The sequence below is a fragment of the Triturus cristatus genome, chromosome 6 (assembly GCF_964204655.1).
Source record: "Triturus cristatus chromosome 6, aTriCri1.1, whole genome shotgun sequence".
Classification (NCBI taxonomy): Eukaryota; Metazoa; Chordata; class Amphibia; order Caudata; family Salamandridae; genus Triturus; species Triturus cristatus.
Window position 1 is genome coordinate 1,575,597,165 of NC_140589.1, and position 72,089 is coordinate 1,575,669,253.

Genomic DNA, 72,089 nt, shown 5'->3' on the forward strand with positions numbered 1-72,089 from the left:
AGCAAGCCAGACATTGGAAGGAGATGGAGAATAGTACAATACATGTTGCCTCTAACAGTCCCTCCATAAGAAGTGAAACGTGACTACAGCTATCTTCCGACTTGTTTCCGAGCCGAAACTCATCACTGTCAGAAGGCTAGGCATCTGATATGACAGCCAAAGAGAAGAGCAAGACAGGTAATGATTATTATGAATGATGGCATGCATTGCATTGGATGCTTGCTGACTACGAGTGAATGTGCATGAAGTCGAACTATACTAGTTTATCTACAAAGTAAAAGTGACTCAAGTGACAGTCAATGTTTCCTTGTTGTTTAATAACCACATAGTACTCCTACTACTGCAGGTGCAGGCCAATATCCGTTGCAATTTTGTAATATGGAATATAGTATAAACTTAATCAGAGCCACTACAGACTGAGTTGGTGTTGGAGAACACGTACCACAGGGTCATGATGCTGACCATACTATCTTTGCATACAGTCATTCAGTTGGATCGGAGATAATTGATGGAATAACTGCGTTTCATGGACTGGCATAAAAGGTAAACACAATAATTCAACAAGAACCACAGCAGACCTAGGCTACATGTCCATGTAGTGGTGTGGACTGGAGCATATGCCTTTTGTCTGGCTCTGTCAAAATTTAAGGTAAATGGGGGTTGGGTGCCGGGCCGGGCCTGTGACGTGGTGGGCCTGTTCTGTGCTGGCTCCTGTCCTGTTGTTGTTGTAGCTTAATGCTGTAGAGTAGACACAATGTATCCAAGCCGCCTCAGTTTGAAATGTTCTCTCAAGAGTTTTGTCTTCTCTTCTTGCACTCCGCTGTAATTGAGTTTATTTTTTTTAATTCAGTTATTTTTCAATACCCCTTTTGTTTTTCCATCTACACTTACAGGCCGGCCTTTACCCTGTGCTATAATGGGAGAAACAACTCACACTTACCTTACCAATCCGCATCAGGCAGGCAATGGTACCCAAGATTGATGTGCAGAGTGTCCATGGAAGGGAGGACCAAGATGAATGACGAGAATGATGCAATTCCACAATTTGACCAGGATAATTCAGTAACTTTAGTATCATTCATCATTCGTCTTTTAATTTATTTGATTCCTTTTTTCTCTTCAATTATTACCGCTGTGTGTTGTGGTTTGTTTAGTAATTGATCCCTACAACTATTTTTTCATTTTCTTTGCTAGCTTTAAAAATAAAAGTAAGCCCGGTACAGCATGTAATTTGGTTCGCTCTGAGGGCAGACAGGCAAGGCAAATTTCATATTAATAATTTCTGCCCTGTACTGTCTAATTGTATAGTAGTAGTTAGTAAGTACAGCTCATTAACCATCAAGTTCTCTTCATCATCATGCATGCATTTCCTTTTTCTCCCTTTATAGATTTCTGATAATGGATGATGGTCGTCTTCCAAGATTGTGTTTTACTTTTGTTGTGTCCATGCATACTGTTTGTTTTTGTATGTCAAACCTTTCCCCAAACCCCCCTTCCCATCCATTCATCAATCCCTAACCCTCTTCCCCCGGGCTGTGTGATTTATATTAAGGTGTGATGTGACTACATTAAATGCACACCAACAATTGATCACACGCTTGCTGGGGCAGATGTGGTGAAAGCAACACTAATTGAATTTCAAGGCAGGGCAAGGATCTTCTTCTGCTTGCCCACCCATGCTGTACTTTACTTTGTTCTACTACTCCTCCCACAGTCTCTCTCAGGCAAGTGACTGTCTCTTTTTTTTCCAAATGCTAATGCCAGTGTTTGCTACTACCACCACAACCATGGTATCTTCTCCATTCACTTGGCAAACCAATCATGCAGCCATCACTGTGCCGAACTTCATCATCATCAATCACAGGTAAGATACGTTTGGTGGGAGGTATAATGGACTAGGACGGCCTGACATTACTAGTAGGACCAATAAAATAACTCAGCGACGGGTGCCGCATCTATCTGTTTGTGTGTTACAAAATCTGCAGATGTTTTAAATCAAATACTGGCTGCTGGCCTGCAGCAGCAAGGAAATAAAATAACAAACCATGTGACGTAAATTCGTAAAACAGTAACCCACCCACAAAACATTAACATCGTATGTTTAAGTAAGTAATATATAATTTAATACCCTAACAAAAATAAACTATCTCACTGTGACCTGACCCACCCCCTCCCTAACCCCAACCATTGTCCAAAAGTGAAAGTCCCAAATGGCCAGAAAAAACCCCAACACCCAAAACCAACCCACCAACAATAGGAATTAAAAAAGGGTCAAATCAACAAGGTCCTAAATTTGGCGGGCTTTCAGGTGTTTGTCAACCAGGATCTTCACCCGCTCCTCTAGTTGCTCCTCCAAGCGGGCCATCCGGAGCAGCATCTGGCGGCGAAATGCCCTGCAGTTACATCCAGGGTGGGGGGCAGAAGTGCTTGATATTGAGGCACGGCGGCAGGCGGCTGCCTGACCACGGCACCGTAAAACTATAGGCGGGGCCTGACTGGGGCCCGGGGCATTGGAGGAGGCTGCAGCTGCAGCCGCCTCCTCCTCCTCCTCCTCCGCCTGAGCCACCAGCTGCCGGTATTCCTCACAAATGGCCTCCAGATACGGCGCCGGGCCCTGGCTGCCAACTCTTTCCTCGTAGGTTTTGGTTGGGAAGGAGGATCTATATCAAGAAAGAAAAAGAACATTGTTGTAACCAATACTCTTAGCAAAACAGTAACACAAAATTCATTCAACACATAGTGGCACAGTATCACTAGCAAGCACAGTACATAACATTTGTGGTAAGTATCTATCCTCCTACTTCCTCGGACTCTAACATTTGTGGGAATTTCAGGCATTATACTAGCACTATGTACTCCAGTACACACCAGTCATCTTGTTCTTATCTCTAGTTTAGCGAAATTACATAACCTTGTTGTAGCCGGCATGCCTGCTCAGTCAGCTAAGCTTGCACCCAAGAGAAACAGATACGAGTCACATGATGCAGACTCACTTAAGTTTTATTTTTTTATTTACTACTACTGTCTGCAGGTGGAGAAGATCATATATTTGTATTACGGGTGTCACTGGCCATACTCTCTCTGTTACATGAGGGCAATTGCTAAATTTCACTTTCACCCTGCCCTGGGTACTACAAAAAGGCAGATTATTTATCGGATCCAATGATCATTGCTTATATTGTAGATGGTAACATGACATCAGGTCAGTAGCGGTCGGTGGTGGGAGTGCTGCCAGGCGGTGATGTGGGGAGGTGCAGGGTGGGGGGTGGTAAACTATGGATTAGGGACAATCACAGGTCCTTAAACAATACATATAAATAAATAAAACACATTTTGTTGCACGCACTGTATCGCATTTGGGGGTGCAGTGCGCACAATGAAAATCGTTTTATTTATTTTTATGTTTACCTACCCGTATTTGGCCGTAATACATAGTTTACTTCCCACCCACACTGCCCCTCCCCACGTCACCGCCCGCCAGCACTCCCACCACCGACCGCTCATGCATAGGGTACTTTGTTTTCATTGATTGTGTAACCAACTGATGGGCCACCCTTTGCGGGCTGGCTGACACAATCGAAAATACATTAACATAGGTAGGGAGTGGTCCTCGGAGTCGGAGGAAGGTGCTTGACAATATATATATAAGATGTGCATGCAAACTACTATGAGTCAAATGTATTCAGAAAATACTACTTATATTCCCCTCCGCTTTTCTACTCTGGCGCAGTTTCTTTTACATTCTCTTCAAAGTAAGACTCTCCAGTGACAGTCTCCACCTATGCTGTCTATTGATGATAGTACATCCAGGCATACATCCATTAAAGTAAATGTCTAGCATTCTTTTTTATATATCTCTTAACAAACCTAAGTCGGTTTCACCAACAACCAGCCATGCGTCCGCTCCTTCCTTGCTTGCCTTGGCTTTGAGTTTGAACCAAACACCGCTGATGATTCTTGCTATCTAGTATCCACCCATACTGTGTCACCCACCCAGGAAGGCATCCTCTTTCACCTTCCACCCATCCTTCAACAACCCATGCATCTGATCTGATTCCTATCAGCCACCTATGCATGCTTCCAACATGCCCTTCTCTGCCAGTCATATTACATCTCGCCCGTCCTTCCACCCTTCTTTCCCTCTTTGTTCAACGCATCCATCAAGGTCATCTGATCTGAGTTTTAGTCTTCTCCATAAAACCTTCACAGCTGAGTTGGAGTCAGATAGAAGAGGCCATTGGTTACTCAACTCACGCTGCCAATGCTAAGTAAAGGGTGTTTTCTTCAACTGTTGTATAATGTTCACTACAACTTAATAAGTCTCACAGTACAGTGAGTGAAGTGAACACACTTCCATCTAGTAGTAATATCAAGAAGTAATGAATATAACTTACCAAAACCCGCCACTGCTGCTGGCTCCCCCCTATAGCTCCTGCAGGTGCCTCCTGGTCTCCCGCTCCCTCCGGAATGGCCGCATCACCATCGCCACTGGCCCCGCCGGCACTGGTGTTTGGTTGTATGCCTAGAAAAAACATTACACATTTTTAGATGCCTGGAAACCTCCCACTATTTTATTAATGTTCACTTGGAAGATTGAAAAAAAAGTTAATACAACATACATCATCACTAGTCCAAATCGGGTACTAGAGCAGTAGAGTCAGTAGACAGACACTAGTAGTGTTATATGGTCCCTAGGGTCATCTAGTCCTACTCTACTCTTTGGAAAGTTAGCCTGAGCCATGTAACCCCTTTAGATTCATCATGTCTACTACTCTTTTTGCGAATATTATACCTTGCAGCTTATTGTGCGGTAGACACCTTTGAGGCCACATGACGGTTGCGTACAAGTGAAGAGATCGAAAAACAAGCCACTTTGTTGTGGAGTTCGGTTAGTCCGTATTGCTTAGCCATCACATGTACATGTTACACTTTTTGCCATGACTGCGAAATGCTTGCATTCTTGCAGTACACTATCTAACGTGCACCATTTTTCTCATAATAGGCGGAAGATTCCTTTCTACAAACCAGAGATTTGCAGAGCTTATGATGCATGATGTAACCAGTATTTCTACGTTCTACGGTGAGGGGTCTTCCAGAATTCACACAGATCTTTTGTCTTGTCCTGCACTTGTAAATGTTTACTGTTTTAATCTTATGCTTTTTGCTGTTGACGCTGGCTGTAGTAAAATTTCATATAACAACGTAAAGAGCTTTTTGAACTTACATATAGACTCTGTGGTATTTGGTGTGGTGGGGTGGACTTACACAAGTGAGTGAGCAAAAGGGTGTTATTATGTTCTGGGTTGTCTGTCTCATCATCATTGCGAATCTTCGTTTTGGGGGTCGGGAGTGGGACCTAATGAGACACTATAGCTAGTCGGTCAGGGGATTGTGGGTTCTTCTGACTGAGGTGTGAGTATGGTCCAACCTCCCATCACCAACATCCTATTTTCTTGTGCATAGTTCTGTATGTGGCTCTGCAGAATCCCTACAACAGTAGTAGTATGTACCATCCGATCCAAAATACTAGTCAAATATCTGGTTGGGCATTTTGTTGGTAGGAATTGTCAAAGCCTCGAGATTAAGAAGACTGGAAGAGGACAACCCAAAGGACAGGACACAGTGGCTAGAGCTATTGGTCAATCTGAGTTTTATTCCAAAGAAAACCTTCAATAAAGAGTGGGCAACTGGGCAAGCTTAGCTACAGACAGACTAATAGTAGTAGTAGTACAGAGAGTCATAGGAGAATCAGTTAGAAGGAACTTAGAGGCAGGGATAACCAGAGTTTGGAAACAGATAGTCAAGGTCAAAGAAGCTTTTGTAAAAAATAGAATTAGAAAGTGGAACCATAATTAATAGTTCAGAAAAAAGAGATGCAGTAAAAGTTAGAGAAATATAATTGTTAATATTAACCACTGGAGGACTTACTGGGGCCAGCAGCAGGAGCCTCGGTAGAGGAGCGGTCCTCTCCTGGTTGTTGTTGTCCCGCCGACTCAGACCCTGTCTTCTTGCCCCTGGGTGGTGCTGATGTTCATGTAAGATATAATAAAGAAAGAGACAAACATTAAGGAGTGCTGTGAAACAAATAAATTATTTGGAAAAAAAGTCAAAAAACATTTTAGGAAACAACAATTGCAATAAAATTGACCTATCTAATCAGATGGATCGACTACTGGGCTGCTTGTTGGATTCACGGATCGTCTAATTATTTATGAACACTCCAGTGTTCCATAATCATTCTGATTCCAAATACTAACGAAGCCTAAGTACCACCTGACCTAGACTACCTATTCCAGACGGGCCAATTATTCACTAAGTCTGCATTTCCATTTTTTTTAGCCATCAAATGCATAGATGAGATGGAGGACACATGCATAAATTTGTGCATACACCAAATTGTGGGTTGGTTGCATCTGATCTTGTTCTGCTACTGACTGACCCTGCTAAGCCTACCACTCACTAAAAAAACTACAAAAGGTTCTACGGAGGACTGGGGTAAGCAGCACTCAGTGACAGAGAAGGCATCACGCAGACCGTAAAACAATTATTAACTAATACTAACTAAACCTAGTATCCATCCACCACTATTTCACAGGAGGACAATGGAAGGACTAGCGTCTCTCTAGAAATAGCATTACCTAACTTCAGTTCTCTAAATTAAACTCTTACATTAATCAGCCCAAGCTAGCGCAAAGTTGCAAACAAGTAAGAGTAGCACCGAGCACCTGGGTCCTACAATCACAGAAGATTTTGAAACGTAATTTACCAGCAACGTTAGCAGCAGTAATCTTGTTATTCGTCAAAAATGTATACACAACAATACTTATACTGAGTTACTCACCAAGCCCAACGACCTCGACACCTAGCAAGTCCAACAGGTCCTGCTCCCGGTCCAGGATGTCAGACCACCCGTGGGCCAGCTGGTTATGGGTGCGCCGGACCCCTGAGCACCGAAACACTGCCCGGCGCACCTTCGCCCACCGACGGTGACGCTCCTGGGTAGCGTACCCGGAGCCGGGCCTGCCGCCTGCTGCCAAGGTCAAGGGGAGGTGGAGCTGGATGAAAAAAACAAGGGCGGCCACCTCTGTCTCACCAAAAAGCTGCCGGGCCTGCACCCCTGCAGGACGCATTCTGCAGCAAGGCAGGCGGCTCTTGGCCGCAGGCGCCTTGCCCTTTGAGCTGTTGTTAGTGGCAGGGCCCTTGGCCATGGTTCTGGGGTGGGTGGGAGGCGGAAAAGAAAAGTTAGAAGGGAAAAAAGAAAGTTAGGGGGAAGAAGTAGCAGCTTAAAGAAAAAAGTAATAAAAGTAAAAAAAACACAGTAAAAGTAGAAATAAAATGCAAAATATAAACTTAGGCAAAGAGAGAGAGAGATAATAACTAAAAAAAAGTCAGAAAAAATGCTTTAAAGACAAAGGATTGCAAAGATAAAGGGTAGATACAAAAGTAGGCCCAGAACCATAGCATAGAGTGAAAAACAAGATGGCCGCGCCCATTCGCGACGGCGTGGGTAAGTTTGCACGATATTTCTCGCGAACATGCACTATTCATCGCGAACAAGTAAAATGCGCTCCCGAACACGTCAATGCACATCGCGAACACGCTATCCGCGACCCGGAACAGGAAATAGGCATCGCGAGCGGGCGGGACAATTGAAAAACAAGATGGCCGTGCCCGATGGTGACCGCAGGGGTAAGATCGCGAGATATATCCCCCGTGCATGCAAACAGCACCCCAAGCAACTACGCAAGCTTGCGAAGGTCGCATAGTGCAAGTACATCTTCGCAAAGCTTCGCAAAGCTTCGCGAAGCTGCGCGGCTACGCGAACTACGCCCAGGGTTACTTTTTATGCAAACACAACCCAGTTTTATTATCAATATTAGTATTGCTACGCAAGTTACTGGTATCAACACTTTCCTTACAAAAGAACTACCTAATTTTGCTAAGAAACCTTTTATGTTAGAAAATCCTTTACCAATCTTTTCCCAAACACTTTCAACCTCCAATGGAACAATTTCCTCATGCAGCTCAGTTATGTTCTTAATATATTTCTTTAAATTTTGACTCTCATCAGGAATGTAAGTACAGCAGTGCTACACCTTCAGCATTCCACAGACTCCTCCCTCCTTCGCCAAAATAATATCAAGGGCAAGTCGATTTTGCATAATCATGGCATGCATAGCAACCATTTCAGTATTTACAAGTAAGAATCCTCCAGAAGTGCTTGTCGAAAAGCGATCCACTGCTGTCGACAATTTTCCAATTTTATGTGCATTCAGAGATATTCCAACTGCGGGTATCAGTGCTCCAAAGATATCCCCTACAATTTCCGACCAACTTACCCTGCTTCTACGTGTTAATTGTCTACCTATTTCGTGCACACCATCTTCTCCCCTTCCCACATGGAATATTTTTGGGAAGACCAGGCCTAGGTAAGATGTGCCATACCAATGGTCCGGCAACCTATATTAAGCTTTGTTCCCACAGATGAAATATAATCCAGGGGATACCGGATCGTTCCCTCCTTTAAATCCCCATCCTCCTATGATTCTATAGACATCATGACAGTCACTCGCACCTACAAAATAATTGTCATAAACGGTCTTGTTTCGTCTAGTGCATAATTTCCCTCTCTGAGGCCAACCTAAAGCCATAGCTGGAATAGTTTCTCCCTTTAAATGTTTCTCCTTTTCAACATCCCAAACTGTTGTCTCTCTTTTTCCCTCCAGCATCTTTCTTTGCATCTTAATTCTCCTCTATTCAACCATGTCCAAGAATGTCTTTTCTTCCTTCCTCAGAGTACAAGTAAGATTATTCTTAAACACTTCTTCTAAGCTTAATTCTCTAGTTTCTAAGAAATATTCACCTAAAACTTTACCAGGTTTTATTTTATTTAGTTCAGGAACAACAGGTACTTGTGAGAAAATATTATCTACATCAGAGTAATAGTAATCTAATTTTCCTGTTTTATAAAACAAACTCGCTAAGACACTATATGTTATTCCATATGTCACAGGAAGGTGGTAATAGGTAACGCCCTTTGACACTGATGCAGGTAGCTGCATACAAACATAGCAATCCCTAACATCCATAGTCTTTACATATTCATACAATGATTTTGAAAAAACATTGTTAGAAAAATCAGATATTGACCTATCCTTATGTAAATCAGTTCTGTCTACCAATCTAGTTGCACGAGTATTATAACCTCCTTCTATATTAGTCTTGTTTTCAGTGTGATTCTCTACCCCTTCAAACGTTACTTTGAACGAAATTATAGTAGCTAATATAATCCATAAAAGTATTAGTAACCCTGTACAACAACAACACACTTTTCAGTTTCCGTGTTTGCCATTTCAGAAATTATCAGTGTCTTTTGACCTAGCCTCTTTTATTCACAACTACTTTTGTCTAAACCCAAGGCTCTAGGTGCCTAATTGGTTCATTTTTCGGTTATGTGTCTTATCTGGTAATTCAATCTCTCTGCAACCTCCTCTCGTTGCTACAGTCTGGCATTTGATCATCTTTCACCTTGTTTTCACAATCTTGACCCAGAATTTCCTGAACATATCGGACAAGATAACTCTCAGGATTTCCGAATCTTCTTCTTCTTCAACCACTTCCGGTACAGTCACTCCTGGACTTTCTTGGCTGTTTGCTTCCTCTTGTATCTCAGGAAGTGCCACATATGTCCATTCCGGTGACTTGTTCTTCTGGTTGGGTTTATTGACTCTCTTTTCTTTCTTCAAATGTGTCTGATCAGTATCTTCTGATTTCTCTTGACCGGACACTTCGTTCACTCGTCCTCTTTCGATGGTCGTTTCAATTTATTTCCCTTCTCACCTCTCTCTGCTTTCAAAGCTCTCTTTCTCAAAACTCGTCCTTCTTGTCCTTCCCCTTCACTTCCTTCGGATTCTGTATCGATGTGATCTTTCTCTTCGGTTGTTTTCTCCTGTAGGACTTCAGGTTCCCTATCTACAGTTTTCCCTCCTCGTGATTCTTCCACGCAATCTTCCTGCTGACTAACTGTCCCTTCTTCTACCTGGGTGTGTGTAGTCCATACAACTCCTCGGGGGTCTTCCGCAACAGTCTTACCCTCACTCTCTGTATCTAATTCCTTGCCTTCTACTTCTATAACTTCATTTGGAATTTCCCTCGTGCTTGCATGAGGGGCTTCTTTATCAAGAGTCTCTTTGTCAGTTTCCTCAATATTCCCCTTTACCTTCTCTTGTATTCTCACCTGCTCAGTATCTGACTCGGAGCTAGTATCAGAGATTTCCAGCCGTCTCCTCAATGGTAAATTCTCTGGATCAGCAACCTGATTCGACTCCAATTCTCCTCTTCTTGAAGTTTGTCTCGCTCTTGTTTCTTCAGATTCTGACTCTGAACTGGTATCCGATTCTCCCAAATACTCTTCCTCAGGTCTGTTTACAGGACTAGGGATTCGAAGAGTATGGCTAGCATGAATCCAATTCTTTACTCTCGCACATTTTATAGCAGTCGTGGTGGTCAGAATCACTTGACGTGGTTTTCCCCACCGTGGGACCAGGCAATTTCTTTTTCTATGTACTTTAATCCTTACCAAGTCTCCTGGACTTAAATCATGAGCTGGCTTCTTTTCAAGGGTGGTTGCATCTGATCCAACCTGATGAAATACAGAATGAACGGAATCAGCCAACCCCTTGAAATAATCCAACACGAAGTCATCAGATATAGGCTGTAGTTTGTTGACAGGAATGAAAACATGTCTCATTGCTCTACCCATAACAATTTCATGGGGACTCAGGCCAGTATTCCTATCAGGAATCGATCTAATAGTCATGAGCACTAGAGGCAAGACATCAGGCCATTTTAACCCGGTGGCTAAACACATTTTTCCTACTCGGTTTTAATTGTTGCCATTCATTTGTTCCACCACTCCAGAAGCCTCTGGGCAATAGGCACAATGTAGTTTCTGTTGCACATTCAATGCTTCACAAATCAATTTTATGATTTCATTCTCAAAATGCTTTCCTCTATCGGTACTCAATCGTAACTGGGAAACCAAACCTAGCAATGAATTCTCTCAATAGGAGTTTTGCTACTGTAACCCCGTCACTCCTTCTAGTCGGGTACGCCTCCACCCAGCATGAGAACAAGCATGCAACTACTAGAACATACCTTAGCCGATTACATGGGGGCATCTCAATGAAATCAATCTGCATTCTGGTGAAAGGACCTCCCTCTCATGCTATGGTTCCCAAACTCACCACTGTTTTCCTTCCCGGATTGTATTGTTGACATATAAGGCATCTCTGACAAAGGCTCTCAGCTACAAGCTGAAATTTTGCATTGTACCAGGTCTGTTTGAAAAGTCTGATCATAGCATCCCTACCCACATGTGCTTGTCCATGGTACATCTTTGCCATGGTAGAGATCATGCTATCGGGCATTACTGGTCTTCCATCCAGATAAACCCAAACTATGCCTGTCTCTCGTGGTACACATCCTGACTTTATCCACTGTTTCCTTTCCTCTCCTCCTGCTTCTTTTTGTAAATGTCTCACTTCCTCCCAAGTATTCACAGTGTTAGTAAAAAGTAAGGGACATGAGTTAATTTCCTTTTCCTTGTTCCGATTAACTGAATTTTGGTATCCCGCACAGTACTGCGCCATATCATTTGCAAATGCATTTCCAGCCGACACATAATCACCCCCCTTCGAGTGGGCTGCGCATTTTACGACAGCAATCTGTTTAGGCAGCTGTATCGCCTCAAGCAATTTCCCAACCACTTCCGCTTTCCTTTTAGGAGTTCCACTTGACGTTAGGAACCCACTTTGGGACCATATTTGCCCGAAATCATGCACCACTCCAAATCCATACTGACTATCAGTAATCACAGTTATTCGCAGATTCTTTCCCAGCTTGCATGCTCTTGTTAATGCAAACAATTCAGCAACTTGAGCAGATCTCACTCCTTTCAGGCAAGATGCCTCCAATACAGCCGCTACAGTACAGACCGCATATGCTGCACTCAAAATTCCTTCTTCCGTTCTCAGACACGACCCATCCACAAACATCACATAATCACTTTCTTTTAGCGGCACGACTTTTATATCTGGTCGGGGCTTAGTGCAAAAATCAAGTACCTCCAGACAATCGTGACCCACTTCATCCCTTATTTCCACGTTCACAGCAACAGGTAGCAATGTTGAGGGATTTACACCTCACAAGGCTCACATTCGTAGCACCCAAAATGACTTTCTCATATTTCGTTAGATGACTATGCGTCAAGAAGTGCATGCGGCTCCTTGTTAAAAGGATCGCAACGTCATGGGGTACAAACATTCTCACAGGATATCCCATCACAGTTCCCTCACTCTGTTCCAAACTCTTACAAGTAGCAGCCACTGCTTTCAAACAACCAGGCAATGCTACAGCTACAGGGTCCAATACTGCAGAAAAGTATGCAATCGGTCGTCTCAGTTTTCCATGCTTTTGTACCAACACAGAGAGTGCACACCCATCTCTTTCGCTGCAATAGAGCTCAAACTCCTTCTCATAGTCAGGCATTCCTAGTGCTGGTGCTTCACACAAACTGTCTCACAATTGTCTAAATGCCTTCATCTCCTCTTTGTTCAGTTCAAGGGGGTCTTTCACATCACTCTTTGTCAAGCGTACCAAAGGTTTTGCAATCAGCGAAAAATTGCTGATCCATTGACGACAATATCCCACCATTCCAAGAAACATACTCACTTCTCTCTGAGTCATTGGTGCTCTCATTCCCTTGATTATTATGATTCTGTCTGCTTTCACTTTCCTCAGGCCTTTCTCAATCTTATGACCTAAGTATTGTACTTCTTTCTTACAAAAATTGTAATTTCGATGGGGATACTTTAAGTCTGCCTTCCGCCAGATGATTCAACAATGCAACTGTGTCCACCACACATGCTTCTCGCATCTTCGATGCCACCAATAGGTCATCGATATATTGCACAAGTACTGAACTTTCGGGCATTTTTAAATCTTCCAAAGATTTCTTTAGAATCTGATTAAATATCGATGGACTCTCTGTATACCCCTGTGGGATTCGGCACTATGCCAAGGTACGTTCACCGAACTGGAAAACAAAAATCTGTTGGCTGTCAGGGTGCAATGGGATAGAAAAGAAAGCATGACCCAAGTCAATGACTGTGTACCATTCTGCATCATGGGGAATCTGATATAGGATCACTGAAGGATTTGGTACAATGGGACAACAAGGTACAACAATTTTATTCACTTTTCTCAAATCTTGCACTATCCTGAAAGTCCCATTAGGCTTCTTCAAACCCATAATTGGTGAATTACATCGACTGCTCAGTATTTCTCTCAGAATTTACTGCTCAATCATTCTGTCTATCACCGGAGTCACTCCTGCGATTATCTCTGGTGTTAACTCATACTGGGGAATGTTTGTGTAGCTTGCTCCTTCTTTTACGGTTATTTTCACAGGGTCTACCCTTTTCATCAATCCCATGTCTTCTCCTGTGAAATCCCACACTTCAGGTCTCACTGCTTTCTTTAATTCCTGAGGCAATTCTTACCTGGCCCATGCCATTTGCCTGTTCAATCAGTTGAGCCTCTTGCCTCTCTGCTACCTTAACCTGTGCCCACATGGCCTTTTCTTTCAGCTTACGCTGTTTTGCCTCAATTTCATCGATAAAATATTTTGCATGTCTCAATACTTGATCTATCTTTTTATTTTGCCAATCCACTGTATGCTGTTTAATCATTTCACTTACTTCAGGTCGTAGACTGTAAACAAATCGATACACAAAATGACTTAGATCCTTCTAACTCAATTTCTCATCACCACTGTATTGTTTAAAAGCTAACAGCAATCTTTCATAATAGCAATGGACAGATTCCTTAACTTCTTGGTGAGTTCTATCTATTTTTGCCCAATCAGTTTCTTCTGGTGGCACTTTGTTTTTTAGAAAAGTAATTACCTGTTCATACTTTCTCATTACTTCTGTATCAAGGGCCCCTGTCTTGGGATCCCTAGGATATTCTTGAGTCAGCCAACCTACGGTAATTTTACATTCTTCCCATAGATTGCCGGTACAATTATGTCAAAAAGACCATTCAGATCGATCCACAATACTTTTGATAATTTAACAAACCTTTCTACCTGTCGATACCATTCCACAGGCTTCTCCCTAAGCCTGGGAAAGTCATTTGTAAATGATAGAATGTCCTGTCTAGTCCATGGAACATGCACATAACCTCCTCCCGGAATCTCCCTCATAGGACATTCCGTGACTATTGTCTCCTTTTCTCTTACTGGAAATGCCGAAAAGGTCTTATCTGTTGTGTCCTCTCTCTTCCGAAACCACCCACTTTTCCATCTGTCTACGTCATCCCATTTTCTCAATAAGGCAATTAATTATTTAATTTGGGCCAATCTTCCTGCAGTATTCAGATTTTCAATATCTTTTTCAGAGAAATCTACTCTACATGGCTTCTGTAATGATTTTATTTTCTCAAAATCAATGCCCATTTCACCCGCTGTTTCCTCAAATTTCTTATGCAAACTCCTCACTCTCCATGTTATACTTTTGCAAAGAAACATTAGCTCTTCATCCTGATATGCCTTTAATTTTTCATTTGGAGTAGTCCCTACTATTAATTCCACCAATATAATCTTTAATTTTGCCACATCTAGAGGTTGAGGTTCTGTATCTTTTCGCTGTAAACTCCTTAACCAATCGCTCAGTTCAACAGAAGTGGGACCTACAAGGATTGTTTCATTTCTAACTCGCTCCATATTTCTATGTCTATGGTGCTGATTCAGTTGTCATCAGCGTCTTTTTTGCTGAACTTCGAATTAGCGTCAAATATTTAGGTGTACTTAAACCCGATGCTCCTACTAATTTTCCCCATGGATTCTCTCCAGGTCCGCTTCTTTCTGTCTCAATTTGTTTATTGCCATGGTATGGAACTGTTAAACAATGTTCACTATCTTTCTGTTTATCAAAAACAGGCATTACTGGCCCTATTGTTACAGGTACAGTTACGGGTTCCATGTTTTTAGTTAACTCTCTAATTTTCTCAGTTAGTTCCAGGGTAGTCCTAGCTAATTCAGGCAAATTTTCATTTTCAATCCTGACAGGCTGGGCTATCTCAGAATCTCTAAATGGATGATTTTTCCCTTAATCAGGTGGCGTCCGCTCAACACTATTATTTTGCAAAGTTTCTTTTATTGCCGCACTCGGCATCAACAACGTAGAATTTTGCTGATACGTGGGAGGATTTTTATAAAACATGTCCTCTAGCACATCATCCTCTGACTCATTCACTGCATACTTGGAGCTTTCTGACCCTCCATGATTTTTCTTCTCTGTACATTTTCAACCACTTGTCTCTTCAGTATTCCTCAATGGAAACATCCCATCCGTCATGTTTGCACTCCGCCATCTCCTCATCCTATCCTCATGACTTTCCTGCCCACATGGTCTACCAAACATGTAATTATACCTCTGCCACTCCGATGCCATTCCCTCTCATACATCTCTTCTTCCTATTCCGTCAAAACCTCGAACTGAGTAGGTCTAGGTCTGGACTCTAATGTCATCATTCTTTCTCGTAAATTCCTCAATACAGCCAAGCTAAAAGAACCCCTTTCTGGAGACGCTAAGACTCCATCCTCTTTTGCATACTTAGCCCAATTATCTAGCCAAATACATGTATGGTATCCATATTTCGCTACTATGAAGGATGCAGGTGATTGCGGTGGAGGAAGTATCTATCCTTCCCTAGTCACAATTGGTTTATCTTTTTTGAATAATCTTTTAATTTTCCCAAACCATGACTTTTTCTCCTTCTCTGGTGGATCGTAATACATCATTTTCTTTTTCTTAGTCCCATACTAGACTTCCCAAATCGCTTTCTCTACGATTATTCTGTTTGCTGTCCAAACCCAACGCGACTCACACTAACGCACCAATCCGGAGCGTCTACGTCACTCTGAAATTCTCCAATCCCAGCGCGACTCACACTAACTCACCAATCCTGTGCGTCTACGTCACATTGGCAATTCTCCACTCCTAGCGCGGCTCCGACTTCTGCCCTAATCTGTGAACGCCTTGTTTCTGTAACGCTGGCCAATCCTAGCGCAGTCTCTCTGATGTCAGCTTTTCTCACTACTATGGCTTCTACTGACCCCTTCTTTACAAAATGTTATTGGCAAACTTTCTCTTACATTCTCTTCAATCAAACATCTGTTAGTAACGACATTAAAACACCACCATTGCCTGTTTTGCTAAACCAAAGAGATAGTTTTATTCATTTACACAAGAATTCTGTATTTCCAGTAGGCAGCGCTTACCTCTACCCTACCACAAAATTATTCAGTTTCACCGATAAAGTAGCACTTCCCTCTACCTTACCCTTCTACCAAGCAAAAAGGCTAACCGTTTCTCTGGGGATAAAACACATGTGGAGACTACAATGCTCCTGAGAATTAAGGCCAGAGCTTCACAAGAGAACCTGTTGCTATTACACTCACGCACTTTCACACAGAAATGTCCCTAACGGCAACACACGACGATGTTACCAATTCGAACCCAGGCAATGCGTCGTGCGACTCCAATCGCCACATGTTTTCCCCATGTACCTACAGGGCAACCAGACAATTACACTGTGTGACTTCACTTGCCACACGTTTTCCCCGTGTACCTACAGGGCATCTAACTTCCTACATCCCGTAATTCTTCAAAACAACATAGAACGCAGTGCGACTCAATATAAAATGTTAGAACATAAAGCAAAAATCAATCAATCAAAAATCAATAACCAATAATCAATAATCACCAAACCAATACAATAAAACCATCAATCTGCTACCAGAAAAACTGCTCCAGTGGAAAAGGGCAAATTTACATATCCTCCCTGCGTCACAGACCCGTCATCACACTTACTCATTCACTCACGCATTCATTGGTGGGGCCCATAACACCAACACTCGTACGTCTCATTCGAATCTGCACACAGGAGGAAGGGAAGTGCTGGACATGTGGGGGGGTGGGGTACCTTATTACCTATAAGAAAAGAGTATTCATTTTATATGCACTATATATACATATGTCTCTGCACCTCAAGGATCCTCACTTTAACATCAAGGCACTCCACCACTTGGTCGATGGACCAATTAGTTGGACTGGTTGATGGTGATTTAGAACCAGCTAAAACACATTAAAGCTTTAGAACCTTTGACAAATCAATGCCTCATTAAAGGACCACAGATTCATTGGTTAATCAATGTTTAGTTTATCTAATTAATTTGCGTTCATTGGCATGGTCGATCAAATCAGAAACTTCAATGAATATTTTAGCATAAATTTGGATACAACTATATTTACCTAAATTTTTACATCGGTGACTATTTCCAGAAACCCATCAACCCTGCACGAATCAATAATCCCTTCTGATAAAATCGCTCAGTAAAATGCAGGTTAAGACCAAAAGCTCAGAAAAGGTCTTTCGATCGGCACGACACAGTCCCAACGATATCTAAAGGACCAGGCAATCGTGCTAGCAAATCACTCCTCCTCACTAGCGGTCACCAACGGAAATTCGGAATGCACCTCCCCACCCTCTTCTAAGGTTCCCCTTATATAGCAAATTCTAGGATAATACGTAACATCTCCCAAAGTTTTAGGGTCCTGATTGGCTAAGCCCTTAAACTTTGAAATATTAGATTTCGTTCCCAGGTTTCCTTGGTTCTCAGGGAATTGAATATGTCATCCTTTAATTTGTACAGCTCTCATGTGAAAATTTCCAAAGTAACAATATGTAGACCTCTGGATACAGGTCTTCATTGTCTTTTTCTGTCGTTCACATTAGCTGAGTTCTGGCAGTCCTCCACGTTCCTATCCTTGACAAGGAACACGGTGCCCACAGTGGAGGTCGCCTGGAGATCTTCAGAGCCATCCGAGTCTGCGCAGTAGACATCGCGCTCACACGACGGTGGCCACTTCCGAACTCCATTTTGGATATTGAGGCATAGTAGGCCCAAATGCCAACTTAAGCAAAACAAACACAAAAGGTAATTAATACACAGAAAGGAAGATTCTAAGGTTTAAACCCACACTAATCCCAAATTATATTAGTATTTTCCTAGCTCTTAGCAACATTTAAAGCAATTATACTCACCATTCCGCTGTACCAGGAGCACAAACCATCACAAAAGCAACATAAATCATGCAACTCTCTATTGTTAACACATTCTACAGTTAATTTGCGTACCACAGTTATTAATAGGAATTATCAGCCATGCAATTAGCAATTTAGTCCCATGTGTAATTCGTGTTTATTAAGGTGTAATGTTGGTTAGTACTGACACTCCACTCAATTAGTACAGGTTAGTAATTAATGATTACGTAATTAATATTTGCATGCAAAATAGAGAAGGTGTTCAAAAATTGTCGTTTTACCTGCTCCACCACATGCTATCCCTTAGCCCATAACGGCATGATCTTTTGGGAGTGTAGTACACCATATTGATTTATTTAAAATGAATTAGGCGTTGCCTACCATTCAAGGACACACGCCTTGCAGCTTCACAGCAATACGACCAGCACTTATCACCTATAGGGGTGTCGAGATTGCGCTGCCATTCTTGCCTGGCTTTATTCAATTGTGCCTTCCTGGGTTCCTGAGCAGAAGAGTATAATGCATATATAAGTTTCACAGGGGTGTCAACGCGTAAGTGGGGGGTTCCTGCATGTCATCCCCTATGAGTTTCTGCCATGCATGCTGGGCGCTGAGGAACTGAAAACTGTCCAATAGCGAGAAGACCGTCAATTCTGCTGTCAGGTCCATGTACAATTCCTGAATAGCTTCCGCAGATCAATGTATGAATTCTTTGTGACCGCAAGTGCGGTCGCAAAACACTTGCAAATTACCACCCTCTTCAAGAAGGTGGTAATGCAGTCGCAATTTGGGGACCCTTTCCACTTTGTGACTCTCTTTAAAAATATTTTTTTCTCAGGGACCACTACCTGCCCTTAACCCCTTCTGTGCCACGCCCTTTCCCCCTCCTGTGCCGGGCGTTACATTAGTGGGCGGGTTTCATGACGAGATAGTCTCGTCATGGGCACAGCGCGACCGTGCTCCATGACGAGACTATCTCGTCATGGGCACAGAAGAGGTTAAAAAATTCAATGAAAACATTAAAGGAAAATGGGCTGCATTAAAAAAAAAAAACTGCTTTATTTAAACGCAGTCCCAGACATGATGGTCTGCTGAGCCCTTCAGGCCACCATACCTAGGAGGGCCTGTCATTCCCAATGGGCTCGTAAATTGCGAGAGGCTCATTAATATTAATGAGCCTCGCAATTTGCGACCCCATTGGGAATCGCAAACAGTGTTAAACACACTGTTGTACATGGCAAATTACACCTCGCAAATTGCGACTCACAAATGAGTCACAATTTGCAAGGCGCAATTTTGCTGGTCGTACATCTGGCCCCAAGTACACCAATCCAACTGTATAAGTGGGGAGTACAAAAGCACGCCCGCCTGGATGTCAAGGACCCTATGCCACACATGAGCAGTGCAGTTCAGAAAGCCAGGAACGTTATGTTGATGAGAGGGGGACTTAAATAGAATCTGTGGGAGTGTGAATGGGTCCGCAATATATTTCTCAATGAACATGTGGGGCAAGTCTTGTGGACCATGTAGCCAATTGTATGCAGGCGGGGCTTGGGCAACCCTGTATTAGAGTTCTAAATCTGGTGTTCCCAAACCACCAGCTGAGTACGGGAGGGTCAATGTATTCCAACAAACCCTCAGCTGCTTCCTGGCCCAAGTAATTTTAATTAGGAGATTATTGGCAAATAAAAATAAAAATCAGGGCAAAATAACATCATGATAAGGGTAATGCATCCTATCAAGGAGAGGGGGAGCCATATCCATCTATTAATATCATCTTCCAACTTTGAGAGTGCCAACCCATAATTTTCTGCTATCACTACGGAAGAGTCAGAGAGGATTTGTTCAAAGTCCACTCCATTCAAATCAAATCAAAATCAAATCAGGTGTTTGTTAAGCGCAACTACTCACCTGTAAGGGTCTCAAGGCGCTGGGGGTGTGGGGGGGGTCGCAACCTCCAGTCCATCAAGGAGGGGGTCTGTCGAAGAGCCAGGTTTTGAGGTTTGTTGCGAAGATGGGGAGCGATGTTATCTGTCTGAGGGGGAGCAGAAGGTCATTCCAGGCTCTGGCCGCGAGGGAGGAGAATGAGCGGCCTCCCGATCTGGTCTTTCTGGTGCAGAGGACCACTGCATGGGAGAGCTGGGCTGATTGTAGGGTCCTTTGGGGTGCATGGAATTTGAGTCGGCTGTTCAGGTATGCTGGTCTGGTGTCGTGGAGGGCCTTGTGAGCGTGGGTTAGCATCTTGAAGGTGACTCTAGCTTTGATGGGGAGCCAGTGGAGTGTTGACAGGTGCTGGGAGATGTGGCAGTGTCTTGGCAGGTTGAGGACCAGTCTTGCGGCGGCATTTTGGATGTTCGGTAGCTTGAGGGTGAGGTTTTTGTTTAAAAGCTGAGATTATTAAAAGGTATCCTGGGAACCGTAACCCTCTATGATTGTGGTAATCCCGTAAAGCCCAACCCAAGGGCTCTGCAACCAGAGCATAAAAGAGTGGGGAACGCGGGCAGCCTTAGTGAGTTCCTCTAGTAATGACACTAGGGGCAGTGACTGCTCTACCCAGTCGTATCCTAGCTGTAGGGAGGGTGTATAGCATTCCAATTATGTGTAGAAAGATGTCACCCACTCCAATTCTCTTCAACCCCGCCTTTATGAATGCCCCCTAAACAGAGCTTTGAATCGTTCCAAATATAGTTCACAAGTTTAAAGTGAGATTCAGCTAGGAACAAATCCAGCATGTTCCGCTTGGACCACAAGTGGTACCAGAGGGGCGTGAGGCTAATATTTTAGCATATATATTGGTGTCGACGTTCAATAATGATAGGGTTCTATAAGAGGAACAGGCTTCAGGTTACTTCCCTTGCTTCAGTAACATAATTATCAAGGCCTCTCTCATCGAGGGGGGAATTGTTCCAGCTTGAGCCATGCTTCCGTATAATGTTATTAGATGGGGGACCAGCAAGCCCTGAAAAGACCTATAAAATGCAACTGTAAGCCCATTCATACCTGGAGCACTGCCAGCGTGCTTAAAAGTAATTGCTGCGTTAAACACTTCCGATGTAAGCAGAGCCATAAGGTGCTCTCTGTGTGAATTTGTTAACCATGACATTTGGATGTGCTCCAAGTAATCCTGAATATCACTGTCTCCTGGAGGAGACATGGAGGTGTAGAGCCGGGAGTAGTACCTATGAAACCATTAACAATATCCTGTCTGTCATGAAGTAGGAGACCGTCTTCATCTAGGATTTCAGTGATACTCTCTACTTCACCCTTGGGACATAATAGGGCCGCTAAGGTAGCACCTGGACATTCTCCCTCCTCCTGAACCTAGCTGTGGCATATTTCCCAAGTTCCTTAACCTCCCTATCGGCTGTATCTTGGAAGTTTTTTAGTGCTACTTTAATATCCCCCAATACCTTTACATCACCAGACGTTTGGAAGTCCAATTCAAAAAGTGAGATCTCTTTCTCCAAATTCGCTATGCGGTCCCTCAGCAACCGAAGTACTCCAGCATGTTTAGAAATAACAATGGCCCCAATATACACTTTAAATGCCTCGCAAATAGTATCATAGCTATCTACTGACCAAATGTTTTTTTTCAAAGAACACCTCTATTGCAGCAGAGATTTCTGCTGTGAAAACAGGGTCCAAGAGTGAATAAAGGGGGAAACCTTCAGAGAAATGCTGGGCCCTGTCTAATGGGGCATTTAAAATCCAATTGTATGGGAGTGTGATCTGAATAAGTACTGGGGTGAAGGGCACAAGCCTCCACTTGCGGAATCAGACTCTTAGATACTAGTCAATAGTCAATTTGAGTGTGTATATCATGGGGGGCGGAGTAGTGTGTGAAGCCTGGCACATTAGGGAAAAGGTGCTTCCAAATGTCCACTAGGCCTAAACTCTCCATTAGATCAAAAACATTGCCCGTAGCCGCAGAGCGATGGCATGCTGGCCCCTTGGAGCGATCTCTAAGTGGGTCAGGGACACACCTAATGTCCCCGCCTAACATTAATGGAGTATCCCTATCCCTCATCAGTAAGACATTAAGGGGCTCATTAGGATTACGGGTGGATCGCCACCACCCATATGGTGGTGGCGATCCGCCCGTCAAAAACCTCCGCCGCTGCAAATTTCCCCCCGCCATTACCATGGCGGACGGGACCCCGGCGGACGGGAAGACCATCTGCCAGTTTTCCGCCGGTAGGCAATCCGCCCGATTGCCTACCGGGTGGAAAAGCAGTGCATATGGTGGCGGTGTCTGGTAGACACCGGCATCAATATTACTATGCAGGCGGGGATGTGCCTTTCCGTGGCCACGGAAAGGCAGGCGGTTTTTGCCATTGGGGGCCTGTAGTGGGCCCCCAGGGATTCTGGGGGGTGCGGGGTACCTATGGTACCCCTCTGTATTTCAATGTACAACGTGGCAGGCACCGCGCGGTGCCTGTCAAGTTGTGCACTGAAAGGCACAACTTGCTTTTGTGGCATTGCAGCAATGTTACAAATGCGGGATGTGCCCACCAGTGTGGCAGGTGCATCCTAATGTCACCAATGGGACCCCCACACCAATGGTGGGCGGTCCCATTCTACGATAGGATGGCGGGCGGACAAAGTACGCCCGCCATCCTAATGATGCCCTAAGTGTTTGAAAAAAGTGCAGGTCTTCATAACTTGGACCATATAAATTCAAAGCTGAAAAGTTAGTCCATCTTTCTGACAACCTGCAACAACATATCTACCATTTAAGTCTGACTCAATAGTCTGCATTAGTATGCCTCATTTTGGGTTCAACCACACTAACACGCCTCTGCCATCAGAAGTCAATCCTGCTGTGCTGACCCCTCCCTGAAAAAAGGTTTGCGACAGCATGCTGCTGTGGGGTGGCTGGTGAGTCTCCTGTAATAAGGCAACATCAGTGGAATGCCTCTTTAGATACGCTACTACCCGTCTGACTTTTCTGTGGTCTTTCAAACCCCTTACATTTCAAGTTAAAAAATGCACTGTGCTACTGCTGTTGGTCTTCATGATTTGCCTCGCATAACAAACACCCTTACACCCCCACCCAGGCTATGCAAACCCCACCCTTGCATACTCGGAAACCACCCTTCCCCCCCATTGGTACCCCCGCATCTAGAGAAGCAGGATAAGAGGAATACCAAAAACAATAACAACCCAACAACAATCCCTGTGTGGAACACACTGTGGGGCAGATGTCAGCTGGCACAGAACCTTACTGATGCCGACCAGCATCGCAATTCTTAAAATATAAATAGTAAAGCATATGTTGAAAATCCTCCCCAAATCAATACCTACAAATGCATCACCTTACACATAAGGCTCACAGAGTGGTATCTATAGGGGGAAGAACAGTTACAGTCAATGGCAATTAGAAACATTACACAGCACACTATATAACTTGGTAAGTACCAAACATTATTTGAGCAGTACAGTGTTCTAGTTGGTTCAAGGACAGCAGCAGCCCCGCCTGCTCCCCCGGATCACAACTATGAAAATGACCACACTCAATAGCAAGTAGTGGGAATCCATGCAATGAGATAACAAACACCCTTATGCATCAAGCCAAAATCCAGTCGGTAAAATACCGATTCCTTATTAGCTCCCGGTATTAAGTACAAAATTCCCAATCCCAATGCATCAACCCAAAAGCAGAAATCGGTATTTAAGGAATCCTTAAATAGCGATTCTTTAAATAGGGATTCCTTAAATACCGATTCCTTAAATAGCGATTGCATTTAAGGAATCCCAAAGTGAGATTCCTTAAATGCAATGCATCAAAGTTTAAAAATTAGCGATTTCGCTAATAAGGGGAGCAAATTACCATGAAGATGAACTGCATGGTAATTTGCAAAAACTTTGAAAAATGCACTTTTGTGCATTTTTCAAAGTGTCATGTTGCGCACACACATGCCCTTAGAGCATGTGTGTGTGCAACATATGTGCACATATCATTTTCAGGGGTGCAACAGGGTGTCCTTTTGACACCCTGGCACCCTTGAAAGTGCTCCAGCTATTAGCGATTCGGTAATACCGAATCGCTAATACAGAATGGCTTTACATTCATTCCTATGGGCCTCCAAGCCCTTAGGAATGAATGGGTAGGTATTCCTTATTACCGATTCGGTATTACCGATTCGGTAATAAGGAATGTTAAGGAATCGCTATTTGAATAGCGATTCCTACATGCATAGCCTTTTGCTATTCCTTATTAGCGATTCCTTATTTTTCGCTAATAAGGAATCGCAAATGCTAATGTTGATGCATATGCCCCAAAGTCTTCCTGGGAACAGCAGTGCCTTATTCTTTTCTGTGCAGGGCCTCGTCTTCGCTACCAGTTCGTGGGCTGTTTTTGGAGCGACCAGAGTCCCTACGTTTAATGAATTGTATCATTTGGGATAGATTTCAAACTCACTTTTATGGAAAAAAGGGCAGTTATATAAGAAGATCAGATCACTCTGGAAAAATGCTTAAAAAAACAATGCAAGTACGAATCAACAAATTAACACTCTTAGACGTCGATACAAAAATGCAGTCTGGTCAGCAAAGAAATCATATCGAACAAACATCTGGATAAAGCTGTTGCAAATAAGCAAAACAAATAATAACAAGCAGTTATGGGCAGAAATAAATTATATAGCCAACGGCTCTTTTTACCACCGTAGCACAAACATTTCCAAATCAGACTGGATAGAACATCTGAATATGAATGATGAGCACGCCCAAATGGTGGAACACCACCAAGCTCTAGCTCCAATTATATACGATCCTTTCAGAAACTTGGATGAGGGACCCTGCCTAAACAAAACCCAAGTCAGGAAAGTCTTTAAAAAACTCAGATCAGAAGGGGCATCTGGCCTGAAATACGCACCGAATGCAATATTCAAGATCTACCAACTTTTATGGGCAAGGAAGCTCACCCCACTGTTCAATCATGCTTTTTCAACAAATAACATACCTACATCATGGAGAGGCAGCATCCTACATCCTATTTTTAAATCTGGCAGCAGATAGGACATGTTGAATTTCAGACTGATTGCACTAATATATGTTGAAGCAAAACTTTATGCCTCAACCCTTCTTTTTGCCCTTGAAGTCTGGGTCACTTCCAGTAAAATCCTTCCAATCACACAAACCGGCTTCAGTCCAGGCTCAAGTACAACTACCAATCTCTTAGTATTGAGTCTTCTTGCAGGAATGATAAAGGTTACGGTGAGATCTTCCAATTGATCTGTTAAATTATGTCATGCCTCTATGGCATTGTTTGTTCTTGCACCTCCCTCTAAGCAGGTCGCGTAACAATTCCACTAGTCAGTGGGAAACACTGGCTTCCTCCTGTGACCCAACCTGGTTAGTTGGCCAATCCAAATGTTCTCAAATTAATTAAGGATTGGGGCCAATTTTTCCTTATTTTGAGTAAAATATTCAGATGCTGTAATTGATTAGTAGAACTCATTCACACACTCAGAAGGTACAAAACCCAAACCTGTTAGTTTTTTCAACTCATGCTGTAGGTTACTGCTTGACATGTAATCCTCAGTAAAGTATGTTTTTTGAATTTGTCCCCAACATGCCTGGGAAAAGTGAACAAAACATTGCCAGAGTAAATTTCAGTAATAATATTTAGAATTTGTAATTCAAAATCTATTATAATTTTCCTAGGACTTTTAGTCACAGTTTTGGTGGTTTTTACTATAGTAAAAAATTATGTGTATGTTGAGGATTTCTTGTCAGGGAGTAAGCTGTACATTAATCGGACAAGTGTGTTGTTTATGTTGGCATGAATAGTATAGATTTGGGTGAAAGGATGGGGTGTTGACCTAAAAGTTACATCAATCATCCAAATTTCAGCATTCTCAGGATTCATTAAAGTATGGGTTGTGCTAAAGATTAGTGTTCTTTTGAGGGGGTTTTCATTGTCATATAGGAGGAAAGGTTCATTAGAAAAAGAAACCATTAGTTCAGGGAGAGGTTAATGTCAGAGTAGGATTGTCGTGTTACTCTTTGTGGATTACTTGCCTGTTTTAACCTCAGAACCATTCTCTTCAAAATAGGTATTGTGGGCATTGTGGGCATACTTCTAGCAATGTTCATGGGAATGTTTTAGGCTATCTCCTTCAAAACCAAGACACAAGATTCATTGTTGGTGGATTCTAGCACTTTTGATTCGCTATGTGTTCTCCCTCACTTTGATCTACATTCCAGAGGCAGAGTGGCTATGTTCTCTGGTCCTTTCAACAGTGTCACCCAAAAATAACCACTCAGCCTTTGCAATGGTATCAAAAATCCTGCACACACCTCCAATGATTTCTTGGCTCAGTTAATCTCTCCTTATAATAAAGATAGTCACTATATTTCAGCAGTCTGTTTCCTCTCCGAGATTGCACAAAGCTAGACTGCTTTCTCTTTTCCATGTTTGTGTTATCTGTAGAAGTATTTAAAAAATGGAAATGATGTGAATGCTATGGTATAAAAGTGTGCTTTATTTTATTTCTGAACATTCTATCTGCTAAGGGAAAAAGATTTGCATGATTACTTAAGGCAGCGTGGTGAAGGCGAAACAAAATGTTAGTATTCCTGTTGAAAATGTGAAAAGGTTAATTGATATTGGTTGTAGCCTGTAGGATGAACGTTGTTAGCTTTTATCAGCAATTTTACATGGTGATTTCTTTTCTTTTCCTATTCCAATGTGGTCTTGTAAGGTGTGCAGACAACTGGTTCGATTTTCCGGTGTGTCTGGATGCTTGTTTCTTGGTTTTCTCATTAAATGTAGAAGTGAAAAACAGACAAAATGATTCATATTTTTGTTCTGTTGCTTTTTTTTCATCTTGGGCAGTTTTTCAAATAACTCACTTGTGTATTGTTGGATTTTGTTTTCAAAGTTAGATTTTAAATATGCACCAATTTTGTATTCTGTTAATCTTCCTCTTTCTTCTTAGCTTTCAAGCTCTCAGGAATAGAATATGAGGTAGGGTGTTAGTGAAATTATGATACATATTTCCCCCCTCAGTCACTCTCCAGCAACTACCCTGAGGTAAGTACTTAACAGTGTTAGAAAAGTAATTTTACTCCCCAGTCACTGTCCAGCAACTTCTCTGAGGTAAGTACCCAGTGGAGTTAGAATAGTAATTTACCCCAGTCACTGACCAGCACCTTCCCTGCGTAAGCCCCTGGAATGGTTAGGATAGTAATGTTGACCCCCATTCACTGTCCAGCACCCTCACAGAGGTAAGTACCCAATGGAGCTAGATTAGTCATTTTGCCCCCGTCACTGTCCAGAACCTTACCTAAGGTAAGTACCCGGCAGAGTTAGAACAGTAATTTTCCCCTCGTCACTGTTCAGCACCTTAGAGTTAGATTAGTAATGTTATCCCCTGTCACTGTCCATCACCGTCGCTGAGGTAAGTACCAGCAGAGTTAGAATAGTAATGTTGCCCCCAGTCACTGTCCACCACCTTCCCTGAGGTAAACACCTGGCAGAGTTAGAATGGTGATTATGACCCCCAGTCACTGTCCAGCCCCTTCCCTGAGGTAAGTACCCAGCTGAGTTAGAAGAGTAGTTTTCCCCCGTCACACTCAAGCTTTTGCCTGAGGTAAGTACCCAGCAGAGTTAAGTTAACAATCCCCCTCAAGTCACTGTCCAGCACCTACCCAACAGAATTATAATAGTAATTTTGACCCCCAGTCACTGCCCACCACCTTTCCTAAGGTAAGTACCCGGCAGAGTGAGAATAGTAATTTTACCCCCCTATCACTGTCCAGAACCTTGCCTGAGTTAAGTTCCCAGGAAGAAATATTTTAGTAATGCTTTACCCCAGCCACTGTCCAGCTGTGTTCCTAATTTCATTATAATTTCTAAAACAATAAAAGTTTATTTGCATAATTTTCATTCAGAAAATATTTTGGAAATTGCCTCACACTGTTAAGACTCCAAGAAATGTACTCAAAATGCAGAATGCAGATATTCTTGTTTACTGTGTGCATATTAAAATCATTTAATTAATGTTTTTTTGTGTTTGATAATAAATAATGAGATTGTTTAATGTAAGTGTTGTTCTTACTTGTGCGGATAGATGGCAGTGGGTGAATTACAATCTCTCTGTTTCTTCTCCTCTCTCTGGTGTGTGTGGTCACGATAGAAGTCAATGTAACACTGAACACAATATGGTGAACAGCTGACTGTATATGTTTTTGGGGGGTATTCAATAATTCACAGTACAAAATGTTTTGAAATTCTTTTAAGATGTGGTTTAAATTGTGACATAATGTATAATTAATTAATTTGTTGTTAAAATGCATTTATGACCCTCTTCACATTTGTCTGACAGCCATCTAGATTGGGGACAAGCGACATACATAAGGTTGAAATTAAGGAGGGACTAATTTGTTCATGTCAAAAATAAAATCTACTACTGAACAAACTTTTTGCATTCATAAATAATTGTGTTGTAAATGTTATCATTGTAGTGGTATAAGTAGTAAAGGTATGTGTTGGACTTGGCCCTTCTGGCAGGTTCACCCCTAAACTTTTTGCTTTTATTGGTGACTTGGTGATAGTGATTTTTGGTTTCTGCGCACTTTCCCTGTGTCCCAGAGTAAAGTGTGTGCGCACTCTGAGTGCATGTGGTGAGATAGGCCTGCCCTCCCATAGGAATGCATGGGGAATGTATGTGTCCCTGGTAGTTCCTGATGCGTGGGGTGTGCAGGGTCGAGTCTGGTATGTACAGATTCGTGTGATGAAATGCTGCGCGATGATGTGTGCGGCGTGCATGTAGCTAGTATGAAAGTGCCACTTCTGGATGCTGGCATAAATGTGTAGAGACTGCCTGTCGCGTGATTGGCTGACTGAGGTCATGTGACGGGCTAGGGAATCCCCAGTCAGGAGGAGTCGCCCTGTGGTGAATAGGGAGATCAGCAGCTAGATGGGTGGGAGGAGTGCACCTAGGACCTGAATAGGGCTGGGCTTTCCCCACACAATGCTGGCTCCACCCCCTGTGGTGCGACTGATGACTCTGGCCTGCTCTCTGAATAGGGAGAGGGGCTGAGCAAAACAAAGTGCTCAGGAACCAGTTGTAACTGGTTCGCCCCTTACCTGCACCTTGAAACAAAGGGGAAAGGTGTATAAAAATGGGGCTGTGTCCCCACTGATGTTGTTCTCTTCCAGGATCCTGCCTGAGGGGGGCTGCTGCTGCTGCTGCTGCTGGACCAGAGGACCGCCACTTGGACTACCTCCCTGCCTGGAGGCCCAGTGAGCTGGCTCTGGGTCCAGCCTTGGCCCCCCACCCCTGCTTTGCTGCATTCAGGGGAGAACTTTGCTGGACTTTGTGGTTATTCTCCCCTAAAGCGCTGGGAGAGCTTTATTTGTGTCCCTAAGCGCCTGGAAGCGCTTTGGTTTGCCTTTAGCACTCAGGAGCGCTTTATTGCTCCAAGACGGTGCCCACCTGGCATTTGCCCCGACATTGCCGTGGTCATCGGCGGGTGCCCATCCCGTTTAATTAATTGTTTCAATCGCGGGTGCCCACCCCGCTTAGTTCCACCTATTTCAATTTTAATACGAAGGCGGGAGCCCACCCCGCGCTTCGGAGAAAGCCAAGAGAATCACCGCCGCGGCCGGGCTTACCGGAAGTCAGGCAGGCTGAGGGCGGGCCTCCGGGACAGTCGGGACCGGAAATAGGAGGGCGGGAGCCTACCCCGCCTCCCACCGAAGACTCGCGGACTCGCGGCTAGTATTGAGCCCCGGAGCAGGCAGGAGCCTACCCTGCGCCCCGGGGCACTCGCCCGGAAGAGAAGCGGACGGGAGCCTACCCCGCGCTCCAGGTAAGACGTGCGGCGACTTCCCCTGCAGGGCTCCCGTGAGTGGGGAGAGCCCTGCATAACTGAGAAGCCCCGCTCCAAGACCAGAAGCGCCGCCAGAGTCCCGGTGAGTGGGGGCAGCCTTTGTTGGGCTCGGAGCGAGTGCGCTCCACCGGGGGCATTACTCTTGTCGAGCCCCGTGAGGCTCCCACGATTGGTGGCATTAGTACTTAAGAGTCCAGAGGGACTCCAACAATGGGGCCAATTTGTTCACGAGCCGTGAAGGCTCCAACGCTGCATCAGTTGTTTCCTGAGCCCCGAGAAGGCTCCAACGACGGGGCACATTGTTCTTGAGCCACGGAGGCTCTAGGGGGCATTTCGCATTGTTTCTCGAGCCTAGAGGGCTCCAACGTTACGGGGGCATTATTGTTTTAGAGCCCAGAGAGGCTCCAAGTGCGACAGATTGGGGGTAAAGGCACAGTGGTGTCCACGCTCCTTTTCCCAGCTGCCCAGCACTTAGTCGGCAGCTGCAACGTTTAGGTTGTGGCCCTCTGTGTTTTGACTTGCGCAGCCTGCGCAGTCTTGCCCTAACTCTGCTGGACATAGGGTGTCCTAGCCCCGACAAGGCCAGTTGGCCTAGGGACTGCCACAGGTGGTGGCTAATGTGAGTTTTGCGCTATTGTTCCTAAACCTGCACCTCTGAATGTGTTTTTATGCGTCATGTGCCTTGTGTTTACACCTCTGAATGTGTTGTGATGCATCATGTGTAATGAGCTTATACCCCTACAGGTATTGTGATACTTAGGTGGTTGTTTTCTACTAGTACAGGTGGTGCAGTGAGGTTCTGGTTCCCTGCGTGACATTTTCCTAAGGTGGTTAGGGTTGCGTAGGTGGTACTTACCGGTTACCAGTAGTTACTGGTTGTGTGCTACCTTTTCTATTGAGTGCTACAGTATTTTATATCCTATGTTCTAAGTGCTAAGTTCTAAAAGTGCTAATTTCTGACAGTGGTCCATGTGGCCCTGTCCCCTGTACATATAATCCCTTGTAAATTCTGCCCGTGCCTGTTGGCACATTGTAAAGTGTGTGTTTTTATCTAATGTGTTTTGGTATAATACAAAGGCTATTTTTATATAATACCTTGTGTGGAGTTTCCTTTGTGGTGGGCCTTGGGTGTTGCTGCTGGGTGCGCGCGCAAACGCTTTACACATTGCCTCCGGGATAAGCCTGACTGCTCATGCCAAGCTACCAAGGGGGTGAGCAGGGGTTATCTTTGGCGTGTAACTCCCCAGCCCTGACTAGAGTGGTGGTTTCTGCCTGGCTTTGGCGCAAGCCCTAGCCAACCAGAAATCCCATTTCTAACAGTATGCTTGGTAATGGTACCTTCAATCTACCTCTAGGCAGAAGCCATGGAGACTGGTGTGAAGCAGCAGCAACGGAGGCGGCCGCAGCACCAAAGCGGGCTAACCTCAGTAGTAGAGGCCCAGGATGTACTAGATAAGAGGGAGGTCACAAGCGGGAGGCCTGTGGGACCACAGAGGAGCAGTGTGAAGATCAGATGGGAGGAGTGTACCGGGCTGTGCCGAATACCTGACCCTCAGATGGCTGCCTCTGGGGACATCTCACACACCAATTTTTAATAATGGCCACCATGAGTGGGCCCCTTTCCAAAGCACTCCTTCTCCCCTTGTTGGGGAGGGATCCAGCATTTATGCCCTGGAGTCTCAGAGACCCCTCTGAGAGAGTCCACAGTGACAAGGGAGTCTCACACAGTGGAGGCCTGGGTTTTTATCCCATTACCGCTGGGAGCACAGCACCATACACCGTGGCCGGCGCACTCAATGGAACTTTTTGACTATGCCCCCCCTAGGCGGAAACTATAACCTTTCTGTATGTACTGCGGTGCCCGAGCAACCTTTGGCCGATGACCAGTGGAGCTGCCACACGCAGCTATAGAGGAGTTTGGCTCTGGTTCACATCTCGGCCATCACTACCCAGCCGGACGTCGGACACTGTTTTTTCTCGTCTCCCTGTTGTGCCTCCTACACCCTCCCCCTCCTCTTCCCTCCATTATTCTCCATCTACCTCCCCTATTCCTTCCCTCCCTACCCTAATCTTCTCTCCCCTTGCCTATTTTTTTTTCCTCATGTTTATTCTATGCTTTTGCACTCATGTAATTCCTGTAACTACGCTCCAGTAACTGATGTTCTAAAACAATGTTTCTTCCTCATGTAAAGCGCTCTGATACCTCCAGGTCTAGCCAGCGCTATATAAAACTAAATAAATAAATAAATAAAATAAATAAAAGAAGCAAGAGGTGATGAAAGACACAGTGGAAAAGTGAGAAGAACCGCAGAAATTGATTGTATTTTTTTCTAGTATGCATGCATTATTTCAGCTATAGTATGGTCCAGGTAGTGAAGGATTCATCAAGAATTATGACATGCCCCTATAAGAGAAGAACTTAGTAACAGAGTTTTTCTAGACAAAACGTAAGTAAGTCTTTGTAAGTAGGATGAAACAAATAAGGTACAAAGGAAAAAGTGTATAATTTCTTCTGAAGAAATAGGAGCCTTTGTCGGTCATGACTTGTGGACAGGGAGTGATAAAAGACTCTAAAAAATAGGAGAGCTGATAGTAAAAATAAAATAAACAGGGCAAATCAGAAAATACTATAAATCGGGTGGGATGTGTGGGGAAAACTGGCTGACATGAGCCGGCTGGATTGAGGAGTGCCACACGTAGTCTGAATGGAACCTAGCGCTGGTTGTGTGACACATTATTTTGCTAGGTTTTCTCACACAAAGGGCCTGATTATGAGTCTGGTGGTCTGAGGACTGCCAGTCTCATGGGGACACAGTCATGGTAGTCTAGCCAATTCCCCACCGGGGGTCCGACCGCCCTATTACAGCTAGGATGGTCGGGCTGCAATTGCACCGCTGCAACCACCGGGGATCATAGATCCCTGGTGGGGGTGCAGCAATCTTGAGGCCACAATATGCTTGGCTGGACTACATTGGTCCCGCAAACCATATTACGAGTTTCCTCACCAGCACGGTTTTCATGGCGGTTCCTACTCCTTGAAAACCGTGGGTGAGAGGAAACAAGGGGGGCACTACAGGGCCTCCTTTTGCCTCAAGGCCATGGGGTGCATGCTGTGTGCATGCACCCCAGTACCTGCACGGCATAGACTGCACCAGTCCATGCCATGCAGGTACTGTCTTTGACGTTCCCATTGGGGTGCCCATTTCATAGCACATTCTTACAGTCAGCTGATAACTGTCAACATAGCGTCACCCCATTCTGCCCATTGCAAGTAAGAGTTGTTTCAGTATTACAACGGAATTACTGGACCTAGCCATAGAAATACATTTCTGTTCTTGAACCCCCTTGTCTTACCATGCTCCCAAATCCCCTATTATTAACTGGATCTCCTGGTTGCCTTCTCCATCTGAGCAGAGCCTCATCTGCCCCCTTCATGCCAACTTTCATGTCCCTCCTGCTTGATGGTCATTTCTATTCATCTAATACATCATTACAACCCATTCTTGTACGGTTGCTAACTTCTTGAAACTAGATGAGAGCTTTATAAGTGATACACCATTCATGTCTGAGTATGTGCAGTGTTCCTAGGTACCACAGTAATCAATTCAACTTTAATCGACCTCTGCAATGCAACTCTCTACTGTACAGTCTCTTGTTTGAACGGACTAACCAATCCATTTTGGTGAAATTATTTTAACGTGATTACTTCTTATCCTTCAATCATGGTTGAAAGTGTATGTAAACAACAAACAGAATAAAAAATGCATTCACATGGAATTAAATATTGAAATACAGGACAAATCAACAGCAGCGATTTATGTCATATATTTGACAAGCAGTGGTATCGAATGCGGGCTTTCCCAGTCCTAAAATAGACTTGGCCATGGAATGGAAGATGGAAAGATTCACCAGTGCCCACACATTAATACACTGGAAACACTCTGCTGTAAAGGCATGCCTGTTGTTTATATGCCACATGGCTATGCCATCAAGCCACAGTAGCAACAATAATGACACATACAAAATACAGACACTTATCACTGCCTGGACCATTACAAACGGAGATGGCATTTCATAGAAAAGAGGCATGTGTATTACCATAATGAACACATCAAGCAGTATAATAGAGTGCACTGTATTTTAATTAGCCTTGCTTAAGTGGTGTGCAGAATGGAAAATTACTAAGCATGACAGTGTGACATCTGTGCAATTGCACATCTATTTTATTCTATCTCTTGCAATTGTGGTTAATAAAGAGTGGCGAGTCACTGATTTATAGGAACAAGTGGTATATTGTTTCCTGCTGTGTGGTTTAGATTTCAGATTTTAATGAGCTTTTTACGTTTCTCAGTATGAACATTTAGTCTGAACATAAAACAACGAGAGCAGAATCCTTGTCCCTTGTGATGAGAGAAAGGAAAAAAAAGGCCTGTTTCCGGTCACTAAATATTACTGGTGTTTTATGGAGTAGTCTGGAAAATCGGTCTTACATTAGGAGCCATTGATGGCAGGAGTCTGAAGAAGGCCAGGGTCTAGACTGCATCAAGAACACTACCATGGTCCCCTCCACAGACCGAAGCAGTACTTCTAATTAGGATAAAATGTACCGTCATCATCACAGGCGCAAAAAGGCTTGTTTGGAGGCCAGTGCAGAAGCGACAGACCACTGCTGCATCTAGCACTGTGGGCAGTACACCAGTGAGTGTAGAGAACTAAGAAATACCCCTCTGACGGGTGCAGTGGGTGCCTTCTGTAATATGGAACTGGCACAGAGGTGAACGAAAAAAAATATGATCGTGCTATCAGGAAACGTTCTCTCATACCTTCCTGTTTGGATGATTTATTCGCTATTCCATCGCAAGTTGGTCTGCTCCTTACATTAATTAATCCAGGCAAAATAAGCACTCATGGTAATGCAATTACCTGTGACAGATTGAAGTATCACTTCCTCGTGACTGTTTTTTGCCATGATTAATTCATTTTCGAGATGTAACAAACAAAACAGACCAGGACAACGAAGATTCGCCTCCGAGAAACATAAACTGTATTTATTAATCATAGGTTTTCCTTCGATTCTAAGTTATAAATGCGAGATCCCCTGAACCAACAACTTTTTTAATCTCTTTGTCTTTTAGTATTCTGTAGTGACTGATAAATGTAAGGGGGTAGCTTAGGTTGCGGCCCTATATATTTATGACAGTGAATCTCTTCGAGCCTCTGCTATTGTGGTTGACCTGCTTCTAATAGACCTCCCCTCTATTGCCTTAGGGAGAGACACGCCTGCCTCCCTCTATGCTAACCATTTTTTATATCTCACACATCTACCAAGAATTTACTTTGATGGTTTGAAACCTTTCTTTACAGGGCCAAAGTTGACAGACTATTAGATCCAGTGGCCCAAATATCTGATTCTCTTTCGAAATATAGTGGAAGAGCTCACTTCAGAATAAGGAGATGAAGCTCTTGCTCCCCAGGAAACTGAGGATCTGGAAGAAACAGCGGTAAGACTACCTCCTGCTCTCTGTGAAATGGGGAGGTTATTTTCAGAGTGAAGGAGGGACCCATCAGTAGTGTAACTCTATCCTCAAAAACAATAAAAAAGGGATGTTTAAGTAATGAAAATCCCAATTCTCCTGATCGCCTACCTGAGGTGGCAGCAACCAGAAAACAAGTTTTAAAAGTCAAGAACCTTACATTGATAGATTACAAAGATTTGAAAGGTGGGTACTTCAAAGCATGAAGAACTAGAGGTAAATCTCATGCCAGAAATTCGGTGTAAGGTGTAATAGGTTGGGTTGAGGGTTGCTTGGGTTGTGAGCCCTGGCCAAGCAGCAACCACAATCCCTGTTCGGATAACTCATAAGCCAACCGTAAATTAACCTGTGCTCAACCCTCGGGTCGTTTGACTCAGAGTAGTCAGGGTTAACTTAGATGCAATACGTAAAGTATTTGTGCAACATTTCAAACAGTAATAAAATGAGAACACCACTCAAAAGAGGATCCCACACCAAGTTGTGTATTCATTTACAGTCATTTAATTGTGTTTTGGTCTTGTGGTATATTGTGGTATATTGTGCAAAATTGTTGATTTATGATATTACTTGAAAAACAAAATGATCCTTAAAAAATGAAAAAAATGAAAAATAAAAATACATTTTGAATAATTTTATAGGAGGTTGACAATAATTTGTTTGCTGGCACCTGGATGATTGGCATCTTTGAATAAGGATCAGTACAGGCAAGGTGTTTTGTTGTACTTTTCTAAAAGTGGCATTTTCACAATTGTAATTTAAAATCCAACTTCACCATAAGTTAGGAATTTTCATTACAATTCCAAAAACACCAAACATGAACTGGTTTCCTGTTCCCATTTGGAAAATACGCTTATAAACTGTAATAGGGTAACTCAAATGTTATCCGAGGTATACCTTGCAACAGTGAAAAATGAATGTAAGTGTTTTTCATTACCAGGACATGTAAAACTGAAAGTACATGTCCCGTTTTTGAATACTCTCCACCCTGCCCTCTTGGCTGTCTAGTGCCTACCTTGGAGGTGATTTATATGTATTAAAAAGGAAGCTTCAGGCCTGGCAGAAGGTTTATGTTTTCACCAGAATGTAGAGAGCGAGAGATAATAAGACCAGTTGTATTCTCCCCAAACTTAATCTCACACACAAGGACAATTGGAATGTTTCATGGGAGGTCCCCCCTTGAGCCTTTTGGGTATCCAAAGATATTGGGAAAGATGCCTCACTCACTTATCGCTACATGCTTCATCATCAGGAGGGTGGTGCTGTCTTTTTGTCACCGGCAGTCTGCGAGACAGCAAAAAGTAGTCCGGCGGTACAACAGCTTTGAGGAAAGTTTGACAAAAAAATGGCACCACCCTCCAGAACTGCATGAGCCTTTAAAAAAGAATATGGAGACATTCCTCAAGAAATAAAAGTGAAGACAGATGAGAGCCTTTTGCCTCATGAGTGTGTATGTTGTGCATGCATAGAAAGGAGGGGATACACTCAATAAGCCCTGATGAAGGTCCCAGACCCGAACGGACCGAAACATGTTAGCTCAAATCTTTGAGGTTATTTGAACAGTCATTCAGTAAGGTACCTTAATATATACCAGGTACCCTAGGAATAAAGGAAACTTTTGGGTACACTTGTAGGTACTTTTAACTTTCTACCCCATATCGGGATCCCTGCTTATCCAATTTGTTCTAATTTAAGAACTCCCATTCTATCTTTGGTTGAGTCCGCCTTGGTGGTATCATCCTACCAGGGTGTGGATAGGTGCAGATGATGAAGCATGTCACAATAAGCGAAAAGGTTTATGTTGCCAGGTCGACATGGCAGTTTAAAACTGCACACACAGGCTGCAATGGCAGGCCAGAGACATGTTTCAAATCCTAATTAGATGGGTGGCACAGTCAGTGCTGCAGGCCCAGAATAAGCATTTAATTTATTAGGCCCTGGGCAAATGTACTGCCTAATCTAATAGTGGATAAGCCAATCTTAAATGTTTTCAAGCGAGATCACAGCACTTTAGCAGTAGTAAAGTGGGCAGAGTTTTAAAGTCAGCAAAAACGAGGTCAGCAAAAACAGAAGGTGTGAAGGCCAAAAGTAAGAAGGGAAATCTACTACAAGGTTGCCAGGTCTAGCATAAGGTCTTTTGGGATGTCTAATATTATGGATAAGCTTAATATGTTTACCTACTAGCTCAGGAGTGTCATCTATATTTCCCAAGGAATGTCTAAAAACTATGATTGCTGTCTATTGCATTTTAAGGGTAGCCAGATTTAGGCCAAGAAAAAAGCCAGTCTGAAAATATTCCAAAATGTGGTGCAATTTAGCCATCTAAGGGGGTAAATGTTTCACTATACACCATCTTCTGAATAAGCCCAGTGTCAAGTGTTAGCATAGACTGATTTCTCAAAGCCAGAATAAAAGATACTACTCTACTAGAAATCCTTCTGTTAATTAACACAGAGCTCCCCCTCTCCCCCATCTTGTTCGTGATGGCTCTGGAGCCACTGGCGTTGGCGCTGAGGCGCTCAGCGGACAAACTGGGCATTCCTTTGGAGGGCACGGACCATTTGTTGTAGGTATATGCGGACGACATTTTATTGTTCCTACGGAACCTTGCGGCTGATAACGCCACGCTCCCTGAGATATTCGATACATTTGCATGCCTATCTGGTTCAACCATAAACCCTGGGAAGTCGACAGCCTATTTCTTTCACGACACCTCGGACACTTCCCAACTGCGGTTCGGAGAATACACGCTGCCGGTGGCCCCTGTCACCTTTAAATATCAGGGTGTATACATATACAGGACACAAGCGGATCAGATTGAGGGCAACATCATGCGCGCCATTACATCACTGAGAGCCAGTATTACCTTTTGGACCTCCTTACCTCTATCGATCATGGGACGTATTGCCATCTCTAAGATGGTAATCTTACCCCGCTTGCTTTACTATTTCGTGAATTTACCAGTGGTCCTCCCACAGCACATTTTCAATACACTTAACACCCTTCTTATATACCTTGTTTGGGGAGCGGGACGTCGACGGGTTGGTCTACAGAAGTTACAGTTGGGGACCCAGAGGGGGGGTTTGGGAGTGCCCGATTTCCGGGGATATTACTTGGCGAGCCAGCTCCAATGGCTGTCCTACTGGGTTGCGGGACGGAACCTACAAGAAATAGGGTTTACACCATACAGAGTTGACAGGGGCGGACTACACACGCTGCTGCTACCGAAAGCCAAAATCCCTAGGGACTGCACCCCTCTGTTAAAGGTCGCCCTCCATTGTTGCAAGAGAGCACTAACGTACACTTCCATAATAGCGCCTTATTCTCCTAATATTCTTCTATTGGGTATCCCAACCCCACATGGTCCCCTTACGAAGGCCAGAACGAGAGGGTGGGCAGACTGTGGAGTGGAGGAGATCAGAACATTTTTTGAGGAAGGGGCTCTGCTAAATTACGCCTCGTTTATACAAGCCACGAGACTCCACCCCTACTGTATTTCCTACATGCCACGGTGACACACTTTATTAAAAATACCTGGGCGCCGCAACGCGTAGAGCCGCCGCAACATAGCCTAGTACACCTTCTATACTAAATGGGCTCTGGGGGACACTTAGTACGGTGGCTTTACACCGGTATCCGCACACATGCGGCGACTTCCCTCAAAACTCCTAGAACACGCTGGTCGGTAGACGCCCATACTGACCTGACTGATAAAGCATGGGACTGTATGCTTGAACATCCGAAACGAGACTCACGGAATGCAAAGCTAAAATGTATCCAATCCATGATCCTCCATAGAGCATACCTTACTCCCAAGAGACTCCATTGCATGTTCCCTCATTCCCCGCACTGCTGCCCGCGCTGCAAAAAGGATGAAGCTGACTTTCTGCACATGATGTGGTCATGTCCCCGTCTGACAAATTACTGGGGGGAGGTCTGCCAAACTTTACATACAATCACTCATCTCCCTGTTCCCACTGACGTACTACACTGCCTTGTTGGATTACGCAAAAGATCAGGTACACAAAAGGTACAGTTAAAATTCCTAGATCTGGCTTTTATACTGGCGGCCAGGGCTTTGACCACTCGATTGAAATCCTCCAGATGCCCGACAATGTCTGTATGGCAAACGGAGCTACTCCAGTGGGGACGGGCAGAGGGGATCGCTCTGCGCCAAGAGGAAGATAGGGGACACCGTAAGAAACCCATCTCAATAGAATGGGAAGCCATGATACAACAACTGGCCTCCATGGACTTTACGATAACGCGGGAGACCCAAACCCAGTGACAAACAGGGTTGGCTCCGATCTGACTCTCCCCCCCCACCCCCCCCTTTTTTTTTCTCTTTTTTTTTTACATGCGTCACTGGAGATATCTTCAGACAACTCAACAAGAGGGAATATCTTTCGAGGCCATACGACTAATGGTAACCTACCTGTCATCAGCATAGACACGACCAGGAGAGGGAATGGGAGGGTTAGGGAGGGGGGGATAGTTTGGGGAGTGGATCGATATTGCTGTTCTTTGTCATACAAATTAATGTACTAAATGCTCAATTCCGATACTGTAACAATAATTGCGTAGGTAATACTTGTATTCTGATACATGCGGAAATAGTTTATGCCTGTTCCAGGAAAGTAATTGTCAATACCTGTACGCTGCTTCGGTCTATTTGCTTAAAAGTTTAAAATGACTAAGCTTAAAGATTTCTGTTATGTACAATTCAAAGAAGTCATCAATAAAGTGTGTTAAAAAAAAAAAAATTAACCCAGAGCTCTCAGTTTCTATGCCGTAAATCTGAGTGTCCTCAACATGCTGACCCGAAGTTGGGGAAAGGCTCCACTCCTTAACGCTCTACATGGCCAGTATTAGATAGAACCAGGTTGGGCAAGGTTAACTTGTATGTACACAGAGCTATCAGAACTACTTCCACTTCCTCTGCCTTTAACCTGATTAGGAACTTCAGAAAAAGAGGAAAGGTGTACAAAAGACCCTCCGAAATGCCCACTGGCCAATTGAATGCCAAAGCGTCCAGACCCTAGGCATTCTTCTCCACTGTCCTCGAATAAAAGAGTGATATCAACATATTATGATGGGTGGCACATAAATTCAGAACTGGAAAGACCCATCTCAGAAACATTTGAGAGCAAATTTGAGGGTTATAGGTCGAAATCCTTGGAAGGTGGGATCGCTATACTCAGTTTGTCCATGAAAACATTCCTTTTGCTCTGGATGCACACTACTGTCAATTATAAGACATTGACTAGGGCCATTTCAAAACTCTGAATCTCAATAAGAGACAGGGAATGTGATCTTGCTCCTCCCTCCTTGCTAATCAACTGCTCTTTTAAAAAGAAGATGAGAGAAGTAGGTGAGGGACAGCTGATGGCCTTCAGTTCTCACCAATTAGAATACTTGCTCTATTGAGCCAGAGGCTATGGCCCTGAACCTGATCGGAACTGTTACCGTGATGTTTGTTGGCTTCAACCAGTAGGCTGAATTCAATCCGATTTCTTGAGACATCGGCACTCTCAAACACAGAACCTGACAAGCTGGAGAACAAAATCTGAGAATGTGTCCGCCAAACTTGTTCAAGTCAAATCTCACCCAGGGAACTAGGAAGATGGCCGAAGGAGAGGTTCGATGGCTCCTCACGGTAGACTTAAGGCTATAATTAAGAGGAATGAATACGCCGAAGCAACAGCTCAGGAGTGACCCGAAGGTGTGTCTCGGGCGAGACATCACAAAACAAGTAGGGAGAGAGTGGGAGGGACTTTTATGCACTTTTTTGTGAGGGGTGTGTCTACTGAGGCTAAAAGCTATCAAATATTTCAGCCAAAAAGCACTTGACATATAGACAGAAAGGAGAAGCATACACCCTGGATGAGAACCGGAAGTAAGAGCCAGAATGATAGGAAGAGAATCCAACATTATATTTTGGGATACATAACAAGGTAAAGAAAGCATGATATAATCTAGCTAGGTTGTAATCTAGGTCAAAGTACAGATACGATAGAAAGAAAGAAAAAAAGAGAAAGTAAATGCAGGAAATAAACAGTTGGAAAAAAAAGGCAGAGAGAACGAATATGAGAGGCGGCACAGTTAAAAAATATTCCCTGCTTTCCCTTCTACTTGAGCATTACCCTACTAATTCTATGCACTGTGTTGTAAGTGTAAGACCCTCACGTTATTTGCTTCAAGTATGAATGACAAGCTTAAAAATAGAAAATCTTTTTGCACTGTTTTAGAAGGACTTTAAACTCCTAATAGAAAATATTTTCCCAAGCGAAAATTGTGCATTTGCTTTCGAGCAATTAGACCCTAGTGAGACATTTTTCCTGCTACATTTAAATATGATGACTCATCGAAACTACTGACGCTAGTGCTTGTGGCATGTTTCACTCAATGTGTCATACCTTAAATGCGTCCTTCAGTAGCAGCGCCTTCGCTTTGATGAGTCTAGGCAGTTCATTTAAATTAAGGCAGTTCATTTAAATTAAGGTGCTCGGACAAAATGAGGAGGCTGCATTTGAATGGTGTATGAAAACACGATAAATTAAATGTGAATGCCATTCATGTTGTATGAACTACCTACACTACTCTTGCAGAAGCATGCATGCCAACATTTTCAAACTGGCTTCAAATTAGGGAGTTTCTTGTCTGAATCAGATCTACGTTTTACCTGCATCCCGCTGGGAGAGTCTGCTTTTACTGCTGCTGGGTGGGACTGCGAGGACCAGGCTGCTCATCGCTCTGACGAACATCGGCGCAGCTGGTGCCTCTTCCCTCCCCCTTCCTCCTGTTTTAGTATCACTAGCTCCCTACGCGCTAGCGGAACGCGTGCGGGACGGAGCTCGGGGCGAAGACCGGGCAAAGAGCGGGCCGTTTGAGGCCGTTCGAGAACGGGCGAGTTAGGGCTCGGGCCCCAATCCCTTGCTTCAGTCCATATATCCTTCATTGGAACTCTGTTCAAGATCATGTCGTGCAGAGAAACAAGGAGTAAAAGTTCACTGGTCTCCGGGAGGAAAACAGGTACTTTGGACACGTACTTTGCTAAAGCGGGTTCCCTTCTCATTGATGAGATCACTATCCTCGAAAGGCGTTTTTCGCAAGAAATTGACTGGGTTAGGAGATCCTCCTTGGGACCCATTGCTCATGCGATTACTCCAGAACATATGCCCAACTGTACATCTGCAGCTTCTGGGGGGACGAATGGTGTGCTGGCTTTATCTAATCCTAATTGTACTGTCTCCCCTACCACAGACTGTGATATCTCTGCCTCTGTAGAGCTAAGTATATTATCCCTTCCAACATCTAAGATTCCCCTTCCCCAAACTACTACTGAAGGGGATACTATCAATATGGATATGAATATAATTATTGCTAAGGCTCCCCCGCTTGCACAGCCATTACAGAGTGAGAAGGAGGGAGCTATCTCGAAGAGAAAGAAAAGGGAATACACGGCAGGGGGCAGAAAACCTAAGAATTCCAAGTCTAATCTAAGGGATGAGACCAATCAACTGGGCATAGTCAAAAAAGGGTTACATTTACCATTAAATCCTGGGTCCCCTTCCACCCTGACCCCGGCAAAAAATCCCGCCTGCCCAATTGCCCCAGCAGGGATGGGGGAATTTACCCTTTCGGGTATCCGCTCTCTATTGAGGGAAGTGTTAACTCCCATAGAAGACCATCTAGGAAACATGGAAAGGCGTCTAGGTGACGTGCAAAAGGGACTTATAGATCTAGCCCTGCACCAAAAAGCAAGTGCCCTTAAAGCTCAAGGGGCTACTGTTAGGACCCCCCACATATTAACTAATCCAACTACTCCGGTCCCTATATCCCCTACAGTGGCTCCTAGAGAAAATAATACTATAGCTCTATTTTCAAAACCTGCACCTGTACTTCCCCCAAAGCTATTACCCCCGATACTAAAAACTATGAGTCTGCAACCAGCCACCCCTGGCCCTATATTAGGCCAGGAGATTCCACCAAACGATACAGCAAATTGCCCACTCAGGGTAAAGAGTCCCTTGAATCGCCGAAAAATAGTTAATCTGCCCCCGGAGGCAGCAGCTTACACTGTGATCTTAAAGGGGGTACCTGTGCTTTCTGACAATACGGTGGAACCTTATGATTCTCTTCATAATAAGGTCATTAGCTGGTTAAATATCCATAGGCCCTTACCATCTAATCTTAGAGGAGAAGTCCTTATGGTCAGAAGGGTTCCATGGGTTGGATATACCGCTAAGAAAACCACGGGGGATTGTATAATTGTAAGTTTTAAAAGTCCGCAGGTTGTCCATTACATTTGCAACTGGTTCGGGAGAGTAGGATCTACATCCATTGAATTGGTTCATTTATCACATTTCTATCCCAGTACATGTGATTTAATTATGAGGAGGGATGATGGTTGGACAAGGGTGGGATCTGTTAATGATGGCCCAAGAACTAGGAACATTAGTAATGTCACTACTCACTAAGGCATCTATACACACCCCAACAGATATAGCTGCCTTGACCAGGTGGATTGACAATATAAGGTGCAGGGAACTGTGAGAGGCAACATAGATACCCCTGCCCGAGAATCTGATGTACCCCGCTGGGAGAACTGAACTCCCACCAGTTCCTCGGATCTATCTAGTAGCTCGTTTGACAGTCTATTTGATAATACTATAACCCCGTCAGTCCTGCCTACTCTGGAATTGGAGATGAAAGGGCCCATAACATTGACACTGGATAATGTGTCGGAGAAGACCAGGGAACAAGGATTAAAACCTTCGACTGAAATCTTGAAGGTTCTTTCCTGGAACGTGGCGGGAATTGCCAATAAACTACATACAAATGCTTGGGACACTTTGGTAGGCAATAGTGATATTTGCCTGTTTCAAGAGACCTGGGCGAGGGGATCGTTCACTAGAGTAGGATATGCAGTGTTTGAAACTTATGCCAGTTGGACTGGTAAAGGGAGGCCTTCAGGTGGTCTGGCAATTTGGGTAGCTAGTCACATTGGGTGTAATGCGGAGAGCGTATCTACGCTCTCGAAGGATATACAGTGTGTTATACTCAAATGGCCCAATGCACCCAACTTGGCAATCATTAACGTGTATTCACGTCCAGTAAGTCTGGCTATGGAATCACCCACTCTTGACGATCTCTCGCTTTTCTTGGGTCAACTTCCAAATGACTGCAGGATAGTAATGGGTGGTGATTTCAATTGTCACTTTGAACCCTTGGAGGGTTTAAAAGAAGGCGCCCTTACTGCTGAAGATGACTTTTGGGGTATCCCGTCATGTCAATCTCCCCACCCGAAATCCTGGTCCCCGCTTGCAGTACAAATTATGTCTCTGACACTAAATTCTGCGCTTAGAGCCTGCAATGGGAGAACCCCCTCTGATACCCCCTCATTATGTACATTCAATAGAAAAGATCATGAATCAAGACTGGATTATATCTTTGTGGATACTAGGTCCTGGTCCAAGGTTCGGGATTTTAAAGTAATTGATAGAAGGGATAGTGATCATAATGCTCTTCTATTGGACATGGTGCACCCTGAATATGCTCCTGGTTTACTTCCAGTTGAGCCCCGTGGGGACTCTGGGGATTTGGTTCTTAGTTCCAATAGACGTCGGGTTAAATGGGGGAAACTAGTAAACTCAGAAGAGAGCATAAGCAAAATTTACCAGCTAGCATTCCCCAAATTTAAAGAATTGGATGTATTAATCAATCAGCCAAGTCCACCGGAATTCAATGAGCAGTTAGCCCTAATACATGAGGACCTAGTGGGGGCTTTAGGTGACGTCTTTTATCCAGTGGGTCCTCCACGGAAAAAAAAGACTCAAACCTCAACCTGGTATAACTCCACTTGTAAAAAGAACAAGTCAGAACTAATAAATACAATAAAAGTAGGTTTTGACAAGGGTAAGGTTACTGAGCTCAGGCGGGAATATAAGAAAGCTATGGCACTGGCAAGATCGGAGTGGGATTGGAATAGATGGCAGAATCTCTCACTAGCATTAGAAGCTAGGGATTTGAGAAAATTCTGGTCCCTCGTGAATACTGGTACAGGAGAACCCAAAGTTGCGGTGGAGCCTAATATTGCTGCGTCTGTCTGGGAGGCCCATTTTGGAAAACTGTAGCAAGAATCCTCTGATGTTGCCCATGATGTGGCCTCGATTGCCCTATCCGATCGCGCAGCTGGTCTTGAATTTACCCTCGGCGAGGTGGTTTGTGCAATTGAGGGCCTAGCGAGGGGGAAGGCCCCAGGACTCGATAAACTGCCTGGTGATCTTTTTCGTCTTCACCCTGTGATCTGGGGTCCCTACCTCCTTATTCTTTTCAATTCCATCGTTGGAGGTATGGAGATTTCCTGTACTTGGTTGGGGGCAGAGATAGTGCCTATTTTTAAAAAGGGTTCTCCTCTCCTCCCGGCCAATTACAGACCGATCAGTCTCATAGATGTTTCCCAAAAAATCTATTCCCGCCTTCTCCTGAATCATCTCCTAGATTGGGTGGAGGAACATGATATCCTTAGCCCCCTCCAGGCTGGCTTCAGGAAAAAAACGTACACCATGGACCAGATCTTCCGCCTCGTGCTCCTCTACTGGAAAACTGTGAGGATTGAGGGGGGGAGGTTGTACATGGTGTTCGTGGATCTGAGGTCAGCCTTTGACCTGGTTCCCCGCAAAAAACTCTGGGAGGTCTTGATGAAGTTGGGAGTTCCGACCGATTTACTGAATGCCATAATCAGGCTTCATGTCAACAACTATGCTCAGGTTAGGTGCGGGAGGGATGGAGCACTGTCATCAAGGTTCCCAGTTCTTAGAGGGGTAAAACAGGGTTGCGTTTTGGCACCAACCCTGTTCTGCCTCTATGTTAATAGCGTCATATCCCATCTTGACGCCATTAGGGATAATGACGCTCCATCCTTGGCGGACAGGAGGGTACCCGCCATTATGTTTGTGGATGATACCCTCCTGCTCTCAAAATCCCCGATGGGGATACAACGGATTCTAGATGGATTTGGTCTTTTCTGCAGACAATATGGTCTTGAGATCAATACAGAGAAGACCAAATTCATGATATTTAACCCCTCACCTAGAACCAGACCTAGCCCGTCCTTGAGTTTAGCAAGATTGGAAAGGGTAAAAACTTTTCAGTATCTGGGGGTAACACTACAAGAGAACCTGTCATGGGAACCCCAAATAGTGAGATGCAGGTTAAAATTGTCCCAATTAGCCGGGGCAATTTTGAAGGTTGTAAACACCTCTACCTATAAACCCATTAGTCCGGCTGTAGAAGTTTATAAAACACAAGCCAAGGCTGCTGCATCCTACGGTGGAGAACTATGGGGGTTTAAAGCAGGGGAAGATCTTGTCAAAGTGGAAAATAACTTTTTAAGGCGTCTTCTTGCTCTTCCTCGTGGCACACCCCTTCTCCCCTTAAGATTAGACATCGGTCTCCCCTCTATAAGAGAGTATCTGGAATTAATGCCCCTAAGATTTTGGCATAGGCTCTGGTCCACTGGAGAGCTTGTGCACTATAGGCAAGAGCTCGCCTATGTACTGAGATTGAACCAGTGTGACAAAATCCCGTGGTTGGCTTCCATAAAAAAAGAACTGTATCGGTTAGGACTTCCTGATCTATGGGATCAACCAGAACAAGGTTGCCTTAGAGTTTCCCGAAGAAGCCTAGCGGAAATATACAAGGAGAAAAGCCTTGTGTCCTTGCTTTCCGCATCCAATAACGGTAATTTAACTGACAGATTTTTGGCATTCAAAAACTCATATTGTTTTGAAGGTTTTATGGACATAATTTTTCCCACTCTATCAAGGAAATTGTTTATTCAATGGAGATTAGGGACCTTGCCTATTAAAACCTTTACTTGCAAATGGACAAAGAGGGATGATAAAATCTGCCCAGGATGCTGTAATTATGATGAGGAGGAAATTCATGTATTGTTTTTCTGTCCAGCCTATAATAGACCTAGGAAATACTGGCTAGCCCCACTATGCAGAAACCTGGGTATAAGGAGCTATTTGTACTCATATAGAATATTGAAAACAAGCACCCTCCCTCATATAGTTTTTGCTGTTGCCAAATATATAATGGCCATGTGGCAAATAAGGTCTAAAATACTTAAAAAATGTATTACTCATAATGAATTGTAAATGTTCCTTGTGACTAGAAATGCACTTATATGGATCCTAAGCCCTTTTTAAATTCTTTTATTGAATGTTTTTGTTGACTGTATTGCTGCATCTTTTATGGCCATAATTGGCCGAAATAAAGAAATTTGATTTGATTTGATTTGAGTTTCTTGTCTGAATCAGATCTATTGGTCTTTTTCTCTTTTGTGTGGTGAGGCAGTTTGCGGGCTTGGAAGAGCATTACATGGTGATCAACCTTACAAAGTGTTTTTTGATAGGCTATTGTTTGAGTGCAACATTCAAAATTGTCCCTTTAGCAGATGCCTTTCTTTCATATGTTTTGAGCAAAATGGAGTGTGGGGCACCTACCATTCACTTCAGAAGAAACCTCACCTTTCAGAGGTGGGAACTCGTCATGAAATTAGATTGATTGTCTGAAAGCTTTCCTGTTGTGCGTTGACTATGATCTTAGGCACCATATTGTGGCATTGGGAAATCCTTATAATTTGATCATTGCCTGTCGTGTACTGCAGCCATCACCCAAACAACTTCTGTCAAGTCTCAGAACAGGCTGTATTCCCAGATAGGGGACTTTCTGATAGGCAGGATACCTGGGGCTAGGATTGTTATGTGGTTGGCTGAGAATTAAGATATCATGTAACAGACACTCTGCATGATCTGGCAGGAAGCACTTCCTTTATCTACCCAGCCACACACCCATCCATGTATTTATTAATCAGTGGACTCATACATTCTACAATGCATTACTCCAAATGTGCACTCACTCACCCCTCAACTAATTCATCTATTCAAAAAACATACTCACCCTTTCATGCGCTCATCACCAGATCACTCATCCATGCTTCCATGTACTTTTCACACTTACTAATGCATTCATCCACCCCTGCTTTCACAAACCCTGTCATCATCAATATATGCACTCAATTCTGCATTATTCAATCCGATCTTGCACTCACACATGCATCCAGACATCCACCCAGCATTCACAAAAGGACTACACTCTCATACTCCCAACTCACCATCTAATGAAGAAGTATCTGCTTCTCCTACTATTTTGTGTATAGTTTGATTTTGCATATATTTTTGGTTCTAATCATCCATTTGCAAGTGAATGTGATTTACCACACATCACTCCCCTCACAAGCAGTACACGTCCCAATCAGTGGAAACAATACTCCTTTAAATTTTTATATCCATTTGCTAACAGCACAATTATACTTTAATCTATATCTATGCTACAAACCTTAGATTAAATCTGAGAACAATTACTACTTCATGTAAGCAATTTACAATAGAGCAGTTAGATAGGTTCCAAAAAATTAGAAAAAGTATGCACCATTGCATCATATTAACCATCTCACACATGACTGTAATTCCATAGAACTATACAGCCCATGGCATTTCCAACATTCTAATTAAAATAATTAAGAGGGATGAGAAATAGGATCTGAACTGTCTGCACCTTCATAAGACTCAATCCAGGCCAAATCATATAAACATATGCGAGACAATATTCACTGTCAAAACCATAAAGATATTTTCAAAATTAAGATCATCACAGAGAGAAAAAAAACAGTCATATATTGAATTAGCAATACATCTCTCAATAATACGTCAATGCAATTCAAGAGGATCAACAGAAAGTATACCTCAAAACTACAGTGATGCAAGAGGACTGACATAGCGTACAATAGTTCACCAAAATATCTAAGTATAAATCAATAGTTAGATTGGAGAGAGTCGGCACAATTAAAAGTCTGAAAAATGTCTGCTCATATCCCCAAAATCAACTTCAGTAGGATTTTACACACAGACTCCACACACATATAGTGGTGAGAAATGAGAAAATAGGGTTGTACTAGCTATGCAACACATTAAGAGACATATCACTGTTCGAACACATAAGATACATTAAATAAGGTACATGTAGGAATACCTACTTTACTCCATATTGGTGAATGAGATGTACATAGGAAATGAAGGAAATGACATGGTGTTTGATTAGCACAATAATATCACCAAGTGTTAAGTATATAAGTAGCCCATAGGCAGGGCTGGAGCACAGCACTTTGAAAGTTTACAAAGATAAGATCATCCTGGACATGGCTTCCACAAGAGGAACACAAAGTAGTACAATTTGGTGGCTCACCAACTTACCCATGAACTATGTGTACCTTAGGCATCAAATGTGTCACTACAGCCTGTAGGCCGCTCCCCTAGCAAGTGACACAGTCCCGCAGGGAGTTATGTAGGAATCCAAGTGACCAGAAGGGCTGACACCACCATCTAGGCTACTCTCTTCTTTGATGGCGAGTGAAACCATCCTTCTTTTTTGTCACCGGCCCAGACTCCTCACAATGGCCCCACTCAGGGGGTAAACAACCTTTACAACGAAACTTTGACAACGCACTACCATTACAACAAAACTTTTACAACGAACGTGATGTAACCACGCGATGCCATTACAACGCAAGTCTTTACATCGACTTGCGCTAGATGGCGTGCTAACATTACAAATAGTGTAGTTTACTATCCCAACACCTTCCCTACTGTTAAGTGGACTGGAGTTGGAATAGTAAATTACGCTTTTCTAATGTTAGCACGCCATCTAGCGCAAGTCGATGTAAAGACTTGCGTTGTAATGGCATCGCGTGGTTACACCGCGTTCGTTGTAAAAACCGCGATGTAACTGCACGCGTTGTAAACACACGCGTTGTTACGTCGTACATCCCACTCAGGGCCCTTTATTAGACACCCCTTACTTCATTGGCGCTTGGAGCTGAGATGCACAGATGTCAGGAGTAGGGTTCCGAGACAACTTATAAACATTAGAAACATTATTAGTGAATTTCAGTTTTCCACTTTCAAATCTATATTATATTGGAAATAAGAGATGTTTATTTTTTCAAGTGAAAGTTACTTATTAATATAGTGATACTGTTTATTGTGGGCAGGGATGGCTGTAGTTTAGGACGGCTTTTTACTGTCATATCTGCTTTATTTTTAATACTTCAGCCCTAATTCAAAGTTGCACGATATTAGCTGCATAGTAAAGGCACGCGATTTTACCATTACTGTGCACTAAATCCACGCTAGTACTGTGCTATTACAAGTTAAGCCCCACGAAATAGAGAATAGCTGAGTGGGACCAATTTTAGAAGTCCTATCACCACACGCAATTCAAAAGTCCATGGGCCATATTATCAAGAACGGCGCAAACATTATCGCCGCTTTAGCATCAGGAAACTGCCGCTAAAGCGGCGATAAGGGGCTTGATAATATGCCTTAAAGAATTCCAATAGAAGCCCAGGTTCTGGTGTCAAGGACATCAAAGCTGGGCTTCTATTGGAATTCTCTAGGACATATTATCAAGCCCCTAATCGCCGCTTTAGCGGGAGTTTTCTGCCGCTAAAGCGGCGATAATGTTTGCGCCATTCTTGATAATATGGCCCCAAGGGTTTCTAGGCAGAAATGAAGAATCGCTTTCTGAGGAGCCAGCTATCATATTCCATATCTAGCATACTTCCAGTCATTTGTGAAACAAAATACACAATCAGAAAAAAGGAAAATGTTTTTAACAGTTGTTGTGCGTATTATTATATTCCAGCAGCTTATTTATGTTAGAGATTCTAGGAGAATTTGTACGAAATACTTTTAAGAACGGCAATCAATTCTTAAGATACTGTTCTCAGTAATAATTTGCTATAAATGCCCGGAACAATGCGAATGACAGAGTGTGAGTGGCTGTTGTTTGTGGTGCCTTTGATTTTTGCCCGCTTTTTAGAGTAAAACGCATTCCTTGATGTATGGATGCATTTTGCGCTAAAATACAGCACCAAAGGGCATATTTACAAGGAGAATTGTGCACTGGGGCCTCACTTTTTGCTCTTACTCTGGTAGCCCAATGTCCTGCTCCCTATTTACAAGGCGGCGCTAGAGCCACTTTGCCTGGCTTAACGCCGCCTTGTAAATAGGACCCTCCTTGCCCCAGTTTTCTGCAGCAAACGGCCGTGCAATGGGTGTTGCTGTGGACGTTTCCACACAACATCCATTGCTTTTACACACTGCCCCAGATTTTACAAGGATCTGTAAATCTGAGGCAATACCAAAAGCTAACACCCTTGAAAAGGAGGTCCTAAAGTGGCGCAACAAGGAGAAATAAGTTATTTCACCTTGTTTTTTGCTCTTTCTATGTGGGCTGCATTTTGCAACCATGGAGATTGTTATTGTCCGTCACCATCAGCAGATAGTTGCCTTGGCGGAAAAGAAAACACAGAGGAAGGAAAGAATCTAAGAGCAGAGAATATCACTCATCCACATGGAAATACTGGTAGCTGGATCCTCTTCTGACTGCTGCATTACAGGAATGGGTTGTGGGGCAAGGTTCTCTGCCATTTATTGTGTTTGGACTACCACCAAAATACATTGCATCCTTTTGCGGACGTGCATGACGCACATATGTTTTGTGCTGCACCACAAGACTATTTTTGCGTATGCGCTAGTTCCCAATGCCTCGCGTTGTAAGTATGACGCAGCGCTGTTTACTTTCACACACACAGCACAGCACTGAGGTTTTCTGGCGTAGCGCAAATTCTACTCGACCTTTGAAAGTCTGCCCCTCTGATACTACACATATAACAGCTCTTGTGCAATCCATACCAAGGTGTAGTCTGACTTATCATTTAATGTCCTTAAATTGGAGTCCATACAAAATGAGAAACTGTTCTTCAATTTTGTGATTTTTGACACATTTTGATATGTCTGCAAAGTTCAACTGCTATGTTTTGGTGTTGCAGAGCTTGGAGTTTAATACAATGAAGTTAATATTAGAAACCTTAGTTAGAAAGTGTCTTTGCAAAAGATTGAATTGAAGTTAGCTCATGGATATAATGAATATGCCATTATTTGAAAAGGCTCAGTAATCTATGATTGTTTATTTGACACATCAAATAAACTCATGCTTTTAAAGACTGTCCCAGTTTTATAGTTTGATGTGGGTGAGCATCAGGGGCAGGTCCTCTGTTGGAGCGGAGCAGCGCTGCCTCACCTAAAATCCCCCCAGAACCCCATGAAAAATAAAATGGTATGATTTATGTTTCATCACTGTCCCTGGCCAGGCATCAGGAGAGAGGTGGGGTCGCTGCTGAGTGACATCAGCAGGAAGGAGGGTGGGCTGTCAATGCACTTATGTTTATAGTGCGCATGTATTTTTGGCCAGCCGCCTTGAGACGGCCAGCCACACATGCGCATTTTAAACATCTCTAACACAGCTGCCTTGAGACAGCTGGATTAGAGTCAGTGCATGACTCCAGGGCACTGTTGAACACCGAGTTAGGCCACTTTTTCCAATTCGGGTGCTGCTCTCACATCATGAGAGCAGTGCCCTGATTGGTCAAGGGAGTTTCGGGATCCAGTTTCCAGTTCCTCAGGAGGACCTGAGCAGAGGACGTTGTGTTTGCCAGGTACGTTTTTTAAAATTTTTATTATTATTTTTTTTTTTTTTTTGCATGTGTCCACCTGCCCTTGATACTTAAAAGTATTTATTGGTATGGGATATAGAAACACATTATTTTACACACCTTTGTGAATCATCCCCAAAATGTTTTGTTAGACTTTCCTTATCAGTCTTTGGAGTTTACTTCTAATTCTGCACTTCTTTCATACTGCAGTGTGATAACAAGCTATGCTTAGCATAAACTTCATTCACATGAACCTCCAGAAATACCATATACTTATAACTCACTGTTGCAGGCTATACTGGTCCTTAAAGGTCTGCTCCAGCATTATAGGCACCAGCCAAAGGTCTATAACAAGGGAGCAGACTTTAACAGAAGCATACCTTGGTGAAGATGGTAAGGGTGGAATTTCTTCTGAGAGAGAAAGGAGATTTACAACCTTCACGTTTATGAAGCTTCAGTTCCTTTCATAGCTCCTGCTGCATGTGCCTAACAGTTGCTAACATTGGCACTCAGCAAGAGCTGTGAAAGGAGCTGAGGAGGAATCCTCCCTCTCTCCTTCCATAGATCAATTGCCCGTGGCAGCGATGGATGGAGGGGGATGACATGTTGAGTACCCCTTCCAAACCACTGCCTCTTTCTCTTTCCCCTATCTAATTCACAGAGCATGTGAAGAGGAAAGGGAAAGGAGAATCATATGCTGTAGATTAGGACATTTAAACTGGTCTATAGCAAGGTTTATAGCCAGCTGCTTCTCCATTGTCTTCAGCGGAGGTCTCAAGATACGAGTGGCCTAACTGAACAGTGGTATTTGCAATTATTTGTCTTAGCTCACAATGGGATCCTCAGGAATTTTCAATGTGTCAGGTCATTTAGGGAGTCTCCAAATGACATAACTGTGTCCAGCTACCCAGTTGTGGAAGTCCAGTTCCTGTGGAGGTCCTTTGGATATTTCCAATTTTAATAGGTTTCCATAATGAAGCAAAAAGCTGAGGCAGATACAGATCAAATACAGCCAAAAGGATCAGCCAATAAAAGGATTCAATGTATAATCTCGGAGTTTATGAATGTGCATACTAATGTTATCTTAACAGTAACAATGATTTGCAGTTCTCATTTGCATTTGTGTGGTTTGAATGATATTGTTCATTCTGATATATGTGCATGCTCATGTAAATAAAACTTTGTCCTTATTTATATCTGAAAATATATCTAGTTGAATAGTACATTTAGATGTGTATTGAAATGCTTGCTGCACTAAGTTGACCAACGGAATTAAGTATTTGGATTCTTTAGTGTTTAACCTTCAATGTGAACATTTGCTTTGCATGCAATGTTTTTCTCACCTTTGCAGGCGCAATTGTGTGGTCGAATGAACAGAGAAGGCACATGGTGTGAAAGAGATAGTGAGGATTGGGAAGAGTACTTTTGAAAGGATGAGAAGTTTTAACGAACTAAGGGAAGACTCCTGTTTGTATGGAATTGTTAGACAGGAAGAATCCAAGGGCCTTCTAATTTGTGGAACAAAGGCAAGAAATCTTCAGTGCAGTTGCCAAGTTTTATTATTGGAAGATGGACAATAATCAGACTGTGACATGGGATTCTTGAAGGTTCTTTTGTGGGTATAATTAATTAACAGACTTCAGCTTTATTCAGATTACCTTTAGTCTTCGGGAGGTACAGACCTCTTTGTGACACTTCTGTTGTGTGGCTTCATGCTATTAGTAAAGGGCTTAATAGATTTTCGTAGACAACCTCATTTAGAGGCAGGAGGATCGAAACTTTCCATCTACTCATCGGACTTTGTTCCTCATTCTTTGTTTTACAGCTACGGAATTCCTTGTTTAGTTTCTATTATTGAGGATATTATTTTCTGATGTTTCGGATATCCATTAGTGATTCTGTAGTTTTATTCTAGGTTTCTGAGGCTGATTTATATAAGCTTGACTTTGAATTTGCAATAAATCCATACTTAATCCTATTTTTCAACGTGCTTGGCCAAATAGGTTACACTGTAATTATGAAATTGTCGTTGATTTTAACTTCTTTTATTTCTCAGGCACCTTTAAACTTCCATTGGGATTGAGGACTGGAAGAAGGATCCCAAATTCTATGTGTTAGGACATTATTTCCGTCAAGACTAAAGCTATTTCCACTTTGCTCCACTAGATTGGGTCTTTCTGCCCTTATATATGTCTCAGTGTTCCAGTAGCCTTAAAGTTCATGGTAATATTTATTTTGGCCATTGCCATTACTAATTAATATTAATAACAGGGTGACCCAGTATCATGCAGAACCTGGAGAATATCAGAAATAAACAGACAGTGCTTTGGCCAATGTAAAGACCAATTACAAATGACAAAGACTCAAATCAAATTGAAAAAACTTGTGTGTGATATATCAAAATTCATATATTGCATGTGATTAAAGACACATCAATGATAGTAAGGGCAACATTCGTTGGTGCAGATAGCTAAACTGCGTTTAATTGAAGCTTTGGTTCATAGTCACATACCTTAGCACTATTGTCCACTTGCCTTCTGTTATTTCTTTATCTATGTTAGGCTAGTTCCTGGTATAATATAGTCACTGCATTCCAGGTTTGCCCATATGTCAGTATTATGGATAGGAGTTTTACTTCCTTCAACTCTAAATCATCTATTTCCAAAATGAGGGCAATGGCTTCAATCAGTGCACTATGAGTAATAAATGGCCTAAACCCAATGCAAATTCTCCATAAGATTGAAGATATTCGTTCTCAAATAGATCCCCTGCGTTGTGTATTCCAGCATTTTACCATGTCTTTCTGCCATGCTATACATTTGCTGGAACTGAAGCATAAACCGCAATGGTATATCAGGTAAATATGCAGGCTTAGGTAGTTATTCATTGCACATATTTATGAAGCAGAATGTCACTGATGTAACAGCTCTGGAAAGTCCATGCAGTAATCTTGTTTCTACAAACATAATTTCATCTTGGCTATGATGTAACTTTATTTGCCATCTCTTTTCTCTCTAGTACCTATTCAACTCATTGCCCACTGTATTTGCACCATCATTTAAAATATTTCATCATTTGGGGCCTTCTCCAGCGATACTCAATTTCTGGACCACCTGCATATTGAGTTGGACAGCAGTGAGTTCAGTCTCTAAAGAATGTTTTTTTTTAAATATTGAAGGTAATCCATAAAAAAGATATTCCTCTTGGTAGTATCATCATTTTTACTATTGCAATTTTTGCAAGGGGGCAGGGGAGGTATGTTCCAGAAAAAGATAGAATGCTTTATTGCAGTGATTACTTTGACTACCATTACGTTTTCTGTTGAATTGTATATTTTTATCCCTAAATATAAGGTTAGGTTACCATTTTAAGCCATTAAATTCCTTCTGATATGTGTTGAAGACATGCATACCCACCAATACCAGACACAGCCCCCGAAGATTGCTGTGTGCAGCTTTTCAGGATAAACCTGTGATCCGGTTGGACCAAGTCTCTAATTGCCTTCAATAGTCTATTGGCTATAATTTCCCAAAAGTATATTTGTGTTCTTTACAATGATGAGATTGTGCTGTAGATATATATGATTTGGCATCTAATGGTTCTCTGTTGGATTTGATAGGCCAACTATGAACGCTTCTCTCATGGATGATAGGAACCACCCCTTAATCAAATGCTTTTGTGTATACCACCAACAATTTATGGATCAGTTTCTGTTTATATGTCTCATAGAATTCTGGTGGTATACCAGGTAACCCAGATGTTTTACTGGTTACTAGATGAACTATTGCTTCACCTATTCTTTCTGTGTTTAACAGCAACTCTAGCAATAAAACATATTCACAGTCTATTCTGTGTAGGGTTGTCTCTTTCAAGTAATTTGTGATAATCGGGCCATATGTATAAAGTCCAAAAGAATGTGGCAAATATCTATCCATGTTAATTTGTGTAATGGCTATCCCCCCTTCAGGTCATCATATTGCACATAAGGGCCTGTGTGCCTTTGTCGCTTGTACCAAAACGTCCAAAAGGTGCTCCGTGCTGTTGGCCCTAGTGTGCCACCTTGCTCTGTACTCTTTATAACAAACATTTTGAGGGAGACCAGATGGATCACTGACAGAATATCGACAGTCAGAATATCGAGCTACAGAAAAATTGACGCAAGAATATCAATGTCCAGAATATCGAAGTCTTATCTACATTATCGTAAGTACAAAAATATCGGAAAAAAAATATTTTTGTCAAACATATCGTTGTTAAAAATATCTTTTCTTTTAATGTTGAAAAACTAATGTAAAATAAAGTAAAATAATACATATAATTAAAAGAAACACAGTTAAAAATATGTTAAAATGTTTACAAATTATAACTAATACATACAATGTAAAAATAAATTAAACATATACATATAAAATATAATATATCAGTAAGTCAAATAGCTTTATTTCGATATCAAATATCATAAAAGCATCAGACAATCCATCAGTATAAAAAGGAGAAAAATGCAGTCTATTAAAATTAATAAAATATAGCAATAAAAAATTGTAAAGCAATCGAGATATAAAGCTATTTCCTCCTGAATTGAGCATTTCATTTCCAATTAGTGAGATAAAAAACAATAAGATCGTGGTTAAAAATAGAGTATTTGATGTTTCGTATGGGGGTCAGAGTATAACATTTCAGATTACATTTGTCCTCCCCTTTGGTTCGGCTGTACATGCTCGCAAGGGTTCTGGATCAAGATCAGGTCCCCCTTCATATAGCTCTGTTCCTAATTATCCAGGCACGACCCAGGAACTTGGCGACTCCGCAAACAAAGAGGGTTCTCGGATCAGATTTTAATATGCGTACGGCAACACGATGGTCGAGAGTGCCTAGTTGTTTGCAGATTGGCGCAAGCCAACTTGATCTACCATTTGTGTACCTTGGGCAAGGGAACATAAGATGTGCACACTCTCTTTAGAAGTCCCACAGGAAGGGCATTCTTCAGTAGTCTGATGAGGGAGGCGCCACTTCGCGGTGAGTTCGTGAAATGGAAGTGAGCCAAATCTGAATTGGATATATAATGCCCTGTCTCTTGGGATCTGAATTATATCCAAGTAAGGTTCGAGGCCTCTAGATTGTTTGTGCTGGAAGAATTCTTCCGTGAGCCTTCCCATATTTGGGTTATTGGGATCTCTGGCGTCTATCCTGTTCCAATAGATGCGTTTGAGTTCTGCCTCACTTGGTGGATTTTGAGTGTCCCAGGATTCCTTGAGGCCAAGAGTTATCATTAATGCCTTAACATAGGAAATCCATTTAACCCCCTTGTTGCTGTCCATGCTCATTACTTTTGCAAATGCCTCTGCATAGTTAGCGAGTTCCAGGGTACTCCTAAGGCGAGCCCAAAAAAGCAGTGGGCGAAGTTTAGCCAGATCTTTGAAATGGCGCCTGCCCATGTCGTATATCAGAGGGGTTAGAGGGACGCCCTGAGGTAACATGATCAGATCCCTAAAAAACTTGTGTTCTGACCTACTGATCTCATCGAGATTGTCAAAGCCCCATAGCTGAGCTACCTGCCTTAGCTCCATACACAACGAGTGCCGGGGCAACAGGTCTACTAAATGATGAGCAATGTTCTTTGCTCAGTGCCCCGGCAGCGCGCTTGTGGCTCAGGAGCATTTTATCGAGATGGGGTCTCCACTGCACTTTTTCTGAGAGACGCATACCAAGGTAATCAAAGGTGGTGACTCTCTCTAGGTGTGTCCCATCTAAAGTAATGTTATGCCTGAACGATTTGTGGGGATTGAATGTCATGAATTTTGTTTTAGATGTATTTATGACCAGCCCCCCGGGTGTTGCAAAAAAGTTGAAATCTGTTCAGGAGTTTTTGCAGGCCAGCTGGGGTCTTGAAGATCAGCAATACGTCATCAGCAAACAAGAGAGTTGGTACCATGTTACCTGCCAGGGCCAGGGCATCAGCTGGTGTTTCTTGCAAAAAGCTGACCATCCCGTTCCCGTATAAAGAGAACAGGGTGGGTGCCAACCCACAGCTCTGCCGAACTCCCCTGTTCACTGGAATCTTTTCCGTAAGCTGTCCTTGGGACCCCCATCTTACCTGAGCATAGTTGCCCTCATGAAGCCTTGCTAAAAGGTTAAGGATTAGTGGAGGGATGCCCATGTCTCGCAATGTTTCCCATAACCTGTTCCCGGGGACCAGGTCAAAGGCAGTCTTTAAGTCGATAAAGGTGAGATAAAGACTACCCTTGCCAATCACTACGACTTTCCAATAAATCAAGAGGAGCTTGAAGACCTGGTCCACTGTTCCCGTGTTTTGCCCGCCTGGTATTGAGAGAGGATATCATCCTCCTCAGCCCACGATTGAATTCTCTGCAATATGACCCTTCCAACTATCTTCTGAATTGCATCTGTCAGGCTGATTTACCTATAGTTGGAAGGGTCCTTTCTAGCTCCCTTCAAGTAGATTAGGACTAACTCCACACCCTTCCAAGATTCTGGAACTGAACATACTCTAGAGATGGAGTTATTAGGAAGGAGGACATACTCAGCTCATTTTTTCCGGTCTGCAAACAACAGGTCTCCTGGGAGGCCATCTGGTCCCGGGACCTTAGCAGGCACTATCCTGCTTATAGAAGACTCAACTTCATTCAGTGTGAATGGGTCACTGTCGCCATCCCCAAGATTGGTTGGGGGATGGCCATATTGCCCATCCACACTTGCATCATTAGACCCAGAGTAGAGTTCTCCAAAGTGGTCGTGCCAAACCTGAGATAGAATGTGGTTGGAGATTTGATCTGCTTCCCCCTTCTAACCAGCATCCAGAAGAGGTTGGTGTCCTTTGGTAAACTGGCATTTTTAAGATCTTGCCAACGGGTTTCATCCCAATGCAACTTTGCTTGATGCTGGGCCTCTCTGTATTCTTTCCTTATGGCTGGACCATTCTTAACTCTAATAGCTGCTACCAAGGCCTTCCTCTTGAGTCTACAGTCCTTGGTATACCAAGATTGCTCTCTCCTTGGGTGTGCTACAGGCTTAATAGGCCTATTAGGCATTTGAAAATGAGTGCTAATCTGTTCAATAGTAAGTGTATGTATGATGAGAGCATTAGTAGGCCCTGCTACTATTCCTTCCCGTAACTCAATGGTGTTTTTGGGCAGTACTTGTCTAATGGCCTATATATACTTACTTAATAATATTCATAAATACATATTTTAATAACTTATAAATTGTTAAAGATCATTTTATAAAGTATATACACATACAACAATAATATAAATAGAAATATACAAAATATATATAACAAATTAAAAAATTACAATATTTGTAATCTTTTTAAAATAAATTATACACTACCTTAACAAAACCAGTAGAGAAAATATTGGGTAGCGGAGGGAAAACAATTACTATTCCCACTCCAGAGAGTGTATCAGTAGGGAAAGTGCTGGAAAGCGTAGGGGTAAAAATTACTATTTCCACTCCAGTGAGTGCAACAGTAGGGAAAGTGTTGGATAGCGTAGGGGTAAAAATAACTATTCCCACTCCAGTGAGATCAACAGTAGGGAAAATCTTGGATAGCGTAGGGGTAAAAAATACTATTCCCACTCCAGAGAGTGTAACAGTAGGGAAAGTGTTGGATAGAGAAGGGATACAAATTACTATTCCCACTCCAGTGAGTGCAACCGTAGGGAAAGTATTGGATAGTGTAGGGGTTAAAATGACTATTTCCACTCCAGTGAGTGCAACAGTAGGGAAAGTGTTGAATAGCGTAGGGGTAAAAATTACTATTCCCACTCCAGTGAGATCAACAGTAGGGAACATCTTGGATAGTGTAGGGGTAAAAATTACTACTCCCACTCCAGAGAGTGTAACAGTAGGGAAAGTGTTGGATAGAGAAGGGATAAAAATGACTATTCCCACACCAGTGAGTGAAACAGTAGGGAAAATGTTGGATAGTGAAAGGGTTAAAATTACTATTCCCACTCCAGAGAGTGCAGCAGTAGGGGAAATGTTGGATAGCGTAGGGGTAAAAATTACTATTCCCACTCCAGAGAGTTCAACAGTAGGGAGTGTGTTCGATAGCGTAGGGGTAAAAATTACTATTCCCACTCAAGAGAATGCAACAGTAGGGAAAATGTTGAATAGCGTAGGGGTTAAAAATTACTATTCCCACTCAAGAGAGTGCAACAGTAGGGAAAGTGTTGGATAGCGTAGGGGTAAAAATCACTATTCCCACTCCAGTGAGTGCAACAGTAGGGAAAGAGTTAGATAGCGTAGGGGTAAACATTACTATTCCCACTACAGAGAGTGCAACAGTAGGGAAAGTGTTGGATAGCATAGGGGTAAAAATTACTATTCCCACTGCAGTGAGTGCAACAGTAGGGAAAGTGTTGGATAGCAGAGGGTTACAATTAACATGCTTATCAACTAAATGTTTATTTAAATTAAATAACCAATTAATAATTAAATTAATTAAGAAAACCAATAAATACAAATTAATAATTACTTAATTATAATAAATTACTTCCCACCCTATTCCCCTATAAACCCACAACCCGCTATAGAACTAAAATGCAAAATGTAATTAAAAATAATTAATAATTTCTAAAAGTTATTATTTAATTTACTATAATTAAATTATTTCCCACCCTATTCCCCTATGAACCCACAACCCGTTACGGTACTAAAATGCAAAATTTACTTTAAAAACCAATTACTAAGTTCTAAAAATGTAATACATGTATTTAAGTACATACTAAAATACATAACACTAATATAAACATCGATGTTATTACCAACCATATTTTTGCAAACGATATTACTGACTTCGATATTAGCAAAAACGATATTTCTTACCTTCAGGTTGATATTCTGGTCACCAATATTCTTGATGTCGATATTCTGGCCCTTAGAACTCGATGCTTCTGTTGTTCAAAATTAAAAACTCAATATTAGGTCTGTGCACCGACCAGACAAGTCATTAAATTTTTTCATACTGGTACCTCTTATGCTCCAATAGTTTTGATTAGGATAGCACTTGTGATTCTAGTTTCCTAATTCTACCTACCTCCACAGGAGGAACACCATCTTCACACTATTGATAGTCTTAATACGTATCCCTTAAATAGTCACATTAAAGGCATCCCATTCTATAGCTCAGCTACTGGCTGTCTCTGAGTTCTAATTGAATGACAATGTATGTGTTTTCCTATTTCTTTTCTGAAAGGCCTAGCCTGTAGTGCTTTCACAAGCAGTCTCCAGATAGGAATCACTGTTCTTGTCCTGCCCCAAGTTACAACAATCTGTAATGGATTGCGATCTGATTCAGTACAGGTCAGATAATTGAAACTGTCAATCCTGTCTTCAGCATCCCCCACCCAGGAAAACACATCTACTTTGGTATTCATTTTATGAGCTGCAGAATAATAGAAATATTCAACAGAATCATGGTGTAAGGCACACCATGCATTTGTCAGTTGTTAGTGCTGAACCAATTCCCGAAAAACAAGAGTTGTATACAGTGTGATCACTGTGGTGAGGGTATTGATCTGTCACAGTTGGGGTCCAATATCATGTTATAATGTCCAACCTTTTTTTGCTGACAATTCTGCGCCCTAAGTGGAGTTGGACAGAGCCTGTCGAGAAACAGTTCATGGCCAGCATTTCATATGTAAATTCTCCCTACTGTTTGTTACAGCGTACCTGCCTTCTGTGTCAATGCATGTGGTTTGAAACTTAAACAGTATAGTAGATGCAATAATCTTTAAAGCCACGCCAGAGAAAGCAGAAAATGAGGTTCCTATCACTTGCCCCCTGAAGAACCAGAACCTTTTGGGTCTGGCGGCGCAGGGTACGCCTTAATCTCCTGGGTTCTCGTGCTTCAGCTAACAGAGACACGGGGACACTCTGTCGGCGTAAAAGATCAGATTTTATTAGCTGCAGCTAGTACAGTTGTCCTAGAAGTACACACGGTATGTTCTCAGGAGACTGCCACTTCACTCGGTGGCGTACAATTTTTTATAGTACATAGGTGACATATACATTAACCAGAAAACACACCTAACATACACATCGAGAACCAATGAGGGAAGTTTAAGATAGGATAGAGCCAATAGAGAAGATTGAAAAACAAAGTATCGAGTAACCCGAAGAAGCCTCTCCTTCAACTGTGTTTGTCGCTCCTCCTTACGGGTTAATCTATTAACGTGTCCGTAGCTGACTCGCAGGTGGCGAGATAGTATGTGTGTTTTGGAGGACAGTTGTGAAATGAGAGAATACGAGCAGAAGACAGCGAAGGCCAGAAGATAAGATAAAGTCAGAAGAGAATAGTGTGAACCAACAGATAGTTAAGACAGAGATCAGGGAAACCAGACAGGGATTAGTGTACTCGGCCAGTCCCTAACACCAGCTTTGTAAACAGAGGCAGAAGGCTATTTGGACACAATATTGCAGGAAAAGCAGAAAGGACTTCGTTCGCCGTGCTGCCTGAGTGAGGGCAACACAAAATGGCGGCGGTTTACAAAATGGCGGGTCAATATGATCGACATCGAAAATCGAATTTCCTCACCCCCCACCTCCTAGTTAAGATCTCTAGTTCACTTGCATTCAGATGAGTTTCCTGCAGACATGCTTAATGCGGGTTCTATCAATTCAGTGAGGTGTGGATTCCAGATTGCTTAGTCGCATTACCCAGACACCTCACATTCCATGTTACATAATCATATTTTGTAGCCATGCATACACTGACTAAGCACAAATCTTCAAATGAGAACACATTATCCTCGTTGCTATTTAACAGTTCTGCAATTTGCAGGCAATTTTCAGAAGTCTATGCCCACCCAGTGCAACAGTTGCACAATTTTTTACTTTTTCAACAGTGAACTTAAAAGCAGGAGTCAGCAGTAGCTTTCTGTTTGAATAACTCAAACCTTTCGCATACACCATTTTGTTGTTCATTTGAACATCAGAGCCCCGTGGCTTTAAGGGTCTACCTCGATCTCGATTCTTTTTTAGTTTAGGTTGCACATGCTTACCTGGCCACTTACCTTTCTTCAGTTTTCATAGTTGTTTAAAAAATAAATCCCAAATTTTGCACATGGAAGTGTTTGTAAATAATTTATTACTAGGCATACTCTGCAGTTATTCCTGGTAAGTAGTGCAAGGCAGACTTGCTGCAGAAATGTGTATTAATATATTAAAGTTGTTTTCATTCTCTTCGTCTCAGCTGTAAAAAAAACTTTTCTTAGGGGAGAAACCACTTTACCTATACACCTAAGAAACTGCAATGTTTTGAACACTTGTTCACTCTACTTACATACATACTCCAACAATTTTCATAGTAAATTCCTACGAGTAAACCAGGTATACAAATCTTTGAAAGGTACATTAAACCCAAAGTCCCTGGTTATAAATGTCGTGGTACGGGTGGTTGGAACCTCTGAACAAGTAATTACCATTACCGTGTTTTGTATCATCCCTCCAGTACTGATGCAACTGAGAGTTGAACCTCTCAGAATGGGGAATAATTGTGGGATCACAAAATTACAGTGCAGAATTATTCACAGTATTCCCAACTCTGAGGGGTACAACACACATTTACCACCTGACCTGAGCAGGAAGGTGGGTGAGTGAGTTATTGAGAACGAGACTTAAGGGAAGTGAAAGTAAAGTTCTGATGTGGGGGAGCATTGCATGATTATCCTTTGCCAGTGAAAAAGGTCAGGAAGGGCCGGGTTCTGAGGACTGGCAGCTGTTGCATTAGAAGCCCAAGCAATTTTACCACCTGGATTTTCTGGCTGGTAAAACTGACCCTGGTTTTCCAACACCCAATGAATCTGGAGACCAGAACAGTAGACCCCTCATAATTGTGCTTAGTAGAATTCTGCGTGCACAGGTCATAATCAACTTCCTACTCCACTTAAAAATGGGCAGAACGTAAAATGTTAATTTTTTAGGTAATTAGACATTGTGCACCCTGACTTATTAAGAAACAGTTATGATTGTAGCAGAAGAAACAGTCGTAATAATATGAGATGACACTAATGTCACGCATTTCTGGATAATGTTAGAGGTGTCAGCTTTTTGCTGCTGATATTGGAGTGCCAACTTCTAAATGCAGATGACATGCCCACTGGTAAAGGTATTATCAATGCTGCCATTTTCATTACATGTACCGGCCAGTATCATAATTGTGACCTGGGTCAGCTCTCTAATGTCCTTTTCCCTACTCATCTCCTTTGGTACCTACCATTATCGACAAGGCAATAGAACAGTATAGGGGCCTGTACATTATGCGGACAAAACCTACACTGTACACCTTTGGGAAGAGCCTCAAGGCTTGGCTCTTCCGCTGACCAGAGCTGCACCCCCCCCCCCCCCCCCCCGTCTCCAGCTCCTTGAGACCCTTACAGGTGAGTAGCGTGCTTTAAACCCCCTGATTGATTGATGCTTATTGTCTTTGTTTAATCAAATCCTGTCTTTGCTTAATCAAATCTCCATAAATAACCGTATTCGTAAGCTTCGAAGCACAAAAAGATATCACGCCCGTCAATTATTGGCACAAAAAGGAACCTGTGCTTGAAAAAGTCTGCAGATCTTAGCACCCTAAATATGAATCTAGCATGTATGCCTTTGTCGAGACTTGTTACTTGAACTTAGGTCAGCAATTGGGCCATTCTTGCCGCTTTTGCTCATCCTCAGTACTACACTTGTCTCGCTTGAATGTTTCAGTGATTATTTTTGTTCCCTCCGTGACAAATAGTGGAGCCAAATATCACTATATCTTCAGCAGTAGATTTAAAAAAAAAGAAATTAATACTTTAAATGCGCTTGTAATTAAATTAGATTAAACAGGTTCATATATAAAGCAGATTTACGAAGGATAAAGAACTTCCAAAACTAAATTAGCCAAAACTGTAACAAGACTCTTAAATGTACCGTTCACAGTTCACAAAACAAAAAGAAATAGCCTAAATATGTCCTTTTGGTATTGTTACACAATTTCACCATCTGGAAAACCCCTTCTTTGTGGAGGAGGCATGCCTATGTAAGGGATTATATACTGCATTGCCCCTCATTGTGAGGATGGCAGGCTCCACCCTTGCCTACCTGGTGCCAGAATCATGAACAGGGGACATTAAGGGGCGCCTTCTCTTGAAATCCCTACAACCGAGCACCATTAAAAGAAATAACAAGTGCGTTTCCAGTAATGTGCATAGTATTGAGGATGTGCTGCCATTTTTGCATGTGTGGCATTGTCACTTTTTGTGTAGAAGTTTTTATTAGACATGTCTAAAAGATAACAGTATATTGAAGAAGATTTAAGCATAAGATGTGATGCAGGGATTTAAATCAGAGAGTTATATACAATTAACAAATACAAATGCTTTCCTGGTGGCCATGACCGAGTTAGACTGGAATGGCCCCAAAGAAGTGGAGGTGGCTTAACTATCATTCATCAGAATGGCGTTACAGCCACTTAAAAGCCCCCTTTTTATCTTAATTCTGAAGCCTGCTCTTTTCTTTAAAAATTCATAATACCTATACTGTAAATGATCTACTTATTTACCGTCCCTCAGGCCCAAAAGAGAACTTTATACAGTCTCTGCTGGGCTTTATGGAAGCATGAACTGATTATCCCACCTTTACCATCTTAGGTGACCTTCATATTTATCTGGAATGTCCTGAGGATAAAAGTACAGAACTGCGACTGAACTGCCTCATATGTTTTTATTTTCAACAACTAATTAAACAATCTACCCCCTCCGCTGATCACACATTCGATGGTATTTTTTCTAACCATTCAAACATAATGATAGATGGATGGTTACCTTTAATTTGTAAGGATCATAAGGCAAGCTTGATTAAACTCAATATTTGCACGTTTAGAATTGACAAAGCCAAAGCCAAAGCACCAGGTTTGGAAAAAAATGACACCTCTAATCTAAGGGCCAGATGTATCAAGCGTTTTACCGGTCGCAAACATTTGCGAATGGCCAAAAAGCCTTTTGGGATGTATCATCTCAAAAGGAATTTTTGCGATTTCCTATTTTGCGAATGCATTTAGAGAATCGCAATTTGTGATTCCTTAAATGCAATGCAGGAAGCAAAAACAAATTGCGACCTGGATTTAAGGAATCGCAAATTACCACCAACTTTAATTTGGTGGTAATTTGCAAATTCCTTGAAAAATGCACTTTTTTACACCTTTCTAGGTGCCATGTGGCGTACATACATGCCCTTAGGGCATGTATGTGCACCACATGTGCACATATGCATATTTCAGGGGTGCAACACGGTGTCCTTTTGACTCCCTTGCACCCTTCAAATTGAATGCGCAATTTGCGAGTACCTATTGGGTACTCGCAAATTGTGCATACAATTCCCATTCATTCCTATGGGCCTATAGGCCCATAGGTATGAATTGGAAGCCATTCCCTACATGCGACTCGCAATTTGCGAGTCACAATTAAGGAAAGCATAGGAATCGCAATTTTATTCGCGAAAACTAAAGACATTGCATTTTGCAAGTCAATGATAGCGAATCTGTAAAATTCGCATTTAATGACTCCCAAAATATAACGTTGATACATCTGGCCCTAGATGCCTTATTGAAAAAAAACACATCCTCATCTAATGATGACCCAAAAAACCCTTGGTCGAATATGACTCTTGGATAAACATGGCTGTATTCCAGCTAGCCCCCACAAAAAGATGACTAAACCATTGAAAACTCCTTCTGTGCCATGGTTCTCTCAAGACCTTAGGAAACTAAAGAAAAAAAGCATACACCAAGAACATATATGGAGAACACAATATAGTCAAGAAGAAAAATGTAAGTATAAAAATGTAATAAAGTAATATAAAAAGCTAATTAAAGTATTCCAAATAAAATTCTTCAAAAATAAAAGCAGCTAACAACTTCTGCAGAGAGCTATTCAAAATTGTAAGGGCTCTTTCAACTTTGGAAACAGAAACAGGGTTATACCCAGCCAAAATGTTTGATCAGGTAGCAAAATTCTTTTCTGTAAAATTAATACCATTTTCCAAGACTTCCAATGTCATCCATCCAGTCCCTCTCCCACTCCTGTTGTCGCCGGGGATGACGAAATCCCAGTTAAAAATTGCCCCGTCTGTTCTCCGGTCCTAAGCTCCTTTACATATCTTTCAGTAGAGTAAGCTGCTTCTCTCTTAAAAACCATTAAGTCGGGATCCCCTACAGATCCTTTTCCTCCAGAGGTACGTCACCCTCTGGAGGTTATAATTATAAATTAGATTTTCGAAACAGGATATTTCCTGACAGCCTATACAAAAAGCTCAATTCGGCCTCTGATTAAGAAACCCTCTCTTAACTTCTCTGAAGTGAAAAATGATAGGCCCATTACTCATCTACCACAGCCAGTAAAAATATTGGAGAGAGCAATTAACAAAGAGATCATGTCCTTTCTAAATACCAATAATTGGCTTGACTCCACGCGACATGGCTTTAGGCCTAGACACAGTACAGAGTCTATCCTCTAGACAGCCAGAGCAAAGATCAGATCAATTGCTGACAAAGAAGAGAGTGCGGCCCTAGTCCTATTGATCTTATCGGCCGCATTCAATAAGGTGAACCATCTTTCTTTAGTCAACCGTCTTGGAAAAATAGGCATAAAAGGTACAGCTCTTAATTTGATCATAGCCTTTCTCACCAACAGAGAGCAAGTAGAGACCCCTGGAAAGGTATACATCCACCCCTTTCCAGCTACCTTGTGGGATCCCTCAGGGGTCCTCTTTAAGTCCAACCCTCTTCAATGCTTACATCAGTGCTTCAATGCTATCAGTTGTTTACGTACTTTCATGTATTTGCACTCGCCACCTTCACGCTCCCAATACGAAGGGTAGCGTCATAGCTGTTGCTGCTGTCTGCGCACGCGCCACGCACCTCCGCTATTTTAGGAGCGAGATCGCGGTCGCGCAGCAGCACCCTTGAGGTTAGGAACTGTTACCTGCTACAACTATTTTGCCTTGCCTAATTCGTTTTAATTTTGTCCTAATCTTCACTTGTGGGGCTAAGGAGCTGTAAGTTATGCTCCTGGGGGGTATTTTAGCTTTTTAAAATCTTGTCATTGCGCCTATCAGTTGTTTACGTACTTTCATGTATTTGCACTCGCCACCTTCACGCTCCCAATACGAAGGGTAGCGTCATAGCTGTTGCTGCTGTCTGCGCACGCGCCACGCACCTCCGCTATTTTAGGAGCGAGATCGCGGTTGCGCAGCAGCACCCTTGAGGTTAGGAACTGTTACCTGCTACAACTATTTTGCCTTGCCTAATTCGTTTTAATTTTGTCCTAATCTTCACTTGTGGGGCTAAGGAGCTGTGTGTTATGCTCCTGGGGGGTATTTTAGCTTTTTAAAATCTTGTCATTGCGCCTATCAGTTGTTTACGTACTTTCATGTATTTGCACTCGCCACCTTCACGCTCCCAATACGAAGGGTAGCGTCATAGCTGTTGCTGCTGTCTGCGCAATGCGCCACGCACCTCCGCTATTTCAAGCACGATGTCGCGACCACGCAGCGGACGCGCGCAGCGGGCGCGCCGCTGGCGCGCCAAAGGCGCGCCTAAGGCAAGCCCGTCTGCGCCCGTCCGCGGCCGGCCGGGGCCTGGGGCCTGTTACTCTGCCCAATTTTTATCCTACTCCCCTAGGGACTTAATCTCTTTACACAAATCCCGGCCGCTGGCCGCTACTATTCAGTTAAAACTTAAACAACTTGGCATTCTACAAGCCCGCAGGACTTTCCCTGAGTTCCGGACCCTCCCATCTTCCCTTGTTTCTGGACATATTGTTACTCCCTCTCCCCCCTCATCTCTGCCTGCTCAGGCTCCTGCCAACATGGAATTAACAATCATATATCTAAACACTCGGTCGTTAGTCCGTCATCAACTTGACATTTGCCACCTTCTGGACGTTGACCGACCAGATATTCTACTTATAACTGAGACCTGGCTGAACGAGGATTCCTCCCCTGACATTTTGGCAGCCATTCCACCTGGGTATTATATTCTTCAAGCCAACCGCCCAGCTGGGAAACCGGGTGGCGGCGTTGCCGCCATTATTAAACTTCCCCTTAGGTTTACCTCCCTTTCCCTACCCGATATCCCTCAGGTTGACTACCTAGTTATCCGCTTTGAATCCTCGGTGTCTCCTCTTACCTGCATCTTGGTATACCGCCGCCCCCAACATATGCCAAATTTCTCTTTGCTCTTTGGCGACTTACTCTCCCAGCTTATTATTAACTACTCCAAACTTCTGGTTCTGGGAGATTTCAACTATTGGCCATCAGACGCCTCTGAATGCTCTTCTTCTCTGGCTTTTACCGACCTATTAACTGGGCTCAACGGCCTCCAACATATCCATATGGCTACTCACTCTAAGGGCCACACTCTTGATCAAGTGTGGACCTATAATCTAGGTATTAAGTCGCTCACAATTACACCTTGTCATTGGTCTGATCACTTTTTAATTTCTTTCTCCCTCCTGGTCCCTCCACCGCCTTCTCGCAGCCGAGGCCCTAGCCTCTTGGCCCGCAATTGGAACATCTCTTTACATCTCTTACATCCTCGGCTCTCCCTAGTTCCGGCTCCATAGACTCCCAAGAAGTCGCACTTGCTAAATGGCTGGAGTCCGCCAGCGATAAGGTTGCCCCCCTTAAGACAATTAGAACTAAGCGTCCCCATGACGCACATCGATGGTTCTCGGACAGCCTTAAATCTCTAAAATTGGGACTCCGCCAAGCCGAGCGCCGTTGGCGCAGAAACTACGATCACTCAGGAAAGCTACAATTCCTAAAACTCTCCGGCGAATACAAACAGGCCATTTCAGCTGCAAAAAAGGCCTACTTTTCTACCAAAATTCTTAACTCTGCACAAAAATCAAAAGAAATTTTTGCTATTGTGGAGGAGCTCTCACATCCTGATAGGGTGACCCTCAAACCCCTCCCATCTCAGGCTCTCTGCGATTCCCTCAATCAATTTTTTATTGACAAAATCAGTAAAATCAAACACAGTATCCTCTCTGGATCCCCGGTGATGTTCCCTACTGATATCACTCCCTTTTCTAATCCCCACTCTCTTACTCAGTTTCCCCCTATACTTGAATGCGACTTTCTTTCTCTGCTTAACAAAGTCTCTTCTGGTTCTCCCATCGATTGCTGCCCTCCTGCGATCCTCCGCGCTGCTTTTTCAGCTTGCCCCACCCCTCCACTAGCCCTCCTGAACAATTCTCTTCTGTTCGGTGAGGTACCCAGCCAGTTTAAGAATGCTGAGGTGGTTCCTGTTTTAAAAAAACCTAATGCCGATCCTACAGTTATGGGCAATTTTCGCCCTATTTCCCTTCTCCCTTACCTGAGTAAGGTACTTGAGACTCACGTGACTGGAGTCCTCACCTCTTTTATTGAAGAGTCTAATTTCTTAGACTCCCAGCAAGCCGGGTTTAGACCTGCTCACTCGACGGAAGCAGTTATACTCTCTGTCATGGAGGAACTCCGTAGAGGTGCCGACTCTAATACCAGTCAAGCCCTGATCCTCCTAGACCTTTCGGCGGCCTTTGACACGGTCGACCATACCATCTTGGCCGACCGTGTCAAAGAGGCAGGTATCAGTGGGACGGCCCTTAGTTGGGTTCGTTCCTTTCTGACTAACCGCCATCAATCTGTGCGGCTCTCCCAGTTTTCGGCTGACAAAATGCGGCTTACCTGTGGCGTTCCACAGGGCTCGTCTTTGTCACCACTTTTATTCAATTTGTATCTTACTCCCCTCATTCGCTCCCTCCGGGGAAGGAATGTCACTGCATTTAATTATGCAGATGACATTCAGCTTGTTTTCAACCTTGACTCATCTGACGAAGCAATTCAAGATTTCCAACTCACCCTTTGTCATATCAGTG